Source organism: Ipomoea nil, unplaced genomic scaffold (assembly GCF_001879475.1).
Source record: "Ipomoea nil cultivar Tokyo-kokei standard unplaced genomic scaffold, Asagao_1.1 scaffold1149, whole genome shotgun sequence".
Taxonomy (NCBI): Eukaryota; Viridiplantae; Streptophyta; class Magnoliopsida; order Solanales; family Convolvulaceae; genus Ipomoea; species Ipomoea nil.
This window is the reverse complement of record NW_017617577.1, coordinates 1,182,478-1,243,425: the sequence shown is the minus strand read 5'-3', so window position 1 is coordinate 1,243,425 and position 60,948 is coordinate 1,182,478. Positions and strand designations below refer to the sequence as shown.

General features: G+C 35.9%; 3 protein-coding genes, 1 non-coding gene and 1 pseudogene across 5 annotated transcripts; 3 read left to right on the top strand and 2 right to left on the bottom strand.

The window, feature by feature from the left end:
• Nucleotides 1–5,499: 5,499 nt before the first annotated feature.
• LOC109183635 (protein FAR1-RELATED SEQUENCE 5-like) lies at nt 5,500–7,499 on the top strand. Its single transcript, XM_019333701.1, has 2 exons — nt 5,500–5,957; nt 6,107–7,499. Exons 1-2 carry the CDS (start codon nt 5,500–5,502, stop codon nt 7,497–7,499), a joined length of 1,851 nt encoding a protein of 616 aa, XP_019189246.1.
• A 21,829-nt stretch (nt 7,500–29,328) lies between these two features.
• On the top strand, nt 29,329–29,400 carry TRNAT-CGU. The gene has a single exon. It is a non-coding gene; the product is annotated as a tRNA-Thr (tRNA).
• A 7,056-nt stretch (nt 29,401–36,456) lies between these two features.
• On the top strand, nt 36,457–39,566 carry LOC109183597 (UDP-N-acetylglucosamine transferase subunit ALG14 homolog). 2 transcript variants are annotated; one of them, XM_019333667.1, is made up of 6 exons: nt 36,458–36,886; nt 36,975–37,114; nt 37,990–38,136; nt 38,260–38,319; nt 39,109–39,303; nt 39,396–39,566. In XM_019333667.1, exons 1-5 carry the CDS (start codon nt 36,706–36,708, stop codon nt 39,283–39,285), a joined length of 705 nt encoding a protein of 234 aa, XP_019189212.1. In that variant the 5' UTR covers nt 36,458–36,705; the 3' UTR covers nt 39,286–39,303; nt 39,396–39,566. The 2 variants fall into 2 exon arrangements, with proteins under 2 accessions (XP_019189211.1, XP_019189212.1); XM_019333666.1 differs by having other exon boundaries at nt 36,457–36,886; nt 39,109–39,566.
• An 821-nt stretch (nt 39,567–40,387) lies between these two features.
• On the bottom strand, nt 40,388–41,732 carry LOC109183634 (uncharacterized mitochondrial protein AtMg00810-like). The gene is made up of 2 exons (XM_019333700.1): nt 41,115–41,732; nt 40,388–40,630 (listed from the first exon to the last, which is right to left on the bottom strand). Exons 1-2 carry the CDS (start codon nt 41,730–41,732, stop codon nt 40,388–40,390), a joined length of 861 nt encoding a protein of 286 aa, XP_019189245.1.
• Nucleotides 41,733–59,018: 17,286 nt separating this feature from the next.
• On the bottom strand, nt 59,019–59,881 carry LOC109183655 (annotated as a pseudogene).
• Nucleotides 59,882–60,948: the final 1,067 nt, after the last annotated feature.

Sequence of the window (60,948 nt, the reverse complement as noted above, 5' to 3'; positions counted from 1 at the left end):
TTCCATTGAGTTGAATCTTGGTACATACGAATTATTAACTAGAATAATGTCAAATGTATGAAATGATTCAATATGGGTGCGTAGTGCATCACGGGGCATTATGTGGAAAATGCTAAAGTGGCTTAACGTTCAAAATGAAATGTAACGAGCGTGTTACATGTTGAAATCCCGTAACGAACTTCGGTTCAGGTTCATGTAGAACGATACGGATTTCAAGGATCAATTTGTCAAAAATTGGAATAACTATATAATCGAGAGCGTCACAGCTCAAGTGTTGAATATTTTAAATAATATTCTAAGAACGATTATATGAGTTTGATTCAACTAGTTGGAAAATTTGGTTGATTTTTTCTCGTTAATTGTGTTATAATTAACTTGATCAAAAAATTCCAAATTATACTAGTATATCTAATTTGAGACAAATTGTGTTTTGGTGAATAGTGCTTTTGTAGCACTAATGGAAAGTGCAATTTAATTTGGCACTTGGAAGTGCAAATTAAAACACTGTAACAGTGCTATCAAGCACTAGGTAGAGTGCTTAATTAGGCACTTTCGGCCACTTGGTGGCTGCACCTTTAGGTGTTGAAAACTTAAGCATTTGGTGCTTTAGTAATAGCAATAAAGGTGCTAGATTATAATTGGTCCTAATGCTAATCTACTTAGCTTAAACCTTTCGTATAGTATGTGGCTAATTAAATTTAGCGTTGTAAAAGTGTTATGTGATTAGCACGAAAGGAAGTTTGGTTAATTGTGTAATTAACTAATAATCCTAGTGCCAGGTAGCACTGTAATTATAAATTAGGCAACGAAAGGTTGTTGTGAGTTTATAATTTAAAGCAATAAAGATTGCTTTGGAATCGATGCGTTAGTTTAGAAGAAATGATTCATGCTTGGTATAGCATATTTCGTGCTTCACTACTAAGCACTGATTCGTGCTTCAATTTCGGAAGCACTGATTCGGGTTTGTGGCCTTTCGGTCAAAACCGAATGGATTCGTGAGGGCTAATCTGTTAGCACCTACGAGATGTGTTAGCGTGTAACACATGTTTATTCTTTAAAGAATAAAAAGAGAAAAACCAAATTAATCGTGGATTAATGCGGTTACGAACAATCAATGTGGTGAAAAAAAGAAACACCTATTGGTGATTTCAGCGCAAGCGTTAGTGTCGTACTCGAGCATACAGTACGGTATTCACCTCAATCAAACGTTGTTGCCGAACATAAAATATCAAGACGTTGATAAGTTCGGGTCTACCTCAAAGTATGAGGGGTGAGACAATACTTTGGACAAGTAAATACCTTTTAAATAAGGTTGCCCACATGAAATCCTTACGAATTGTGGGTACGTAGGAAGTTTCCTACTAATGCCCGAAATGTGGGGGTGTCTTGCCAAAGGTGTGTATTGGTTCTTAGTACACGAGTTCAAGAGTTTGGATGTACATAAGAACACGAAAGATTGATTCAAGAAATTCATCGTTCTTGGAAGATGTATTTTTGTGGAGGATCAATAAAGGACCTAGCACGTTGAAAGGAACCTTCGGCGTAGCTATGGTTGAAGGGTGTGAAAAAGAACCCGAGCTCAAAGCTGGACGTAGCAAGAGAGCTAGGATTGAAAAATCCTTTGGTCCAGATTTTCTGACGTACATGTTAGAGTGTGATGCGCACAATCTAACTTGTTTACTAGAAAATAAATTGGATTTTCTAACATGGTTGTTAGAAAACGAGCCTCGAACGTATGTAGAAGCGTTGACTTCTACAGATGGACCAACCCGAGAGAGGCTACCGAGAGTGAAGTAGATTCGATCTTAGAGAATCATACTTGGAACTGGTTGTTCTTCCTCCAGGTAATAAGACCTCAGGATCCTAAATGGATCACTAGTCGGAAGATAAAACCGGTTGGTTATATTGAAGTAAAATGGCCGGACTTGTAATTGTAGGTTACACATGTAATGCGAGTGCCACGGTTACTTCGATATATATTCTTGTGATGAGAATGGAATCCATTAGAATGATACTTGCCAAAGAGCTGTTTAGCGAGACTTGGAAGTTCATCGAAATGGATGTGTCGCTTTCTTAATAGACATGGAACAACCTGAGGGTTTTGAGGTTCCGCGCTATGGAAAGAAAGTCTGTAATTTGTGAGATCATTGTATGGGTTGAAACAATTGCCTTAGTATTTGGCATGTAGGTTTGATCATACAATGATGTGTCACGAGTTCAGTATAAACAAATGTGATAAATGTCTACGTAATGCGTACAATGGACGAGGTTATCACTATTTGTCTATACACGATAAACTCAACGTGGGTAGTAACGATCAAATGATCAATTCTACCTTGAACATGTTAAATTTGATATTTGACATGGGGTTGGCAGATTTAATCCTCGGGATTAAAATTGTGAGAAGACTGTATGGTCTCGTGTTGAGCCAATCTCACTGTGTTGATTAAATCCTTGCAAAGGATGTTAATCAAGTGGCTTGGACACCGTTAGATACTAACGTACATCTAGCCAATAATCTCGGAGATTGTACTTCTCACGGAGAATACATTCAGATTATCGGTAGTTTAATTGTATCAAATGGGTTGTACTAGGCCGGATATTGCCTTAGTGGTTAACGAACTCGGTGACATACAAGTAACCCTAGTGTTATGCACTAGAAGGCAATAGTGAAAGTTATGAGATACTCAAGGTACGCTCGTGACTTTGGACTGCACAACGTGGGATATCTAGCCGTACTTGGAAAGTATAGCACGGATATCAAAGGACGCTAAGTCCATCAAAGGCTACGTCTTTACGTAGGCCAGTGCAGTCGGTTAAACGGAAATTCTCGAAATGAATTTGTGATAGCTAAGATCCGACGGGATCAAAGCTGAGAGCCTTACACTCGTGTCGCGAGCGAGTAGGCCGAATGGCTATGCCATTATTTCAAGAATGTTCCTAGTGGTGAACTCGTACCTCCAATTTGTGTGCATTGCGATAGTCAAGCCAAAATTGGTTAAGTACAGAGTTAAATGTGGAATGGTAAGTCTAGACTTATAAGTCGTAGATATAATACCATTAAACAATTTCTCACAACGGGAGTTATCTCTATTGACTACGTGATGTCAAAAGATAACGTAGCGGCCGCTAACTCGCTAACCCGAGGGTAAGCAAATGGTTGTGGAGAAGTTGGAACGAGGAATGGGTCTAAAGCCCTTGGACTAAAAGTTCTATAGTGGATACCCAACCTAGCTGGCACCTACGTTCAATGGGACAACTAAATTATGGAACGAAGCGTGTCACTGTGGGGGTCTCGGACTCCCCACCACTCCTCGTTAGAACAGTGACTCCCGCGCAAGGTTAGCATGTTGATGTTTTAATGATTCGAATGTCGGTTGACAGGTGTGAGTATGCGGGATACTCGGAAAAGAATCACCTATGTGAGAGAGAAGTGAGGGTCGCTTCAAAGGAGAATTGATGGGCACAATTCTTCACAAACTCTTGCAGAACCAGGACGGTGACCCACGACCAAAATGGGCACACTCATGAGAACAGAGCATGGTTGGGAGGTTCTTGTGTGAGATATGTCATCGTCTACACAAACGGCAGTCGGTTCAAAGACATCGCGTTCTACCGTACAGCCAGTAGAGTAAACATATCTTTACAAGGGAAGGTTCAAAGGGTATAGTGATCCCTACCTATCCTATGCAAGGATCGACCGTTGAACACAGTTTGTTTCCGATTTCAAAATACCCTGAAAATCAATTTTTCATTCATGTGGGGGATTGTTGGAAAAATAGCATTAAAATGATATTTTGAGTGATTATTTTGTGGTACAAATATATGCGGGATCCACTTTCAATTTGGGTCGGGTCAATGTGGATTCGGGTTCTTCGTAGTGAGACGAAGAATTTGATATAATGTACGCTCAAAATGAGTAATAGGTGAATGAGAAATTGATTCTCAAAGTGAACCTATTTGAGAGAAGTCAAAATTTAAGATTAATGCTAATCAAGAATTAGCATTAGATTCGTGCTACTTATGTTTCGTTGTAGCACTTTCGTGTTGTGCCAATCAGGCATGCTAGTATTTAAATTATTAAAACACTATGCATGTGCTGGCAGCACATCACGTGCAACTTAAATTTGATAAGCTTTGAAAGCTTAATTATGGAAATTGGGGTGATGCATTATGCATGAACGAAAGCTTGCATGGACGAAAGTTATGCAATTAAAACATTGAAAGCTTAATTAGTGAATTAAGCTTTTGAGCTCCTTTCGTGCTGCACCGTTTTGGATGACTTTAATTTGTAGATGAACTCTGAAGGCGTAAAATAAAGCTGATATGTGGCTTATATATTTTTATTTTTCGCTCCCCTTTCTCGTAGAAAGGGCAGCGAACAATTATATTAATTTAAAATTAATATAAATATCCGCTACCCTTTCTACGAGAAAGGGTAGTGAAAAATTTTCCTTTTTTACAAAGCGCTACCTTTTTGTTTAAAAGGGTAGCGGTTTCTTGTTCACTTATTTACAATTATGACACTGTCCTTTTATTTTTTAATAATAAACTACCTTTGTTTGAAGAAAGGTAGCTTAAAGTCAAATTCTTTGCTCTTTTTTGTACTAGTGTGCGTTGTAGTTGTTGTGTATTGGCATTGTTTATAGAGTTTTAATTTGTCTATTTTAATCGTGGTTCTTAGTTCTTGGATTAGTGCTTGTCGTAGGGATTTGGTTTTTTGTTCCCGTTAGTAGTTGTCATTTATGTCTTATATGATATATATTATTTCGTAGTTGTATTTCTCATTTTGTTTTTTTCATCAGTTCCATTGGCATATGTTTTTCGTTTATAAATTGTATTGCTAATTTATGCGTGTTTCCTTGTTGGTTTAACAACATGGGTTGTATGTGCTGTTTTTTGTGTACTCTTAGGTTATTCTAATTGTAGTTTTGTGCATTTCCTACTACATCTTCTTTGCATTGTATATTTTTTCTGAAGGTTTCTGTTGGGGGGTGGTTACTTCGTAAAGTGCATGTGTTGTCATTTGAAATGTGCAACCAATCTGTTAATTTTTTTTTTTGTTTGTATGTTGTGCATGTTGGTTTTAAGTGTCTATTTTTTTTTATGTGTATTTTTGTTTGATGTTTGTGCAGTACGCTCGGAATGGCTACAAGGTTGTGTTATGGACGTGTCTCCCGATGGAACTAAGTACTGGACGCCTTCGTGTGACGGGGTGGTTAGGCATTTTGAGGGGCAGGCTTTTCCTTCTATCGCTCACGGTATTGATTTTTATCGTCAGTATGCATATCCTATTGGTTTTGACGTACGTCATAGTTCGGTGCGTAAGAATAGGGAGGGTGTTGTTGTAAAAGACTTGTTGGTTTGTTCGCGTGAGGGATTCAAGCAGGGGAGCAGGGACCCGTTGTTGTGAATGGTGCGTTGGATCAACCAGCTGTGGCTCCGAAGCGTCGGCTTGTTTCGAATAGGGTGGGTTGCAAAGCGAGGTTATTGTTGATGATGGTTGACGATGGGGTTTTTGTGGTTCGTTTCATTGAGCACCGTCATAATCATTGTTTGTGTTCGGATGTGGCTAAGCCTTTCCTGCGGGTTAATCGTTCCATGGATGTTCAACACCAAATTTTTGTGCTTAAGTGTGCTAGGACCAACGTTGGGCCTAATAGGTCGTTTCGCTTGGCTAGGGAGTTTGTTGGTTCGTATTCTAATGTTGGTGCGACATGTGTTGACTTTAAAAATTTGAAGCGTGATTTAATGGCATATATTGTGACTTCTGGTGCTCATATTGTTGTGAAAAAATATGTTAAGAAGGTATACAATTGCCCAGACTATTTCTTTAAATATGATGTGGATTCTGAGGATCAGTTACGGAGGGTGTTTTGGGCTGACCCTATTTCAAAGGAAAATTTTATAGCTTTTGGGGATGTGGTGTCGTTTGATGCGACTTATGGTACTAATAGGTAAGCCACGTGTTTGTAAAAAAAAATTCCTTGTAGTTCGTTTATTTTTAAATTTATAGTATGTGCAGTTTGGTCTTATTTATTCGTGCATGCAGTGTGTTAACGCCCATGGTTCTATTCTTTTTTTGGTTTGGTGTTATGTCCTGTAGGTATGGTATGGTATTGGTTCCATTTACTGGTGTTGATAATCATAAGAGAGGCGTCACATTTGCAATTAGTTTGATTTCTCGTGAAGATGTGGACTCTTATGTGTGGCTTCTTCAGCAATTTAAAAGTTCAATGGGTTGTGTGCCTAGTTGCACTATCACTGATCAAGATCCTTCGATGCAGATTGCAGTCCCACGGGTGTTTGATACTACGCGGCACAGGTTTTGTATGTGGCATATAATATCAAAGGTTGGTGAGAAGGTTGGTAATGTTCTATCTAAAGACGAGGAGTTTCGGCGTGCTTTGAATGATGTTGTTTGGAGTGAGACGTTATCCATGGAGGAGCTTGTGCGGGGTTGGCAGGACGTAATGGAAAAGTATGGCCTTGGTGATCACCGGTGGTTTCGTCTTATGTATGATCTGAGATCCTATTGGATCCTTGCGTTGTTTAATGATCTTTTCATGGGTGGTCTGCTTCGCACGACATCTAGGTCCGAAGCTGCGAATAGTGTATTTGGTAGTTGCACAAACCAACATGCTAGTTTGTCTGAGTTATTCAACAATTTTGAAGGGGCTATTGATGCTCAACGTGTGGCGCAGGCCAAACTGAATGCCGAATGTGAGGGCCATTTTCCTTTATGCCAGACTCCGTTGTTGATTGAGAAGCATGCGGCTACGGTGTATACTGTCAATGTTTTTTATGATGTTCAAGCCGAGGTTATTGCGGGATCTTTTTCTTGTCGTTCTATGCCTTCAAATGTTGAAGGGATGGTAGCCCGGTATGAGGTTCAAGATGGTGATGAGCTGGTGCACACCATGAGTTTTGACTCTGGTAATATTGTTGTCGAGTGCACGTGTAACATGTTTACACGGGTTGGGTTACTTTGTTGTCATATTTTCTGGGTTTTCAAGGACTGTAGGGTTGTTTCTATCCCTTCTCGGTATGTGGTTTCACGTTGGACTAGGGGTGCTTGTGTGCGGAAGTTGTTGGGGGTTCAACGTGGGGGCTTTGCGGATGTAGATGCCGCTATTGGTGAAGCTTGGGCAGAATTCTTTTCATGCATGACCATGGCTTCACGGAATGTTGATCATGTTATGAAGCTGACTGCAGCTTTGAAAGATTTCAACGCTGTTTTATTGGCTGAGAATGGTCCCAGCGATCGCTCTTCTGCTTCTAAGAAGCAACTATTTGAGTCGTTTTGCGGTGTTTCGCCCGATGGTCAAGTTGATATTCGTCTTCCTCCTATCTCTAATAACAAGGGTGGTGGCAAAGGTTACAAAAGTACAAGGGAATTAGCTGTTGAAAAGTCTGGATGTCGTCAACGACAATGCCAAACTTGTGAAAAGTATGGCCATAATAGTCGTACCTGCCCGATGCGCAACGCTGACATATGAGGAAGGGGGGTCGTATTGCTCTTTGAATTTTATTTAAACTTAAACACATTGCTATGTTTTTTACTTCTCCATTGACTTGTTCTTATTCCGCATTTCCTGTTGGTTTTCAATAATAGATTTGTTTTGTTTTGTTTCTTGGATTTGTTTTCAATTTTGTGGAACAATTTTATCTGCTGCATTTTTTACATAGAGTTTGTCAATTGGAGAGTACCAATTTGTGAGCTCTCTTCGTGCAACACGAGTGTGCTCTGATGGTGTGCCTGTGTTTTGTGGTAAATTGGACGTGTTGCATTCACTTCTTGGCATTTTCATTGGTGCCCTTTCTATGTTCCCTCCTTTGTCTTCTTCGTTCGCTCCATTCGGGTTAATCAGTTGCTGCAAAATGTGTGTTTGAAAATCAGTCTACTTTGGTTTTCAGTTCAGTCTTTGCACAATGTGTTCAATATAACAGTTCTATTAAACTTTTGAGTCTTGCATATAAAATATTACACATACATTACAGAGATCTAATATCTCAAACATGTAAATCTGCTAAAGCAATTAACATTGCAATTGACTGTACCTCAGACTTGCACATGCACTTTCACTAAATTTTTATTTCAAAGTCAATTTCAAACATTACACACATCTGATTCCCCAAACATTTACCTCTTTTAAAACAAGCAGCATTGCAATTTTGTTAACCACAATCATGCACATTCTCTTTCTCTATATTTCTTATTTTTAAATCAGCTACTAACAATTCTACCACGCAACATACCTCAGTAGGTGTGAGGAATGAGTCTTCTGATTGGTTTGTCGTTGGGTTCATTTCATTGCCACCTATTGGTGGGATCCCGATGTCTATATATTCATCTTCGTTCTGCATCGCTTCTTCGCCCTGCGTTCTCGAACATCAAAATCACACTTCGAAGCTCATATTTTACATAATAATATATACGTGGTCCATATAACATATCACTCATTTCTTAAAAATATTTTTTTTACTTACAGAATCAGCTGCAATCATGTTGTCGTCATTTGGTTCGCACCCCTGGGGTAAATTGTTCACCTCCTGGGTCAAGCCTAAGCTGAATGATGGCATTCCATTTGCTGTCTCGTGGTCTCCCATATCCACGTCTCTCTCATTTTGTACTTCTGTCTCCTGTTCTCCTAAATCCCCTTCGCCCGCATCTTCATCCATACTCTTTGATGCACTGCTCAATGACTCTTCGTCACTTTCTGCTTCGTTTTGTGCCTGATTCTGTTTACACTTTGATTTCGCTGCAACATATCTTTGTCCTACTCTTAACAGCAACTTGTCAGCCTTCACTAGCTTCTCAAAGGTTGTATGTGTCAGTGTGCATTTTCCTGATTCATCGGCAAGTTTACTGAGATCTTGACTTTATTTATGACTTGGTTTGCATCCTCTGTAAACTGTACCTCCATAGCCTGCCATTTTTTGTTCCACAATGTTAGTACTAACCAATTCAAGGTACTGGTATTTTTAACAAAATGCACTTTTTATTTAAAATGTATTAACTTATCTATGTTCAATTGCATACAATATATATTCTATAATATGGTTGTTTACTTATTCAATTAACCTTATAAATTTTACCTTTACTGGATCCTCAACTTCATCTTATTGGTTTTCTTCTGTATTGTGCTCATTCAATTCCTCTTCTATTTCTCCGTTTGTCTCAATCTCACCTAAACCAAACCCGCCCTTTTTTATCTCGGCAAACTCTCGCTCATTTAACAGCTTTGTAGTCCACCCTATGAATGCTGGCCTATTTCGTTCAACATAGCGGCTTGGGTTCACAACTCTATCTACATACAGCATCTGCATTTCTATTACCCATAAAAACAATATTCATTATTATAATCATAACCACAATACATGTATTACCATTTTATCATAGCCAAAACTTCTATTAATTACACACAGAATGTTGAGCTTACCGTTACAAATAGCAATGATCCAGTAAATTTTTTGTGTTACTTTGTTACCCATTTGTTGTGACATTTAACTAGCTCGTCAATCACATACTTGCACTAATTCAGTTCCCGTATCTTGCTCACATCCTTTAGCTCGTGCAAGATTCATTGATTTGCATATCCATTTTGTTGGATGCAAATTAGGATGCTTGCCACTAGGACTGTGAAGTGCTTCTTGAACCAAATTCCTCCATCTTTATTCTCCTTTAACAACCCTATCATTTAAGGAGTTATTTTGTGGTCCCCCTTTTGTACTGTGCTCTCCATGAATCAAGTTCCGCACATTTTGCATTCCTACTCCTCTTTTTAATCTCTCTGGATCCTCGTGGAAATCCAAGGACTGACTCCACGTCCTCTTCTGTTATCTTTAGAATTCGGCCATGTCCTAAATTTACTGTTTTTGAACTCCCATCAAAGTTCTCCATCAACCAATGCCCCATTCATAGAGGGGTGTCTTCCACCTTCAGTTTCAGCAAATCCCCAAAACCCATTTCCCTAACTGCATTCCTTTGCAGAGATCCAAATTTTTTCATGGGTTCAACCAGGTGCTTTGGCATAGCACGTGTCTCGCATTTTGGAAACCTTGCCTCTTCTTCAGGTAGTAGTTCGTATTTTGAGCACTCATTTTCATTCTGCCTTTGCGGTTGCCGGGCTCCTATTGGTGGGCTTACAAAGTCATCAGCAGGGTTGGGTTCACTCACAATAGCTTGCTGCACCTTTGTTATTTTTTGCCTTTTTCCCTACACAATTATTCCTTTAACATATTAGTGGGGGTTGTATTCACCAACAAAAAAACGAATGAACCAGCTCAGTATGCAACAAATAATACATTCCATCGCTTAAGAATACATATTTTTACACTTTGGCTTGCTCAGTAACGCATGCACACCAATAACAAACACTTCCAATGCACATAACCTATTCATTTAATATGCACAAACATGTACACTAATATACGCATGCACATTTTGATCACATTCATGCACATTTATATACAATTAATTTCATAAACTATTCTAACTCCTACTTCCTTGCACACGTTAAATAACTTTTCTATCATTTAATATATTTCTAAAATCTGGTGTGCAGGTAGGGGTCCCATATATTCTCCTTTTCAATTGCTTTTTAAGTGAAGACACTTCGAAAAAGACAAACTTTATTCAATCTTTTATTGTCCTTTAACCGAACTATTTCTTTCCCCAACTATTGCAGTGCGGTCCCCCATTACACTTTTTTCTAAAATGTGCAACCAATCATGTATGCATGCTTTTATTTCTTTATTGCCTATTCTGCTCAACATTATCCATTTGTCTAAATCTCTAAACTGCACATATTCTTTATTACTACTCCCATTCTGTCCAAACCTTAAACCCTTAGTATTCTGGTTCTCATTTTATCTGTTTTCTACCCCCCCCCCCCCCTCTCAAACACATAAATTAAACTTGCCAGAATAATATTCACACCAAACCAAAGAATGTGAATTCATTTGTGCATTCTTGCTAAACTGCATGAATGGATCTTCAACACGTCAAACTCAACACCCATGTTTTACCATTGTTGCTCATCTAAAAAAAAAAAAAAAAAAAAAAAGAAACTTTAAAAAAACCCATGGAATATCACTGCATACAGACCTTCTTCCCGGAAACAACCCACTAATTCCCACCTTCTATTTCAATTTCTCCCCAACCCCGCCTATAATTCAGATTCTGACCGAATCGCCGCCATCAACAACTTCTTGTACTCACTTTTTTTTTCCCCAAATAAAAAACATCAGTCTACAGTTCTATACCCGAACATGAACTCCCACATACATGCAATAGCATTGTGCACTTAATCGATCATAAAGAAATCATAGTGGTAATTAAAAAAATCAAAAATAACCCATACGCAGTCTACTCGTTGCATCGACCGACGCACGCCGTGTACTCCTTCTTGGTGTTCCGTCCGCCATTGATTTCGATGTTGAAGCCGCCGGTCGCATTTCTCCTCTTCGTCGTCGTTTCTTCTACTCCAACGCTCTCCAATGTACAAAGCCGACAACCTCCCTAGTCTTACGCCGTTTAAACCCTACGCGTACAGACCCATAGTCTTCGGGCTTTTCTTCCTAGTCTTGCTCAAATATTACTCCAATTACCCTTTTACCCCCAAATTAATTACTCCATCAGTTATTCGGCTGATTTAGTGACCTTTGAAATCCACCCAACGATGCACTTTCCGCCGTTAGATCGTCTTATCTGATGGTTGGAATTTTTCTTCAATCCTCACCTAACACAATAACCTCACTAGAAATATATATATATATATATATATATATATATATATATATATATATATATATATATATATATATATCATCATCATCATCATCATCTAAGCACTACAGACACCGTGGGGGCAAATTATGTTGTGCAACCCTCTACACTATAAATTCATAATTATTGAACTCTATATTCACAATTACAGAACTCTATGTTCATAATTTTCGATGTTCATATTCTCAATTGTTGAACTCTGTATTCATAAATCACAGAACTATTTGTTCATAATTTGATAACTATACAATTCAGAAATTATGAATCTACAGTACAGAAATTATGAATCTACGGTACAGATATTATGAATCTGCAGTATAGAAATTATGAATCTACGGTTTAGAAATTATGAATATATAGTATAGAAATTATGAATCTACAGTATAGAAATTATGAATCTACAGTATAGAAATTATGAATCTACAGTATAGAAATTATGAATCCAATTCCGTGTGCACCTTGCATGGTGCACACGGTTGCACAGCATAACAGGTCTAGTGATTTTTGTATTGGGGCTGCCAGAAAAATGGGTCATGATATTTGTATTTGGATTTTTGTATTTGGGTTGTCATTCTGGGCCTATACCTCGGTTTATGGTGGACCCGATCCTTATAAAACCATAAATGTAGTTATTTAATTTGGAAAAAATGAAGACTTATTATAAAATAAAGTAAAACTATCGTTATTTTGCTTATTATATATATATATATATATATATATATATATATATATATATATATATATCTAAAAACATAATAAGTTTCAATCCAGGTTATACCCCTGGTTTATGTCCGTTTTTTCTGTTAATTTTTTTTGGACCTTATGTTATAAAAGTTGTACTACATAATTTTTTGGACAAAAATATCCATTTCGTTATAAGTTCTGTTATATTTCCACATTATTATTACCATGTACATGCACACACAATATTTTTTCTTACATCCTTGATGATAAGTTTGAATTCATTTAGGTTTTAATTAAAAATTTTACCATAGTTATATTTAGTAATTTATCATTTCTATAATTCTTACCTCAATAATATTAATATGAATTATACAATTATATATATATATATATATATATATATATATATATATATATATATATATATATATATATATATATATATATATATATATATATATATATATGCGCGATGCGCAAAAAATATATGTCCAATACTAAAATTAAATATTAAAATCTTAGTTATATTAATTATTTTTTAAAAATTAATATACCTAAGATTTTAATATTTAATTTTAGTATTGGACATATATTTTTTGCGCATCGCGCATATAAAATACTAGTATATATATATATATATATATATATATATATATATATATATATATATATATATATATATATATATATATATATATCTTATCTTACTATATTAAAAAGCCACAAGCCTAAGGAGTCAAAATATAGTCAAAACTTCCCGCTCAAAAAAACGGTGTCGTATTAGTATGTATATACAGGATTCCAGTTGTAGTTGTCTTTGGAAGTTTAAACAATCTTCCGTATTTATACTTCACATTTTTGGAAGTTTAATGCTTAGTAAAAGGGATTACCGTATTAATTAAATCTTTGACTTTCCGATGAAAGCCTATTGGATATCATAAATCTTTGGCTTTCCTATTCGATATGAAATCTTTGGCTTTCCGATGGAAGCCTATTCTATATTCGAAACAGTCTGAAGCTTCTACATAGAGTTTTTTTTCCTATAAAACACCCCAGATCAAATCCATGTGAGCGTAAACCGCAGCAATTTGTTTCATATAAAATACAAATCATCATCAACGGAAAAAATGGTTCAAACTGCAGAAGAACCATTCGTGTATTTTCATGGCGGCGGCGGTGGAGGAAGACGCTAGAATGCAGAGAAGGCTTAAACAATCACGCCTGCAAAAAAAAAAAAAAAAAAAAAAAAAAAAAAAAAAAAAAAAAAAAAAAAAAAGGAATAAACAAAAGAGAATAATCATGAGACAGACAATATGGAACCAGACATGAAGAAACCACCTTCTACCAGTAGGGATTGCCAGTGTCCTATCTTCGCATGCGTCAAAGAACTATGTCGTGCCTTTCTCTTCCAATTCCTTTGTTGACCAAGGTATTTATAGAAACTGATAAGTATTGATTCTTTACCCATTTTTTAAAATTATTTTGTGGTTGCGAACTGAACATTCACATTTCTGATTTCAAAATCGAGTTCAGAAATCACATTTCAAATTTACAAATTATATTTGATACTCATGTTTGAAGTTAAAAGGAACCACTGCAACAGGATGCCAGAGGAAGGCAAGATCATATATATCAGTATTTAATTCTAATTTCCTATGGGCTTCTATTGCATAATTTAGCCAGATTATTTTAGTAACAACATGACATTGCATAGACTTGAATGTGTGCCTACAACAGTAAAACCTATCCCGAGAACCACAAAATAATCTGGTACATACTATCCTAGGAAAAAGCACAAGATAATCTGGCAGCATCAACATTCAACAGTCAAGGACATGAAAACAAAGCAATAGAAGAAAGAGGGGAGGCGGGGAGGGGAAAGAATACCTAATAGTTTATTCTGAAACATCAAAGAAGACGACAAAATTCAAGGAAAATATCATGATCACTTAGACCTGTATCCAAATCCAAGACAAATAAAGCATATGAGACAGAAAACAAAGGGAACAAAATAAATTGAAAAAGTGCCGTGAATCTTGAATTCAAATTACACCTTAATGTTCTACTTGATTTTAGATTTGATATTGCCATATGAATTGATTAATTCATTTAGCGGAATTAAATAACGAAATAAAAAGGCAAGAAATTAAATCAAGTACACCGGAATTGATCACGCAGTTCGGAGCACTTCTCCCACGTCTGCCCAATCCACTAGATGTTCACCAAAGTTTACAAGGGGTTAGTACACACGGCTAACAGCCACTACAACCAACTACAACCTTCCTAACATCCTCCATGGGATTGGTATGTGCATGCCTTCATTGACTTCAATTGTTGATGCTGCTGAACCTGACGCAGTTCGATTGTTCCAGCAAGACTACAACTCAAAATATAATAACTGTATATGAATCAGTAATATGTGAGCACTTTCCTCTTTGAATAATAATATCGTAATCCGTGTCTTTTAAGTTGAGAAAGCCTTTCCTTTTATAGTTAATTCCTTATCAACAATTTTCCCAAACAAATGCTATTCATGTGCCTTTGTTTAACCACAACCTCTCTTAAATAAAACTCATTCACTTATTAATTAATCTATGCTTTAATAAATCAGATCTTCAATGTGAACCCCACGAATTGTTTCCTTTGACTGAAGAGAGTAATGCTTTAATAGAAGTTGGTCCAAGTGTCATACTAAAAATAACTTATTTTATTGTGTCAAATAAATTAGCCAACTTAGTAGGGTTTTAACGTGTATCAATTTGTACACTTACAATCTCTCCCTGTGACAATTTATTTAGCAAAAACTAAGACACATACTTTGGACAAAGAACAATAATTTAATCAAATAATTTCATAATAATAGCCCATAGTATATATGCTTGACAAGAAAACCTATGATTTTAGAATTTATCAATAATTACATAGACACTTTGGACCATGCTCCATCCATAAGGCTTCATACTCAATCAACAAAACTGTATAACCAGATATCCCAACAAAGCTCCGCATGATAGATAAACGATCAATAAGAGAAGCCCAAAAAACCAATAAACCATATAATCAATAATAAGAAACGTCCAGAAACCCAATGATCAATAATAAGATAAACCCAGAAAATAGATAAGCTAAATAAAAGCTTAATCATCCAAATAAAGAAGCTGTCAAAAAAGCAGGAGAAATAACTCAGATTACCAGATTTCCGAACATACCAACACAAGGCATACTTTAACCCAGATTACCAGATTTCCAAATCAAAATTCTCCCCCTTTGTATATACTCTCTATTTTTGCCAATAAATTGACAAAGGTGAACAACTATATTAGTGGATTGAGTCTGACGTTGTACCCGATTAGACTAAACCTGCACAAGAAAAATAAAAACGAGAAACGCAAAACTTGATAACAATTAAGCAAGTAACACATAAGCACATAAAGATACACAAATCAAGTTGGAGCATATAAAGTAAATAAAGCATAGCAAGAAGCAAACACATTCAAGCACAAAAATTCATAGCAAATAGTACAAAACGCACACAAATAATACAATTTTTAAATTGGGTCAATCAAAACAAATTGGTAAATAAGACAGTAAGCACATTCAAATAATGCATATTCAGGCACAAATTCATATAAAGCAGCTTCATGCAAGAATTCATGATAGTTAGCACAATAAGAACACAAGCAAACACAAATACGGTCATGACCGGACCAAACAAAACACATTCACATAAAACACATAGTAACACAAGAGAAGAAATACATTAATCAAATTGCACCAAATTTATTATTCAAGCAACCTTAGAGAATTCAAAGTGTTAACACAGGGAACACCAACAAACAGGCATAATCAAAAGATAGGATTATCAGTTCAAAAGAAGCCAAAACAACGTAGATGAGATATTTAGTGAACACACAGAAACAGCCAAAAATCAAAAACACTGAGAATAGTTAAGGCAAATCAGACGATATAACACGTATGAACACTTTAGAGACACACAAAAAAAAAATAAAATAACTTACAGGTAAAGAGACAAATTCTGAAAGATTAAATGAACCAGATGAAATAATCAAATCAGAGATATACGAAGAAATAAAAACTGAAATGGACAATTCATGATCAAATACCAATATACGCATATAATATCAAGAAAAGTTCATCTTAGGCACATTTAGAGGGGCATATAATGATAGCACAAATAGCATACGTGAACTTAAAAAAAATGCAGTAAAAAACAATTTTTAAAAAATTGGGATAGCAGAAAAAATAGGAATAAGGATTAGAAGCCAAAGAAAATTAAAATTTCCTTGGTTGATAAAGTATTAATCTTGTTTCTGAAAAACTAACAACCTTATTAGAAAAAAAAATAAATAGTAAATTAGCATACCTGTTATTTTTAATTGCAGATTTGTAATCAATAACTTGGCCAATTATCATTTTCCCTTCCTTGAGATGTTATAGGAATTGACTGAGATACGAAACTAGTTTTCTTAACCCACACTTGCTTACCAAACAGTGCAATATTTTTGTGGGTGAATTTCTCACACCTTTGATCTTTATAAAAATAAAAGCATTCAGGTCTGATATGGCCACGCAACCTGCAATAATGACAAATGGGGTTATAATACTTAGAAACATGCTTATTTTGCCATACTATACCATGGTTTTGTCTTGTCGAACTGGACTCGGAAATATCTTCTGGATCTGGTCCAGATGCTTTGACAAAGACGGTTTTGTCTTTGTTGTTGCTACCGGTGAAGTCGAGACCAAATTTTGTAGATGATTATCTTCCTGAATTGAGAATCTTGTCAAGAGTTGAGGTAGTGTCCATCATTTGAATTTGCTTTTTGAGTGTGGTCAGTTCCTACTTTAGTGCCTTAACTTCCTGCGTTAGTTTCTCTTCACGGTCAGCAGCCTCTTTAAGTAACAAATCCCTATCAGCAACTTGATTCTTGTACACTTTTCTAGAATTGTCTAATATTCCTACTTCACTAGACAAGGAACAATTAGCTTTGCGTAAGGCTTCCCATTTGGGATACAATTTTTTATATTCTATTTCATAAAATAAAGTAGGTAAATCAAAATCTTCAGCCGAGGTGTATTCGCCTCCTTCTGAGTCAGTGACATCTTCAGATTCTGGAAAGATTTCAGTTCTGGCGATGAAAGCAACGAAATTACCAGAAATTTCCTCTACATCAGATCCAGCTACATCTGACTCAGGTTCATCATCACTCCAAGTTAGGGCTGACATAGACTTCTTTCGCCTTAGATAAGTGTCACATTCAACTTCGACGTGACCAAAGCCTTCACACTCGTAACACCTAATCCCCTTGTTGTTTGATTTGTCTTTGGAACGAGCTGGACGAGAGGCCGAAGACTTGTAATTTGACGAGCCAGACTTGGAGCCATTTTTTGATGCACCCGAGCTTGATTCGTTTTGAGACTTGTTGTTTCGGGAGTTCTTTTGTGAAACCTGTTTCAAAATTTTAGAAAATTGTTTAGTTAAAAACTAAATTGGATCATCACTAGGTTCCTCTAGATCAGATGTAGCATCCTGTTCTTCAGCGGTAAAGGCTACATATTTTTTATTTTTGGTGTGATCGGTAAGAATTTTCATTTCATAAGTTCGAAGTTTTCCCATTAACTGAGTCACGGACTTATCTTCCCAACCGTCATGTTCCTGAATAGCATGCCCTTCATTATGAATCCAGGAGGTAGAGATCTTAGGATCTTCTTAACCAGCTTTGACTGGGAAAAAGGCTCGCCGAGTACAATTGCACGATTTGCCAATTCTTGCACACGACTATTAAAACTCGTGATGGTTTCATCTTCATTCATCCGAAGTTATTCAAAATCAGACTATACTAGTTGCAGCTTCGATTGCTTGACTGAACTTGTGCCTTCGTAGGTCGATTCAAGTGCTTCCCATGAACCTTTTGTTGAATCAATACCTGCAACTAAAGGGAATTACTTTCAAGACTCAAAGAATAAATAGTGTCAAGTGCTTTATCATTATATCCAACATTAGTTATTTCAGTTTGAGTCCATTCAGTTTCAGGTTTAGTCACTAGTAGATCGTCAGTACTAGTTCCGGCCTTAGTAGGATGCGTCCATCCTGTTAGAACAGAGCGCCAAACGAGTTCTCCTTGAGCTTTCAAGTGAGTTTGTGTACGTGCTATCCAATAGGCATAGTTATCACCTGTTAACTGGGGAAGTACCTTGAGTCGCTCCATCCTGAAACACTCAACACACCGTGAGATCGAACAAAGTAATAAAATAAACAAAAGTACTAAAAGGTGCTGAAAACTTGAGTTCAAGAAGCACGGGATAGCCAGATCGATAGACTAGCAATTTAAGTCTCCGAGCTCTGATACCAATTGAAAAAGTGCCTGAATCTTGAATTCAAATTACACCTTAATGTTCTACTTGATTTTAGATTTGATATTGTCGTATCAATTGATTAAGTCATTTAGCGGAATTAAATAACGACATAAAAATGCAATAAATTAAATCAAGTACAACGAAATTGATCACGCAGTTCGGAGCACTTTTCCTATGTTTGCGAGGCAACTCACGTATGCCCAATCCACTAGATGTTCACCAAGGTTTACAAGAGTACACACGCTAACAACAACTACAACCAACTACAACCTTCCTAACATCCTACACGGGATTGGTATATGAATCAGTTGACTTCAATTGCATGCCTTCATTGACTTCAATTGTTGATGCTGCTGAACTTGACGTAGTTCGATTGTTCCAACAAGACTACAACTCAAAATATAATAACTGTATATGAATCAGTAATATGTGAGCACTTTCATCTTTGAATAATAATATCGTAATCTGTGTCCTTTAAGTTGAGAAAGCCTTTCCTTTTATAGTTAATTCCCCTTCAACAATTTTCCCAAACAGATGCTATTCATGCGCCTTTGTTTAACCACAACCTCTCTTAAATAAAACTCATCCACTAATTAATTAATCTATGCTTTAATAATAAGATCGTCAATGTGAACCCCACGAATTGTTTCCTTTGACTGAAGAGAGTAATGCTTTAATAGAAGTTGGTCCAAGTGTCATACTAAAAATAACTTATTTTATTTTGTCAAGTAAATTAGCCAACTTAGTAGGATTTTAACGTGTATCAATTTGTACACTTACATAAATAGCTACAGAGAAGAAGTGATGAAGAAATAAATGGTTGCATCTCACCGGAAATGATATTCCGGCAAAATGACATTTTCAAACTGTTTTCTACCCTTCATTTCTTCATCTCAACTTTCACTAATGCTACACGTGTATATCTATACACCAAATGGTCTACACGTGTCCTCTAACATTGTGTGTGTGTTATTATTTAAATTTTGACTTTCAATGACGCACTCTACACTGTTCCCATAGTTGCATAGTCTTTGTGTCCACAGATTAAGCATCAGTGATTTCTTCTCAAGTATTTCTTCGTAGATTGGACATTCCGATCACGCTAATGATTATTTTAATAACTTCTTAAAGGTAATTGCTTTCGTAACATAGTGGCAGTGCGTTTGCTTCGTAAGCGAAAGGTCGTGAGTTTGATTCTCACTGGGAGCTGCAGTTGAAGAGTACTCGAATGTGAAAGAAATGATTAGTTGTTAACTCACGATTTTAGCTCAATCTACCCCATTAGTCGGTAATTTTTTTGTTTTAGATTAACGTTATAAAATTAACACAAGTTTAATTTCGAATGATTTTTAGATTTTAGATTTTATATTTAAAATATTTTTACATATGTTTGGTTTAAATGAAATATTTTTTTTATTTTTTTACTTTTAAGTCTAATATATGTAAAATTTTTACATTTGATAACTGAACAAAATTTATATATGTATATAACATAATAACTAAAAAAATATATCCCAACTTACCTACTAAGTTCACCTAAAATTTTTTGAATGCTATTGACTCTATTAGAATGTAGTATCTCTTCAATCTCTTCATACATACTTTCTCAACCTACTGAAGCACAAAGAGTCGATGCCTTCACACTGGAGTTCGAACCTAAGATCTCTCATTTGAAGGGCTATACCTATGTCGCTCAACCACAAGACCTTTGGCAAGTACACCTAAAATTTAGTTTAGATAATATTAATATTTTTTGAGCTAATATTTAAAATATTTTTTTTTGATATATTAATTTGAATGGCATGTATATGAATATAAAACTTTTACTTTAAATTCTAATATATGTGAGATTTGAATATCCGATATATGGATCGAACTTGTATTACGATGTAACATAATTAAAAATATTCGAACTAATAATCTATTGAGTTCAATCAAAATTTAAAGCATTATATAGAGTTTAATTCTTAATTTTGATAATGTAAATAATGTCTAACTTTAAAGTGTAAGCAAATAAATTATGTTTAAATAAGTAAAGTAAGTAGAAAATATAGAAGATAATGATAAGTAAAATAAGATGATAATGAATGTAATTATTGTAATGTGGTTATAGTGACATATAATGATATAACTAAATAGATGATTCTGTTTTCCATTTAGAAAACAGTTTTTAAGAATGTTCCAATTTTCTAAATTATTTGCTTCTTCTTCTTACATGAGCGATGGTTGCGGAGCGATTCTTCTTCTTCATATCTGAGTTTTGAGCGACAGTGGCAGAGCGATTGTTTTCGAGGTGTCTTCATCTTATCTGAGTTCGGAGCGACGGTGGCGAAGCGATTCTTCTTCTTCAGATCTGAGTTCGGAGCATCATCTCTACCCGTCTTCCACTTTCGTCACCTTCGCGTTCGCATAATCTCTGCACTTCTTCTGGCTTAACCACCTTCGCAGAAGTTTTGTGCTAGTGTATTAAATTTAGAATTAATTTCACTTTTGGTCCCACGACTTTTGATGTTCTATCACTTTTGGTGCACAACTTTAAATTTTTTTAATTTTGGTGCCTAACTTTGTTACTTTTATCAGTTTTGGTCCTTCCAGCCAAATTGACGGTAAAATATTTCTGGATTTTATATTTTAGAGGCAAAATCGTCATCCCATGGAAAGATCTTCAATATTTAAACAAAAGAAAAACCATATTAAGAGGAAAAAAAGAGTTTGCCAATGGTCGAAACTATAAATCCCATAGATCTGTCTGGTTTCTGCCCGTCTTTCACATTATTCTCATCATCAAACACATATAGATATGATTTTACAGGATGATTTTGTTTAGATATTGAAGATGTTGCCTTGGGATGATGATTTTACGCCTAACAATATAAAATCCAGCAACATTTCGCTGTCAAATTCGCCAAAAGGACCAAAACTGATAAAAATAACAAAGTTAGGCACCAAAATTAAAAAAATTTAAAGTTGTGCACCAAAAGTGATAGAACATCAAAAGTCGTGGGACCAAAAGTGAAATTAATTCTTAAATTTATTAACAATGTTTTGTTTTGCAGTGCGATGAAGAATACGCTAGAAGCAGAAAGGAATAATTTGATTTTCATTTTTTTATGATGATGTGGCGAATTAAATATTAATATATTTGCCAAGTAACCTGCCACAAGGGCATTTACTGGTAGTAACCTGATGGTTAACCGGCTAATGGGATAAATTGAGCTAAAATCGGGAGTTTATGTATCTAATTGTATTTTTTGAAAGTTTAACGGGTTAATTGACTTTTGGTGAAATGTCCAGGGGTCTATTTGACCATTTTCTCATTAACATATTAAAATAACTAAATTGCATCTTGTGATCCACCGGTACCAAGTTGCTCTCATATCTGGGAGGTTATGAGTTTGAGTCTTAGTGGAGGACTCTTTGTGTTTCAGTAGGTTGAGAAAGTAGTTATGAACATATACTACATTGTATATATTACCTATTCAGGTATGAATTTAATGAGATATCAAAAATAGTAATTTACATATAATAATAAAAAATTGTAATAAACTATCAAATTAAACTTACAATTTGGCATTTGGCATCTTAAATCCTAAGTAATCTCTCGGTTTTCATTTTTCCTTCTCAAACTTACAATTTGGTATCTGAAATCCTAAGTAATCTCTCGATTTTCATTTTTGCTTCTCAGGTTCTTTCTCAATCAAGATAGACATGTATTTAGTAAAGATTTTGTAGTAACAGTAGCGTATATATGAAGATTCAGTGAAGGGATTGAGAAAATTTTATAAAATGACAAATATTTCATTTAATAATTTAAAAATTCAAAATAAATTGTCAGTGTTAACAAAATTTATAAACAATGGATGAAAACTGACACTTTACGTATAATTAAAGGGAAATTTGTATATATGATAATAATTTATGGACTGAATCTACAATATAGATATAATTAATGAACTTAAACTGTCATTTTTCCTAATAATAATAATAATAATAATAATAATAATAATAATAATAATAATAATAATAATAATAATAACAACAATAACAATAGTAATTTTATCATTTTTTTTTCCTTTTCCTATAGGGGGGGGGGGGGGGGGGGGGGGGGGGGGGGGGGGGGAACCAAACACCACATTAGTATTGTAGCATAACACAAGTATAAGTAAAAAATTTCATACTATATTCGGGTATGACTTTTGATGTTGTACCATTACTTACTCTATTACTCTTATGGCCCGTTTGGTTCACGGAATAGGCCGGGAATAGCATAGCATTCCCAGTAATAGGCCTATTCCGTTGTTTGGTAACCATTTCTATTACCAGGAATAATATTCCTGGTAATAGCTATTACTAGGGCCCCCCCTGGTATTAGCCTATTACTGAACGCTCAGGAATAGATTTTAGAATCTATTTCCTTTTTTACCCCTTTCTTTAACCTAATTTTTTTTATCATATATATAAATTTATCCTATTTCACCACCGTCGTCGCCGCCACCACCATCGCTGCCGCCACCACCACCATCGTCGCCGCCGCCACCACCACCATCACCGCCGCCGCCGCCACCACCACCATCACCGCCGCCGCCACCACCACCATCGCCACAACCGTCACCGGCCCCACCACCGCCGCCGCCCCCACCACTGCCACCGTCGCCACCACCACTACCACCACCGCCACCGCCACCATCACCACCACCGCCATCGCCACCACCATCATCCCCGCCACCGCCACCAGAACCACCACACAGCAGCACCACCGCCACAACCGTCGCTGCCCCCACCACCACTGCCACAACCGTCACCGTCAACACCACCACCGTCGCCCCCACCACTGCCACCACCACCATCACCGCCGCCGCCACCACCACCACCATCACCGCCGCTGCCACCACCATCACCGCCGCTGCCACCACCATCACCGCCGCTGCCACCACCACCACCACCACCATCGCCGCGCCGCCACCACCACCACCATCGCCACAACCGTCACCACCCCCACCGCCGCCGCCGCCCCCACCACTACCACCGCCGCCACCACCATTACCGCCACCGCCACCACCACCATCACCACCACCGCCACCGCCACCACCATTGTCGCCGCCACCGCCACCAGAACCACCACACAGCAGCACCACCGCCACCACCACCACCACCACCACCACCGCCACAACCGTCGCTGCCCCCACCACCACTGCCACAACCGTCACCGTCAACACCACCACCGTCGCCCCCACCACTGCCACCGCCACCACCACCACTACCACCCTAGCACCACCACCATCACATATTTTTATAAGGGTATTTATGTCTTTTAAAACATATTTCATTTCTATTCCTTAAATCAACCAAACACTGTAATATAATTCCTAAAGTCTATTCCTTCCGCGAACCAAACAATAGAATACAAATCCTATTCTATTCCTAGCCTATTCTATTCCTTATGGAATAGCATTCCTATTACCTCAAAATTCATTCCGTGAACCAAACGTGATGTTAGGGTGTGTTTGGTTGGTAGGTTTTGCCCATAGGAATGAGTATGAAAGTGATTGTTGTTGTTTGGTTGATAGTTTTTTTGAACACTAATATGGGTTTCGAATACCCCATCAATTGAAAAATCCATACCCAAATAAAATAAGGGTTTCATTCCCTTATTAATTCTCAAACACTACTATTAGTAACCATTCTCATTCCACCCTGTTACCAAACATGTTAAATACTTTCACCAAAACCCGTTACCATTACCAAGTATTTGATACCCATTCCGATTCCGATTCCTATGTGCGAACCAAACACACCCTTAAGCATATTAGTATTGTAGCATAACACAAGTATAAGTAAAAAATTTCATACTATATTCAGGTATGACTACCAGGACTATGTGGTCCAATGGTATCCGAATTGAACTTCCATTTGGAAGGTTGTGAGTTCAAGCCTCAGTGGAGGCGTTATTAGTTCTTTGTGTTTTAGTAGGTTGAGAAAGTATATGAACAGATACTACAATGTAATAGAGCTAGTAGCATTCAAAAAAAAAAATATTCATCAGGTGACTTTTGATGTTGTACCATTACTTACTCTATTACTCTTAAGTAAATAATTGTACTTAGATATAGTCCTAAAAATACTAAGTAAATAATATTTAATTACTTACTCTATTACTCTTAAGTAAATAATTGTACTTAGATATAGTCCTAAAAATACTAAGTAAATAATATTTAATTACTAAGCATGCCTATCTATTATTTGAGTCATTAAATACTTCAAATATGAGACATTATTACATATTTATTTTAGTACTAGTTTTTTACGCGCATTGCGCGATTAGGATAATACCCAATGTTTTTTTAAAATAAGTACTTTAAATTATATCAAGGCAATATTATATTAAAATTGTTCATTCATAGATAATTGAATGTTAAATTTACGTATTTAAATAGACAATTCTAAGTTTACAAATGCAAGATAATATAGTCAAGATTGATTATAATTGTCAATAAAATAATTGTATATGTATGGTTGAAACCAAATATGGGACATAAGGGAGAGCAAAATAAAAATTAGGGCATAAAATATTAAATATATACTAATATTGAAGAGCTAACTGCTGATTGCCAAACAAGGACATTGTGAGATAGTTTTCCACTTCAATAAATTCCCCAAGTAGTTAATATGATTGACTTAATTATATTTTTTTATTTTTTATTTTTTAAAAACATTATTATTATTATTATTATTATTATTATTATTATTATTATTATTATTATTAAATATATATATACCCTTAGGTCATTTTACATGTTAATCTAAACAACTAATTTTTTAGAATATCTTTTTACTAACCGTTGATATAATTCGCTAGTCAAATTCGCTAATATAATCCGCTAACGCTAACCGCTAACTACCGATTGTCAAACAATGACATTGCGAGGTAGTTCTCACTTCAATTTGTTGTGTGATTTGAATACTCTCTTTGTCAATAAATCCCTAAAGTAGTTAATATGATTGGTTTTATTAATTATATTTTTTAAATTTTTTCATGGTATTAATAAATACTTGGTAAATAAATATATAGCATTATTTTGTATTATAACTTTGATATTTAATTAAAAAATAGTGCACAAAAAAGATAATAGACAATGTAGTGAATATAATCAATTGATGAATTTGAATATAAAGAATTTTTACATTGAAAAAATATAAAGACAATATAACTAATAAAATTATTTCTCTTAATTAATTTATTGATAATGAATAATTATTTTTAATAAAGACATTGCAGGGATAATGTAGCAAATATAATCAATTGATGAATTTGAATGTAAAGAATTTTTATATTGGAGAAAAATAAATACAATATAACTAATGAAATTATTTCTCTTATTTAATTTATTGATAATGAATAATTTTTTTTTGAATGAACGACATTATAGGCATTATTGACACATAATTCTAAATTAAAGAAATGCATATGTATTATTTTTTGTTGTATAGTAGCTACTAAATTATTATTTTAATTTAATAAGAGTAAAATAGAGTACTAATTATGTCAACTTTGATCGGGATGGGGTTCGAACCTAAGACTTTTCTTATTGAAATCAATGAGTAAGTTAGCGGTGAATTAACAGAAATTAATGGAAAAGATAATATTTAACGAAAAAGTTAACGGATAATCATATTCATTAAGGATAAATTAAGAAATCTTAAGGAAAAATAAAAATATGATCAATCTGAGCCATTCATTTGATTAAAAAATTTGACCGCCATTTTTTCTACCCATTATAGGCCTAACTCTCTTGGGCTCTTATTAGTATACTAGTTTTTTACGCGCATTGCGCGATTGGGATAATGCCCAATGTTTTTCTTAAATAAGTATTTTAAAGTATGTCAAGACAAAATTATATTGGAATTGTTCATGCATAGATAATTGAATGTTGAATTTGAGTATTTAAATTGGTAATTCTAAGTTTACAAATACAAGATAATATAGTCAAGATTGATTATAATTGTCAATAAAATAATTGTATGGGTATGGTTGAAACCAAATACGGGACATAAGGGAAAACAAATACAAATTAAAGCATAAAATATTAAATATATACTACTATTGTTTGAGGAGATTCCGGCGGTAGCATTTGTGGTTAGAGTTCTATTAAGACTTAAATATTAGAATTAGATTAATGTTGTAGTTATAATTCTATATTAGACTTTAATATTAGAATTAGACTAAAGGTGAATTAACGGTACTTAAGGGAAAAGTTAACGGATCGGATACTCATATAATTAAGGATAAATTAGAAAATCTGAAGAAAAAATTAAAAACAATCTGAACTATTCGTTTGATTTACTAATTTGACGGTCATTTTTTCTACCCAATGTTTATAATTAAATAAATATTTGAAAGTATATCAATGCAAGATTATATATGAGAAGTTCAACATAAGTAATGTAATGTCTAATTTGTTTATTTAAATATGTAATTCATAGTATATGAATAAAATGTAATATAGGAGATCCATTATAATTGCTACTAAACTTTTTTTTAAATACTAACCAAGTATTTTTGTTGAAAAGGGTTCTAATATATTTAATGAATGCACATATATACAAGATCAATGAATGAATCAACGGTACCAGTCCTTTAGGTGTTTTACTTAGTGTTCATTTAGTTCAACCATTATTGTTGAATAAATTATTATGCATAAAGAAATTCCTAATTTAAGGAATTTAGATGTAGTAAAAATTTAAAAATTTTAATTATAATGTAACCCAAAAATATTCGACGATTGATATATATGATGTAACCCAAAGATCAAAATCCTAAAGAAAGTGTTTTGGTTATTCAACAGTTTGAAGCAACAATTTGTTCCAACAATTTGTTCCAAATCTTAAAGAAAGTGTTTTGGTTATAAAGAAAGCGTTTTGGTTATACAAATATACAAATATTGCAATTTACAATATTTTCACTTAGCGTTTTTGAAAATGATTTTCCAAAAACACATCTATATTTTTTTTTAAAATTATTATTATTATTATTATTATTATTATTATTATTATTATTATTATTATAGTCATTTTAATTAAATGTTAATTTAAACAGCTAATTTTTTCAAATATCTTTTTACCAACCGTTGATATAATTCGCTGGTCAAATCCGCTAATATAATCCGCTAACGCTAACCGCTAACTTCTGGTTGTCAAACAAGGACATTGCGAGGTAGTTTCTCACTTTAATTTGTTGTGTGATTTGAACACTCTCTTTTGTCAGCAAATCTCTCAAGTAGTTAATATGATTGGCTTTATTAATTTATATTTTTAAAATTTGTTCATGGTATTAATAAAATACTTGGTAAATAAATATATAACATTATTTTGTATTATAACTTTGATATTTAATTAAAAAATAGTGCACAAAAAGGATAATAGACAATGTAGTGAATATAATTAATTGATGAATTTGAATGTATAGAATTTTTACATTGGAGAAAAATAAAGACAATATAACTAATGAAATTATTTCTCTTAATTAATTTATTGATAATGAATAATTTTTTTTTTAATAAAGACATTGTAGGGACAATGTATCGAATATAATCAATTGATGAATTTGAATTTTGAATGTAAAGAATTTTTATATTGGAGAAAAATAAAGACAATATAACTAATGAAATTATTTATCTTATTTAATTTATTGATAATGAATAATTTTTTTTTTAATAAAGACATTGTAGACACATAATTCTAAATTAAAGAAATGCATATGTAATTTTTTTTTTTTTGTTGTAGCTACTAAATTATTGTTTATATAATTTAATAAGAGTAAAATAGAGTACTAATTATGCGAACTTTGATTGGGATGAGGTTTGAACCTAAGACCTTTCTTATTGAAATCAATGAGTAAGTTAACGACTTAACGGTGAACTAACAGAAATTAACAGAAAAGATAATATTTAACGGAAAAGTTAACGGATAATCCTATTCATTAAGGATAAATTAAGAAATCTCAAGGAAAAATTAAAATTTGAGCCATTCATTTGATTAAAAAATTTGACCGCCATTTTTTCTACCCATTATAGGCCTAACTCTCTTGGGCTCTTATTAGTATAGTAGTTTAGGAAATCTTAAGGAAAAATAAAAATACGATCAATCTGAGCCATTCATTTGATTAAAAAATTTGACCGTCATTTTTTCTACCCATTATAGGACTAACTCTCTTGGGCTCTTATTAGTATATATATATATATATATATATATATATATATATATATATATATATATATATATATGTATAGTATATAGTAGATCTCAAACTAAATAGGTTAATTTCCATTCTGAATTTACACATTCTAGCTTGTGGTAAATTGATTCCAGCGATGTGATCAATTAATATACAAATTCTCCCAAGTATTCAATCGCAGAGGGATATACGCTAATGGTATTCATCTTTAATAAAATAATTTAATAATTTCGTAAACGTAACTGCTTCCGTAGCATAGTGGTAGTGCGTTCGCTTCGTAAGCGAAAGGTCGCGAGTTCGATCCTCGCCGGGAGCTGCAGTTATAAAGTGCACTGTTGTCAAAGCAATTTGCACTAAGTGTGATAACACCTTAAACTTTTGTTTTACTACTAGAAATATACCTCACGTTTTTGGTAAGTTTAGGGAGTAAATTGCATTTTTTTTTTGTTGACCGACCAAATTACATATTCGAGTGTTGTTTCATGGTTAATTTAAACTTTATTCCTATTTTGAACATGTCATTATAGCCACTTTTATTAAACTAGTATTGTCCCGTGTGATGCACGGACTAAATATTAAAGATTTGTTTGTAATGTTAGAATAGGTAAAAAATATTTTTAATAATGGTATTTGAAGTACAGAAGAAGAAAACATGAACCACAATTTAATTGTTTAAAATTACATTTTTATTAAGTATATGACAAAATAATTATGATATTGTACTTACAATATTTAATTTAATAATTGAAAATAGTATGATACAAAAAGTTACTATTATTAATCGCAGCTAGCAGTATACATATTTGATCTTGAGTATGTCTACTCCTAGTATGCTACCGATGCGATACACGAAATGAATTTTGGACAACATTATAATAATATTATTTATTAAAAAATACATAACCTAATATCAATATAGTTGCAATTCATATTCATATTCATATATATATATATATATATATATATATATATATATATATATATATATATATATATATATATATATATATACCATATGGTCTTGTGAAAATTAAATGTTGTTAATACCAACATTTAACTATTAATATCAACATTTAATTTTCACAAGACCATATGACTTTATTATAATTAAGATTGTGAGGGTGTATTCGTTAAATATAGCAAACTAATTAGGAAAAGTTAATTGCATCCTTGAACTATAAGAAGTTCCATATTAGTCATCGAATTCTTAAGAATTACTTGCTATTTTATAGTTATGTTGATGTGGTTTACATTATAGCCACTTTTATTAAATTGTGAGGGTGTATTTGTTAAATATACCAAACTGATTAGGAAAAATTAATTGAACCATATAAAAAGTTTCATATTAGTCATCGAATTCTTAAAAATTACTTGCTATTGTATAGTTATGTTGATGTGGTTTACATTTATAATTTTATTTATATACATGGGTGGCACATAGACTATTTTAAAAATTTAAATCTAATTTTATTTATTTAAATAAAACTACAAGTTATATTGACGTTGTTTTCTCGTGACATCCATGTAAACAAAGAAAATTACACATAAAAGTCACTCAACATAACATGCAATAATAAATAACTTATAAGTGTGTTTGGTTGGTGAGTTTTGTCCATAGGAATGGGTATGGAAGTGAATAAGTGATTGTTGTTGTTTGGTTGATAGGTTTTTAGAACACTATTATGGGTTTCGAATACTCTATCAATTGAAAAATTCATACCCAAATAAAATAAGGGTTTCATTCCCTTATTCATTATCAAGCACTACTATTACTAATCATTATCATTCCACCCTACTACCAAACATGTTAAATACTTTCACCAAAACTCATTACCATTACCAAGTATTTGATACTCATTCCGATTTCGATTCCTATGTACGAAACAAACACATCCTAAGTTTTAATTTCACTTTTTTTTAAGATTCAAGGGCTACTATAAAACTTTTGTAGTTTGATATTGCAATTGACTTTTCCTAAATTGTTCATAACTTATTTAGTCATTTTCCCTATATATTAATTCGTAACCATTTTAATCTTAAAGTTTATATATATATATATATAGATGTGTATTCAAATGAGGACAAGTATATTATAGAGGACTGTGAGGACAGATGTAGTGTGTGCCATTAGCTGGTATGTTGTGTGCATGACCGAATGAAGTCGTGTGCCACAGTTTGTATGTCGCGTGCTAGTTTTGTTAATTTATAGAGCCTGGGTTCGAAACCTGATGTTTACATTTATTATTGTGTGCCATTATGTTTTAAGTTGTGTGCCTGGTATTAGTTTGTTGTGTGCCCATTATTTGTCCTCACAGTCCTCTATATATTGTTGTCCTCATTTGAACTCAGCCCTATATATATATATATATATATATATATATATATATATATATATATATATATATATATATATATATATATATATATATATATATATATATATATATATACTAATAAGAGCCCAAGAGAGTTAGGCCTATAATGAGTAGAAAAAATGGCGGTCAAATATTTTAATCAAATTAATGGCTCAGATTGATCAGATTTTAATTTTTCCTTACGATTTTCTAATTTATCCTTAATGAATATGATTATTCGTTAACTTTTCCGTTAAATATTATCTTTTCCGTTAATTTCTGTTAGTTCACCGTTAACTTACTCATTGACTTTAATAAGAAAGGTTTTAGGCTCGAACCCCATCCTAATCAAAGTTGGCATAATTAGTACTCTATTTTACTCTTATTAAATTAAATAATAATTTAGTAGCTACAACAAAATAATACATATGCATTTCTTTAATTTAGAATTATGTGTCTACAATGTCTTTATTCAAAAAAAAAAATTATTTATTATCAATAAATTAAATAAGAGAAATAATTTCATTAGTTATATAGTATTTATTTTTCTCCAATATAAAAATTCTTTATATTCAAATTCATCAATTGATTATATTCGCTACATTGTCCCTACAATGTCTTTATTAAAAAATATTATTCATTATCAATAAATTAATTAAGAGAAAAATTTTTATTAGTTATATTGTCTTTATATTTTTCTTATGTAAAAATTCTTTACATTCAAATTCATCAATTAATTATTTTCACTACATTGTCTATTATTTTTTTTGTGCATTATTTTTTAATTTAATATCAAAGTTATAATACAAAATAATGCTATATATTTATTTACCAAGTATTTTATTAATACCATGAATTTTTTTTTTAAAAAATATAATTAATAAAGCCAATCATATTAACTAATTGAGGGATTTGCTGACAAAGAGAGTATTCAAATCACACAACAAATTGAAGTGAGACATACCTCGCAATGTCCTTGTTTGACAATCAGCAGTTAGCAGTTAGCGTTAGCGGATTATATTAGCGAATTTGACTAGCAAATTATATCAACAGTTGGTAAAAAGACATTTGAAGAAATTAATTACTGTTTAGATTAACATGTAAAAATGACCTAAGGGTATACATAATAATAATAATAATAATAATAATAATAATAATAATAATAATAATAATAATAATTGTTTTAAAAAATATAATTAAGCCAATCATATTAACTACTTGGGGGATTTATTGACAAAAAGAGTATTCAAATCACACAACAAATTGAAGTGGGTCGAAACTATCTCGCAATGTCCTTGTTTGACAATTAGTAGTTAACTCTTCAATATTAGTATATATTAAATATTTTATGCCCTAATTTTTATTTGCTCTCCCTTATGTCCCGTATTTGGTTTCAACCATAGCTATACAATTATTTTATTGACAATTATAATCAATTTTGACTATATTATCTTGCATTTTTAAACTTAGAATTGCCTATTTAAATATGCAAATTTAACATTCAATTACCTATGCATGAACAATTCCAATATAATCTTGTCTTGATATACTTTAAAGTACTTATTTCATTTTTTTTTTTAAAAAAACATTGGATATTATCTCAATCGCACAATACGCGTAAAAAACTAATAGTATAATAATATTTGTGTTAGAAATTTTAACATGTTATCGTGTTTAAACTTAACATGTCTCATATCAACTCATTAAAATGAATTGCCACATCTGACTAAATAAGTTTTGGTAAAACGAAAAACTAACAAAAGGCTAAAAGATGTAGTGGTGTAATTGGACTTTGAAGTTGTGGTGCAAGTAACAAGTTAGAGTCATCCAATTAATTGAATTTATACGTATTAACTAATAAATCAATTTTCAAAAAAAAAAAAAAACTAATAAATCAATATATCAATGACCTTCTGGTCTTGTGGTATAAGTAACTCTTTCATTTGAAAAAGACGACAAATTCTACTCGTGTGATACTGATTCTTCAATTCTCAAACTCTCAAGTTCTTCAATTACCTACTTCAAGTGGCAGATACAGACAGTGATTCTAAAATTCAAAGTGAGGCAAGATATTTAGCTACAAATGAGCTTAGTAACTTTGAATTTTTGTTAGCCACAATCATTTGGTTTGAAATCTTATCTGCGGTTAATTTAGTTAGCAAGCAATTACAAACAAAAGATATGCTTCTTGATGTTGCTATTAATCAAATTAAAGGGTTAGTTTCTTTCTTCAAGAATTATAGAGAAAATGGGTTTTCTACTGCCATGGATACTGCAAAGGAAATTGCCACTGAATTAGAAATTGAGCCAGTGTTTCCTCAAAAGCGAAAAATTCATAGAAAAAGACAATTTGATGAGAGTGCTCATGATACTTCACTATCTCCAGAAGAATCTTTTAGAGTTCATTATTTTTTATACATTGTAGATCAAGCTATTATTTCATTGACCCAAAGGTTTGAGCAATATGAAGTATATGAAGGAACATTTGATTTTTTGTTTAGTTCTCACAAGTTACAATCGATGGCTGATATGGATTTGAAATCTTGTTGCATTTGTTTAGAAGCAGCTCTTAAGAGAGATGAATAGTGTGGTGATATTGACGGAAATGGATTGTATATTGAGCTAAAATTGCTTAGAAAGATTTTATCGAAAGAAAAGCAGTGAGTATATTGAATTCATTGAAACAGTTGGGTTGTTTTCCAAATGCTTCTATTGCATATCGAATATTATTGATTATCCCAATTACTGTTGCCTCTGTAGAAAGGAGTTTTTCAAAGTTGAAATTATTGAAATCGTACTTACGATCAAGTATGTTGCAAGAGAGACTGAATGGATTAGCTTTAATCTCTATTGAAAATGACATTTTGGAAGAAGTTGATATCAAAAGCTTGGTGGATGATTTTGCGTCTAAATGTGCACGACTCATGTCACTTTTTAAATGAAATTTTAGATGTATTTTTTTATATAATATTTATATTTTAAAATTTTGAAGACAACTTTTTGAACAACTGTTATTTATATATAAAATTAATTGAAAAATGGAGCCCAAATTAAAATATTGCACAGGACCCCAATTTTTATTGGAACGACCCTTCTTTAAAGTACTTATTTTTTAAAAAATAAAAACATTGGATATTATCCCAATCGTGCAATGCGCGTAAAAAACTAGTAGTATAGTAATGTTTGTGTTAGAAATTTTAACATGTTATCGTGTTTAAACTTAACATGTCTCATGTCAACTCATTAAAATGAATTGCCACATCTGTCTAAAGTTTTGGTAAAAAGAAAAACAAAAGGCTAAATGATGTAGTGGTCTAATTGGACTTTGAAGTTGTTGTGCAAGTAACAAGTTAGAGTCATCCCATTAATTGAATTTATATGTATTAACTAATAAATCAGTTTAAAAAAAAAAAAAAAAAAAGCTAATAAATCAATATATCAATGATCTTCTGGTCTTGTGGTATAAGTAACTCTTTCATTTGAAAGATTATGAGTTCAAGCTAAATTTCAAAAAAGTTCGAGCCTCGGTGGAGGCGTTATTGGTTCTTTATGTTTCAGTAGGTTGAGAAAGTATATGAACAGATACTACAATGTAATAGAACCAGTAACATTCAAAAAAAAAAAAGAAGCTAAATTTCAAAAAAGTTTAATTGTTTTTATAAATCAGTTGAAAATCTCTATTTATCAAATTACCAATATTAATCATAAATAAAGGAATAAAATATACTTACATGCCTAATATCTTATCCCGAGTTTAGACCTTTCATATTTAGATATTAATCAAATAACTTTGACCTTTTAAAAAATATTATGATTAACTAATTTAATTGAAATATAACTCAATTTGATTAATTAAAAAAATTAATTTTTACTTTGTTGAATGGTTTTATCAAATTTGAATGGGAAAATGGTACTTTTCCCCTGAGTTTTACACTTATAGCACTTTTTCTATCTGAATTATTCATATAAGTACATTAGCCCCTTTAATTATTTTAAGAGTGGTGATTTTTTCTCTGATATATTAAATTGACATTTCTACTCTTAAAGTAAACATTTTATTTATTTTTATTATCCAACAAATTATTGCTTATACGTAGGGATGACCACGGTTCGGTTCGAACTGAATCAGACACTATAATATTCGAATTGAAAGTTTCGATTATGATTCAGATCCAGAACCCAGTATTTGAATTTTAGTTTATTAAAATTATGAATAAAGAAAAACTAGATCCTAAATCGTGAACCGGCAATTCTGGATCCGATTCGCGATTTTAAACGGTCTTTATTTTAAAATTTTATTTTTTATTTTAAAAATAGTTTAAATTCAACAAAAATGTACTTTAAATTTTTTTTTTTTCAGTTCAGAACATGAACCGCTTGTTCTGATTCGCGATTTTAATAAACTCTAAATATCAGGTTTCGATTCTAAATTGTAATTTGAATATTTCAGTTTGGTTGTTATAGTGTCTGTTCTGTTTGAACCAAATCGTAGTCATAATTTGTTGGAGAAGAAAAATAAATGAAATATTTATTTTAAAGGTAAATATGTCTATTTAACATTCAGGGGTGATAAATAGCCACTTGAATAATTTAGGGAGAAAAAGTGCTATAAATGTATAACTAATGGAAAAAAAATGTTATTTTCCCTTTATATATTTGAACCTCGGGGTAGCTCGAGTGGCAGGATTAATCAACTTAAATCTTGCTTTCAACGACAGATCATGCCTAACTAATCAGTTGGAGAACGACTTCTTGTGCACAAGAATATACAACAATAAATTGTGATTTGCCTCTTCCAATACTATAGGGCGCGGTTTTCGATTAATCTGACAAAGATAGAAACTTGATGTCAATTAGTTTTTTTTTTTTTTAAAAAAATTATTAATAACAGGATGGATTATACTGGTGTATTTAATCATAGCTCAAGGACATACAAATAATAAATATTAAAGTTTTTAAATTAGTGAATTTAGACTCATTTTAATTTACTGAATTTTAAAAATCTCTTTGTACACAACATTTATAGTGTTAGACCACTTGAGAATTAGGACCACCGCCGCCCCGCCGTGAGTCTTGACGCCGCCACTCTCCGCCGAGGTCGCTGCCATCGCTGCGTGCCTCACGGTGCCTGCTCCATCGAGTTAATTAGCGAGTCATCTCTTGAATCCATCGCTGTATGTATATAGTGTTTACGGGAGATTTCCCTCTTTTTCCAGAAGTAAACTGGATTTCATTTTCTGGGCAAGGAAACAGTAGCTCTGATTGTAATGGAGAAAGGCAACGCCCGTTGCATTTACGACGCCGTGTCATCTAATGCTGCAATCCTTTATTTTGTTGGTGCCGTGACGATCGTTATAATTCGGGTTGTTTTTGTTATGTATCGGAGCAGCAAGCCGCCCCGACCCAAATCACCGCGACCCCTCTGCACACTCATTGTATTGGGTTCAGGTTTGAATTGGATCCTGCCATTTCTGTGAAGTTTGAATGTGTACTGTTTATTTGATTTCTCTAACTTCTGGTCTTTATTTTGATGCAGGTGGTCACACGGCAGAAATGATGAACTTGTTGTCTGTACTTCAAGAAGATAGGTTTAAGCCTAGGTTTTACATTGCTGCTGCAACTGATAATATGAGTCTCCAAAAGGCACGAGTATTCGAGGACTCTTTAGTTCACAAGGTATATTGCATATTTCCAATAGATTTGATGACATTTATCCCCATTATTTGCTTCTTGAAATGCTTTTCTGATGTTAGATATATCTGTTGGAAACTGCAGTGAACTCTGAAGAAAGTGTGTTCCTACAATGTGTTAGATTTGTTTATATTCATAGTGTTAGATCTAAATATAATCTAATGATACTGAATAGAATTTACGAGAAACCTAACCCTAATCTCGTAGTAGCGGAAGGGGAAGCGGTGTTGATCTCCGGCCATAGTTGATATCTTGTTGTGTTGCCGTTTACCTCTTGAATGGTAGACCTGCATGATTACTTTAGCCGTTTTGTCCCATACTTAACTCAGAACCCTAGATGGTGTATTGGTATTTTCTGAGCAATATGAGTACCTTAAACTGAAGGTGCTATATAATGTATATTCTATATCCCATCAATCTAAGCTCTATATTAGACACAAAAAGTCTGGTTGACTAACAATTTATAGTTATTCAGTCCAACCAATCTACTTAGTAAGCCTAGTCAACTTTGGGAAAATCTTACACAGTCTACCAAATATTTTGTATTAGACTGTAAATTGTTAAAATATATATCTTCATTAGTTTTAGGCTTTCTCTAATTTTGATGTTTTAAAGAGAAGAATTTTGATAAATAATTATGAACTTTCTATGGATGAGAAAAAACTACTCTGCTACTACTTTTGTGTGTACACTTTGAAATGTGAAATTTTCCCACAGAGGTAATAAGTTTTGATTAGTTAATTTCCTTTTATAAATAGAAAAGCATCCCACAGAAGTCTGTCTACGTTGCCCATTCTTATTTCTACTTGGTGTATCTTTAATCTAGTTTACGTAGATATAAGGATTATCTGTTGTTGTAGGCAGGGTCTGAGGCGGTTGGAACAGCTCAGTTCATGCAGATATATCGAAGCCGAGAGGTTGGTCAATCATACGTAACCTCAGTTGCTACAACCTTAATTGCTATCGCTCACGGATTGTGGTTAATGATCAAAATCAGACCTGAAGTGGTATGGAAGACATACCTATTATGTTTCCCTTGATTCCTGAAGTTATTTGAAAGATTAAATATTCTCTGCCCTTCACTTCGAATCATTTTTTAGGAATTTATGTACTAAAAATTCATTTTGCAGATTCTCTGTAATGGCCCTGGAACTTGTATACCCATATGTGCAATTGCATTTTTCTTTAAGGTATGTTTACTTTTCCAAGTAACTTCCCATCTTGCCTACTTTGATTTGATCTACTGGTGCAATTAGTTAGTTTAGAGGTGAAATCACTGACATAATTTGTCCTTAGGATTGTTAAGTTCTGAATTGATATGTTGCTAAAGTTGCACTTATAATCTACCATTGAAAGTTGAAACCTTTAATTCTGATCTCAAAAAAAAGAAAAAGAAAAAAGATTGCACATGTAATGTTGTCATTAGTGATATAAGATAACAATAGAAGACCTATTGATATATTAGAATACTTCTTCCTTCTTAAACCGCAGAAGAATATCTGTATTTACCTTCAGAGGAAGGCACATGTTATGAATTCTATTTCCTGAATTTCTATATCCAATTCAATAACTCCCTCCTGAAATGAATAAAGAGGATTCTAGATGTATCTGTTGTGTATTTGATTTATAGGGATCTAAGTAAGTAGTCATATGGAAACTTATTTCCTTATTAGAAGTCTTCTAACATGTATTTATATGGCTGTGTATTCCCCTTCCTAACACAGATTTATAAACCTTCTATTTACTTTCATACAATATGTATTTTCTCATTCCTTGATTCTTCATCTCTGCTTCCGCCTAACTGGCGAGTGGTTGTTATTTTCCACCCACTAGGCATTTGAATCTTTCAAATTTAACAGTATACTCCAGCAAAAATGATTTGTGAGGAGAGTTGTGCATTTTCACAGCTATTTTCTCTCTTTATAAGTAGTGATATTTAGTATTTATCTAGACTTTCTCTCGCCTTTTTGTTTTTATAGGTACTTGGAATCAGGTGGTCATCTATATTTTATGTTGAGAGCATTGCCAGAGTGAAAAGGCTTTCTTTGAGCGGTTTGCTCCTTTATAAATTACACATGGCTGATCAATTATTTGTTCAATGGCCACAATTAAAAAGCAAATATCCTCGAGCTCATTATGTGGGTCGTCTTATGTGATTATGCTCTATGGTGATGGTGAGTTTGCAAAACTTGGATGTTGATCTTATTTCTCATTCTCTTAGCTCTTTTAGGAATTTCGGGTTGACATTAAAGGTTATTTGTTTCAGAAAAGGTTGTCAGAGGCATGGTTGTTACCGGAAAAGTTGACCACATGCATCTTCATAGTACTATATTCAAAGAGAAAACAAATACTAATGCATCATTTTTTTGTGAGGTTACATTCTTTTTTTGTTGGTAACTACATTTACATGTATTATACAAATGGCTTTGGGTATGAACATAGTACATTTCCTAGCCAATAGAGGTGTCTGCAATTCAGCGAGGGAATTAGTCATTGTATCTGACGGGACCCTGGGCTACACCCAAAAAAAGATTGCATTTCCTAGCCATTTTCTTGTGTGGGGATTTATTCTCATGATATTTCCTAGCCGTTTTCTTGTGTGGGGATTTATTCTCATGCTATCATGAGGTGTAAGCTCCATGCCTCCAAATATAGTGTCCTTTTGTTTTTCTAGGGGACAAATATTAGCTCCCCCTCCTTTCTCCCCTGTAGCATTATGCCATACTTGGTATGGCCAGAGGCTCTTGTTTTTTTTTTTTTTTTTTTTTTTTTTTTTTTTTTTTTTTTTTTTTAATCTTTTGGTGGGCTGAAAAGTTTGTTGGGAAAAGGCAAGTTATGTCATGACTTATGGTCAACATTGCATCACGAATTATGGTTCATTATTATACGGTAAGCTTATTAAAAAGTTTAGGTTTGGACGACTTAATTGAACTATTTTACTGGTTTAGAGAATTTCAATGGAGTTTTTTTTTTTTTTTTTTTTTTTTTTTTTTTTTTTTTTTTTTTACTTAGAGGACCTAATTGCACTATCCATGTGACTTAGGGGACCAATTTGACACTTTTTCTTAATATTTATTGATGGATTTGCAATATTGATAAAATGAACTTTGTGCATTATAAAAATGAATTTCTAGTATTCTCTTACGGTATGTTTGGTTTGCGAAAAATATTTGAGGTAGAATGTAATTGAAATTTTATGGAAAAGAAATAATTAGGAAGATTAATTCTACGGTTGAGTTTGAAATTATAAGGAATCTACTATTGGAACGGGCCTGCTGGAAGACCAATAATGGAATTGTAGAGCTCGTTGAGTCGGGGCAAAAACAAGGCGGGATGATCCTCATCGTACCTCAAGATCAACATGGTGCAAGACTGGGAAATGATGCTGAAATTAGTCAGGAAGTCCAAGTTGAAAAGGGCGCACTCTATTTCCACTTCAATTATTATTGTGCAGCCATCCAACAAGACATTATATTGTCCGGTATTGCAATTTAGCCCACACTTCAACATTGCATTGAAAAGACATTTTTATGCAAACTATATGTCCATGATGAGAACTGATTGTATTGTATTAACTGAACATAGATTTTAAAGAGATCAGTAGAGAGTCACAAGGTGACAAGGATAAGAAGTTCTAAACAGACTCGGATACATATAGTCCTAATACTCCCCCTCAAACATAGTGTATACGAGTAACCTGTAGCTTGTTTCTAAGTGAAGAAAATCTTGGACCAGGTAGAGCTTTGATGAATATATCAGCAAGTTGATCCTTTGTAGAGATGAAATTGACTTGAATATCACGTGAAGTTACTTTATCTCATACAAAATGATAATCAATCTCCACATGCTTTATGGGTGCATGAAAGATTGGATTGGCGCACATATAGGTAGCACCTAGATTATCATACCATAGTTTTGTAATAGAAATACCTGGCACCTGTATCTCACGAAGCAACGACATAATCCATAGAACCTCAGCACAAACATCTGCAAGAGCTTTGTATTCGGCCTCGGTGGACGATCTAGCAACAGTTCTCTGCTTCTTACAAACCCAGGATATAAGGTTATTACCCAAGAATACTGCAAAACCATTTGTGGACTTACGATCTTTTGGACAACCAGCCCAATCAGAATCAGAAAAGGCATGTATCTCCTTTGAAGCACACCGTTGTATGCGTAAGCCATAGCCAATAGTTCCCTTAACATACATGAGTACACGTTTGAGCTGTTTCCAGTGCGAAGTGGTGGGGGCATGCATGTGTTGATATAGCTGATTGACTGCAAAGGATAAATCAGGTCGTGTGACAGTGAGATATTGTAATGCCCCAGCTAGACTCCTGTATTGCGTGGGGTCATCATATAGATCTGCATTAAAGGGAACAACTTTCGAAACAGATATAGGTGTAGAAAGAGGTTTGCAGTTTGTCATTCCAGCACGTGTTAGAATATCATTCATGTATTGTTGTTGAGACAATATAATCCCATCGTTATTCTTAACAGTTTCAATGTCCAGAAAGAAATTTGGTTCGCCAAGATCTCTAATTTTGAATGTAGCAAACAGTTTAGACATGAGTTGAGAGAGTAGGGCCTGGTCACTTTCCATTACAAGTATATCATCCACATGATGAGATAATTGATTATCAATTAAATTCCAAAAGGATAGGAAATACAATACTAATAGCTAAACAGTTCTACGTAAATAAGTCCTATCTAATAGGGAAGCCACAGAAGACTAAGCCTATTACACAGACTAATAAAGCAACATATAAAATGTGACAAAATAATAACATGACTAACACTCCCCATCAAGCTCAAGGGTGGTGAGCAACGACATTGAGCTTGTCCCGAAGGGCTGAAAACCGCGGACCTGGCAGCGGTTTGGTGAAAATATCTGCGAGCTGATCTTTAGTCGATACAAAATTGACCAGCAGGTCCCCCGACGCTACCTTGTCCCGTGCCAAGTGGAAATCGATTTCCACATGTTTAGTTCTGGCGTGAAAAACTGGATTCGCACACAAGTAGGTTGCACCTAAGTTGTCACACCATAGAGTGAGGGGCTCACCAGTGTGAAGCCCAAGTTCCCTAAGCAACGAGACAACCCATGTTACCTCTGCAGCCACATCTGCGAAAGCTTTGTACTCAGCTTCGGTAGACGACCGAGCAACTATACGCTGTTTCCTGGAAAGCCATGAGATCAGATTTTTACCTAAGAACACTGCATAGCCTCCAGTACTCTTCCTATCAAGCGGGCATCCTGCCCAATCAGAGTCAGAAAAGGCATGAATAGCAGCGGAGTCTGAGACCGTGATGCGGAGACCATAATCGAGAGTGCCCTTAATGTATCGCAACACCCTTTTGACCAAGGCCCAATGATCAGTAGTCGGAGAGTGCATGAACTGGCGTAGACGATTCACAGCATATGAGAGATCCGGCCTCGTGATAGTTAAATATTGCAGAGCTCCAACAACACGACGATACTGTGTCGGATTGTCATGCGGGGTGGTAGTAGATGACACAGGCTAAGTAACGGCAGCTGGAGTAGCTAAGGGCTTGCAGTCCATCATACCTGCCCGAGTTAAAATATCATTCATGTAACTGAGTTGAGACAACATGAGACCATCGGCAGTCTGTATAGTTTCAATGCCGAGGAAGAACCCGGGTGAGCCAAGGTCGCGTATCTTGAAAGTCGTGGACAAACGCTGAAGTAGGGAGGTAATGAGGGCGGGATCATTACCCATCATAATGATGTCATCGACGTACACAAGTAGGTATACTCGAGAGGCATCAGTTGAGTAATGAAAGAGAGACACGTCTGTCTTCGAGGACGAAAAACCTGCAGAGAGTAAATAATCATGCAGTGTTTTGAACCACGCCCGAGGGGCTTTCTTGAGTCCATATAAAGACCGCTGTAGGTGGCACACATGATCAGGATGAGTCGGGTCTTCATACCCTGGCGGCTGTTTCATGTATACTGTCTCTGCTAGGTGCCCATTTAAGAAGGCATTATGGACGTCGAGTTGCCTCAGAGTCCAGTTATGCGAGACGGCTAAAGAGAATAGCAGCCTGACTGTAGTCGGTTTGACAACAGGGCTAAACGTATCAAAGAAGTCTTCGCCTGCCACCTGATTTAACCCCTTCGCAACCAGACGGGCTTTGTACCGCTCTACGGAGCCATCTGCGGTCCGTTTAGTGCGGAACACCCACTTGCATCCAATAATATTCATGTCGGGTTTAGGAGAGACAAGAGTCCAAGTATTATTATGTAATAGCGCATTGAACTCCTGGTCCATAACGTCACGCCATTCTGGGTGCCCAACTGCTTGTGAATAACAAGTGGGATCAGTGGTTATAGTGAGAGCTTGAAGTTTTTCACCAGTGCCCCGAGTCATATGCTGCAGCCTCATTACATGGCCTCGTTCTCGAGGCTCAGTTCTTGCGGCCCGCTTTCTGTGAGTGATGGCCCGAACAGGACCTTCAATTGTCAAGGGGGCGGGCTCTTGCGCCAAGGGAGTGGGACTCGGAGACCTTTGTAGATCAGAGTCAACAACAGCCGTGGACCCTGTTTGTGTTACAATCGGGCTAGATGCCCAAGGTAAGACAGGTAAAATAGCTGTAGTTTTGTCCTGTGCCTCCAAGTCTGAAAAAGGGAAAACAGTTTCGTCAAAATGTACATGACGACAGATATAGACTTTCCCACTTGTTAGATCCATGCATCTATAACCCCTAAAGGATGAGGGATACCCTAGGAAGACAGAGGGTGCCGAGCGGTAGTCCATCTCGTGCCGATTATATGGCCTAAGATAAGGAAAGCAACGACACCCGAAGACTCGAAGAAACGTGTATGGTGGTGTGGTTTTATAGAGACGGGTGTACTGACTTTCATAGTTTAGGACTGAAGTGGGTAAGTAATTGATTAAGTTTGTGGCTGTTTCAAAAGCATAGTCCCAGTAGTGTTGAGGAACACAGCCTTCGGCTAGCAGGGCTAGTCCTGTTTCAACTATGTGTCGGTTTTTCCGTTCAACGCGGCCATTTTGTTTGTGCGTGTACGCACATGACTGAACAATGCCCAATTTTTTGAACACATGATGCAACTTGCGGTATTCCCCGCCTAAGTCAGACTGAACAGACTTGATAGAACGCGAAAATTGACGTTCTACCATGACCTGAAATGACTCAAAACATTTGTATATATCAGATTTTACCCGTAAGGGATAAAACCACGAAAAGCGCGAATAATCATCTACAAAAAGCAGAAATTAATGAAATCCACTAGTAGAGATTACAGGTGCCGGACCCCATATGTCCGTGAAAATTAAATCTAACACATTTGTACTAGAAGACGCAACTCTATTTATGGGAAATCTAGAGGATTTGCCAAGTTGACATGATGAGCACAATTCGGCCGGCTTTGTATTATTTGGTGAAACTGGGCAGAACTTTAGGACTTGATTCTGGACATGTGCATGGGGATGACCCAACCTGCGGTGCTAGACAACTGGAGTGGTACGGGATGTGAGAAACACAAAATGAGATTGAGAAACAGGAAGCTTGTACAACCCGCCCACCGTAGGACCTTTAAGCAGAACCGCCCGAGTGACCGAATCCTTCACAACGAAACAATCTTTGTGAAACTCAAAGAAAACATGATTATCATTTGTTAAACGATAAACAGATAATAATGGGATAGATAGCTGGGCAACATATAACACATTTGACAGATTTAGTGTTTTGGAAACATTAGACATGGATGGTATAGAAGCATGACCAACTCGTGAGATCATCAAACCTGTGCCATTACCAACATGCAGGACATCACCACCATTATATTCATCGGACTGTGACATCATAGTCATGACGGGTGTAGCATGCACCGTTGCCCACGTGTCCGGGAACCACCCCGAGGCGGTGGAACCGGCCGCCGTGTCATCGCCGGGAACAGCCATGTTGGCTTGTGGTGCGGGTTGCGGAGCGTAGCGCTTGAAGCAATAAAGGGCTGTATGCCATTGCGCCCTACATATCTGACATCTAGGACTGCCGCCACCTCTGCCGTTGCGGCCACGGCCACGGCCACCTCTACCGCGACCCAGATTCCCAGAGTTGCCGCGACCTGAGTTCTGTCTGCCTGCATTGCCGCGTCCTCTGTTGCGGCCACGATGTAACACCCCCCAAACAAGACCTATATAAAAGCCTTAACACATGCAGATTAAACAACAAAACTAGCACAACGGAAGATAAAACGAAACTGGATAAAAGAAATTCAACGGGTTGTCACGCCACGTCTACCAAACACGGTAAACGCTACGGCAAACAATCTGCAAATGTATACATCTATCCCAACATCAGTCTAACTACATTGGCGCACATGCCACAAAAGCAAGGATAAAGGTGCTAAGCTACCAGGATCTAGACATCGCGCTCGTCTAAACATCACCTGAAAGATACAAAGATAAACATTGGGACGACGCTCGGTCAGCGAATAATGCTGGTAACCCACCAATACCGTTAAGTATCATAAATAGATAAATATAAGTCATAAAAACCATTTTCGAAACGGAATACATATATATAAGTCAAAACCAAGATCAACTGTCAACACAAGACTCATCACTCTCAAGGATAACACGGGAACACATCCCAAACCACAAAGGTTAGCCACACGCAAAGGATAAAGACTCACCCAACGGCAACACATGCCAAAACAACACAAGCCTCCGTGACTACACACGTCACGAGAGAAGATCACACAACGCCGGTTTTACAAGCCCTCGCAACATCACCCATCACGAGTTGGTATGCCTTCCTTATGCCCTGTTCCAACCTTATGGCTACCCCCAACCTTGTACCTTCTTTCCAACCATTACCTCCAGGACCCCTGTACTTCTTAGTCCAACCTTATTCCCCCGGGACCGTCGTCCCCCACCAACAACCACCAACGAAAACCACCAATCACGGCAACACATTCCCGGATAACACATGTTATCCCCCAAAAACGTGGACCTATCACTCAGGCCACAACTCCATAATCACGTCACGACCACCACGAGGACCGCTACAATACCTTGGTGACTAGTGTCCCATACCACTAATCGTGCAATCCAGGTAGAGCCACACACGCACCACAACTCAACAAGAGTCAAACAACGGATCACAACGAAGGTATGAAACATAATCAAGGAACGGGTCACAGCCCAACAACATCAACGATGAATAACACAAGTTATCATCAACCAAACGGAAGGTACAAACAACACACACGCTAGCATTAAGACAACAAACTAGCATGCTTATCAACGGGGAAACTCAAGATAGTTCCGAGGAACACACAAGACACCTCTTGGTCCAACGAAACACAATGTTGAACACTTAGCACGATTCAAGACACCAAAGTCCTACATGGATACCTACCATATAGTTCTAGACATACGAAACATCAAGAAGACACTCAAATAGTTCCACAAAAGAACATCGGGAAGCCAAAAGACCAAATACCGAGTCAAACAAATCACGGGGAACAAATCCCGATCCAACTCCACTCGTGTACCCGCGGGTGGACCCACGGGTAGTGCCCTACCCGTGGTTCCACCCGCGGGAACACTATCCCACATGCTATGTACCCGCGGGTAGACCGGCGGGTGGTGCCCCGCCCGCCGTTCCGGCCGCGGGAACATCCCTGTTCCACAACAAATCCCTTCGGGGATTTTCTTATCCAAACACAAATTCAAGTCCAAAACATGGCAAATCTCACCAAACACAATAAAATGACTTGAACCATGGAAAATGCCAAGCAATGGCACAAAGGAACCCTAAACACAAGCTCTAGATATGCAATATTACAAGACAAATGCATAAACCCTCACATTTCATAGCAAAACACATATAGAATCCAAGAAATCACATATAGGTAAGCAAAATAGGTTTTGTAGAGAATGGGTTACCTCTTGAAGACCAAAAGACTTCACTTTACACCACAACAAGCTCTCCACAAGGCTTACTTTCTAAACCCACTTCAAGATCAAACCAAAAGATCATAAAGATCCTACCTTTAAGAAAAAGACAACTAAGATGGAACCAAAAACACAAGATGAACTTAGATCTTACCCTCCTAGATGCCCAAATAGGTGAAAGGTTGAATCTTGGAAGCAAATCTTGGAATCTTGACAAGGGTCTCAACTTGGCTTGGAGAATAAGCTACACTTCTTTTCTAGAGAGAAGGTAGAACTAATTTCTAAGAATTATAGGGAATGAAATGAAGAAGTCTTCTAGGGTAGGTTACAATACTAACTCTTGGTGAAAAGACAAGAATACCCTTACTAACCCTTAGAAAGTGTAAGGAACAAGGGAACTCCCCTCAAAGCACAAGGTACAACACAACTTAAAGGTTGACTAGTCAAATTCTAGTCCTTGAGTATTAAAAATCAGGATTTGAGGAATTAATTCCTCAAATAAAAATAGAAGTAATTACTCAATTAATCCATAGATTGAATGTGGATTTTTGGGGTGTGACACACGACCTGCGTAGAAGGCGGCTGGAGCAGCGTGATCAGGAGTCACCGGATAGTCCTCGGCATGAAGGAACTCCTGCGCCCGGAGATAATCTGCAATCATGGAATGGTGACCGGAGTGCCGACAACGGTCAAGGAAGACGCCATGGCACGATACTCCTGGCGCAACCCCCGGAGAACGAACATATTTTGTTCGTCCAGGGAAATCGGGCGGCCAGCATGCGCAAGATCTTTTACCAACAACTGGGCACGCCCGAGGTATTCCGCCGTGCTGCTGCCACCCTGCCGGAGAGCGTGAAATTGACCGAGAAGGCTGAGACACCTCGCACGAGTGGAACTAGCAAGAACGGTGTTGATGGAATCCCAGACCGCCTTGGATGTGGATTTCCAACCGTAAGGTGCATCACCTCATCCGAGAGGGATGAGATGAGGAGAGACAGCAAGGTCTAATCTTTCTTAATCCAGGCCTTGTAGGATGGATTGGGAACCGAGGCGGTGGTTGATGTCGTGGACTGGCCAGTCGCCGGTGAGGCGTCAATCATCGGTGGAGGACACGGAAATTCGCCATCAACGTATCCCATGAGCTCCTGGCCACGAAGGAAAGGGACAAGTTGGGTTCTCCAGAACAAAAAATTCCGATAAGTTAATTTCATCGAAACAAAGTGGTGTGCACTGTTTAGATGATTTTGGGTTGTTGCCGGAGATGGAGTCCCATCGGCAGACATGGTGCGCTCGGAGGAGGCTGACATGGTGGTGATTAACCGAACTTTTTGGAGGAGAGGGAATCAGAAGTGGTGGTGGGGAGAGAGAGAAACAACCTGGTCTAACTGATACCATATGAGATAATTGATTATCGATTCAATTCCAAAAAGATAGGAAATACAATACTAATAGCTAAACAGTTCTACGTAAATAAGTCCTATCTAATAGGGAAGCCATAGAAGACTAAGCCTATTACATAGACTAATAAAGCAACATATAAAATGTGACAAAATAATAACATGACTAACACACATAAACTAGTAGATAAACCAAGGTAGATTCTTTAGAATAATAGAACAAAGATACATCTGTTTTGAATGCCTGAAAACCAACCGATAGTAAAAAAGTATATAGATGATTAAACCACCAACCGATAGTAAAAAAGTATATAGATGATTAAACCAAGCTCTCGGAGCTTGTTTTAAACAATATAGAGATTTCTTTAACAGACAGACATGATTTGGGAAGTTAGCATCAATGTACCCAGGAAGTTGCTTCATATAAACTATTTTCAGCCAGATTTCCATTCAAGAAGGCATTATGAACATCTAGTTGTTTAATAGCCCATCCAGATGATAAAGCTAAAGATAATAGAAGTTTTACAGTTGTAGGCTTTACAACTGGACTAAAAGTGTTGAAGAAATCCTGTCCTGGAACCTAATTGAAGCCCTTTGCTACCAGCCTGGCTTTATACCTCTCAATAGTACCAACAGCCTTCCTTTTCATACGAAAACCCATTTACAACTGATAATATTCATACCGGAGGTGGGTGGAACTAGAGACCAAGTCTGGTTATGTAGAAGAACATTGAACTCTTGGTCCATAACATCACGCCACTCAGGATATTTAACAGCTTGACAGTGACATGTGGGTTCCGTAGGATATACTTGAGCCGCTAGAGCCAAAAGAGGAGTCTCCGACCTGTTGCAAGATGCCATAGAGTGGGTACGGACATTCGGTCTGGTGGACCGCCCACGTGGGCGACCTCGCTATCGTCGGACCGATTCCACGGAATCATTCGGAGGGGAAGCGGACTGCACGGGATCCGAGGTTGCTACAGAATGGGTTGGCAGCGGCGGTTCTGGCGGCAAATCATTGGGCACGGGATCCGAGGCAATGGTAGTGGTGCTGTTGCTTAGAACAGATTCTACCCATGGTGCATACTGAGAAACAGATAGATCCTGCAAAGAAGTTTTAGCAGCAAAAGGAAAAATTTCTTCATCAAATATGACATGCCTGCATGTGTAAATTTTGTTAGTCTATAAGTCCATGCATTTATACCCCCTAAAGGAATCAGGATAACCTAGGAAAACACATGGAGAAGACCTGTATAACATTTTATGACGATTATATGGCCGGAGATGAGGATAACATAAGCAGCCAAAGATACAAAGAAAAAGATAGGAAGGAGGAGATTTATGCGACAGGAGATGGGGACTGGAGTTATTTAATACAGAAGATGGCATTCTGTTAATTAAATAGACAGTTGTCTCAAAAGTAAAATCCCAAAATTTAAAGGAACAGAAGCTTTACTCTTTTTTTCTCATCTCCTAAGACATCGCCATTGGGACAACCGACTTCACGTAGAGCTCTACGCTTTTTCGAAGATAGTGCAATGGAATTGCCCTAAATCTTAGCCAGATGACTTACCTCTTTTCTTATCTCACCGGATGGCCATTTATTTTGGTCTTGCCTCTTTTTGTCTTCATTCCCCTTCTTCTTTCACTCATGATTATTTCTTTCTGGGAATTTTTTCTCAATTCTCATCTACAAGGCTTACCTTATGCTCCATACCTTACCATTATTTTGTTCATTTCTGACCTTGCTTATTTTTTGTTATCTTTCCAAGGTTGAAGAGTGCACACTCCCACTTCGAGAGATCATTTACTAAGGTCTAAGCCAAATAGAAGGTGAATATCATGCAAGCATGCAACAAAAGTAACCCTACTTGGGTTATATACAATCCCTAAGGTGTAAAGAGGTGAATTTCTCAAATATTTCGCAAATTAAGCTGACTAAAGCATCATTAAACACATTTCCAAAATAATCTAAACAATTTTGTCCTTTTCTAATCACATGCAACTTCTATCATGCATCCTATGATAGTAAAAAAATTCAACATTAAAGCACAAATGTGCGTCCTTTCCACACTTTAAAATGAACATCATCCTCGATGTTCACTAATGTGGACGCACGGGTGGGAACACGAGCGGGTGGATGATACATGGCTTCCCTTTCCACACTTAAGAAATGTTGTGTGAGACGTGGTGTAAAATATATGGGACGAGGACATGGTTTGTGCCCTCGATGTTCACATGCACCCTAAATTTGAGCTTCAGAAGGTTGTCTCTTTCCACACTTTAGAAATGGACAATGGTACCCAAGGGACAACAAGGCATGCAACAAAATAAAGCCTAACAACGATTAGCACAAGAAGATACTTTCCACACTTTAGAAACAAAAACTGGGGTAAAGATAAAAGATCAAAGAAAAGAAACCCCTTTTTTTTTGTGAGAGATTTCCTCAATCTTGTCATTAAGAGTCTTTGCCCCAGCCATTCTATGGACAACACAGATTGGCAATGAAAGTGTTAGTGGCAAAGGTTCAAAGCAGCAATTAAAAAAATGTAAGAATGACACAGCATCCTTACTGTTCCTGTTAAGCACATAAGCTGGGCATTCAGATAGATAGGCTCAAAAGATAAATAAAAAAGAGTTTAACCACTTATTCAAAGCATGAAGAAAAGTAGTCTAAAATTAAAAGTGCCATTAAAAGTAAAGTGCATGTAGAATAAAAATGCGTAAAAAGTAAAAGAAATAAGTTTAGAAATCCATGGAGCCAATAAAGCTCGGGAACCAAATGAGACATTCAGAAATTTGTAGGATCATAACCAGGGCCTTGAGGTGGCTGGGGAAACTGTGTGTTGAAATGAGCGTCAACGTAGGTCTGTAGGTCATCGAACCTAGCATCCATGTGGGCCTGGAGGGCATCCAAGCTAGCATCAATCTGGGCTATTTGTTCCAAGTGCAAGCTATACTGGAACCTCTTAAGAGAGTCCTAACTATAAACATGGCCATGATTGTAACACCCCTAAATTTTGAGATATTTAAAACTTGTAAAATAAAGGCAAATCCATTGACTGAATCCCAAACAGAGCATAAGGCTAACCATAAGAGTCGGAGTGTTATGCCACACCTAGATTTGTTAACCTTGGAGCACAGGCTAAACTACCTAAGCATAATAAATCCTTAATTCAACATTCAAATACAAATCTCAAGGCACGTAGGCCTACTACTGAGCTAAGGCTAAATAAGCTAAGTCCCAGGCTTTGACTAGCGCGCTTCGAAGCTAATGCTCATTACCTGAAAAACATTCGGTATAACAACCGTCAGCGAATAATGCTGGTAACCCACTCCAACGTAACGCGTTAAGTACAATATAGGTAGATATAACAAACTCATTTTGAAATTGGAATACATATATACTTACGAGACTCTAGTTTAAATCCAAGATCAAGACTCAGGGCATATTAACAGACTCAATATCATAAAATAATCATAAGAACTAATAGGCACCCTAAACATGCAATGCAAGACATAACAGGCAGATAAGCATGCAACTAACAGTAGAGGCAACTAAGGCATTCAATACAATCAATTAGCAAGTAGTCATTAAAGCACACAATTCATCCTCTAACCTTATACCAAGTTCCAACCTTGTAGCTCCCCTCCGTCCTTATATCAGTTCCAACCTATACCTCTAGGCCACCCTTATATCCCCACCTCTTATGCCTCCCGGCAACTACATGCCCCCACCGATAAACCACCTTTCAACCACCAACATATCAAGATGGTGCTGCAGTGCCATTCAATGATCCGCACCGCTAGTGCTAATACCAAGGGGTTAGCACATATAACTCTAAAATGACACCGCAACACTTATAACCTGACCCATGCTCAACGACAAGCAAGTCTAAGGTGGGTGTGTGCCTTTAGCACAGTCACCGCTATGGCCTGTACCTTTAGTACAATGACCGGGCACAAGTGGTGCCAACCGCCAATAGTTTATTTTCCACCAATGACAATCTCATCATCATCATCAGTCACACTCGCCATTGCGCAATGACCACGATACTCATCACCATTCAATCAATCAACACATAATCACATAACAATCAAGGCACAACAACAATGACACGTATTACACATAAAATCCTAGAACGATGCCTAAAACACCAAACGAGACTCATACACGACAACCGGGGTACAACGGGACACGAAGAAACATCAAACGGTGGAAAACATCACGATACTCGACCGAATTCCAGCGGGTAGGTGGCGAGTGGAGGACCACCCGCCAGCCAACCGCCTGCGGCCATGCACTATTCCGGTGGGTGGCCGACGGGCAAACCACTGCCCGTTGGCTGCCCGCTGGAACAGTGTTACGGGCAGCGGGTAGGTGGTGGGTGGTCAGTCCTCCCACCAACCCCCCACTGATACACATGCAACTTTTGGGTCCCGGGATCTCTCGTGGAACCCGAAACCATGTCCAAACACATTCAAACACATAACGACAACACCACGTATTCAATTAACGGAATTAAACCAAGAATCACACCAAATACATCCTAATACGATTCCTAAACATGCTAAGACCCAACATAAATCATATAACGATTCAGGGACATCCGGAATCACAAGAACATCAAGAAATCTATATGCAAAGTCCTAGGCTAGACACAACACCCGATCATGCATAATCCCACCCAAATATACCAAGAACATCATAATACAAAATTCACGATATAACCCTAGGGTTCTAGACATAATTAGAATAAAAGATCATTCAATTTATCATAGTATCAAGAACATCAAGATTATCACATAAACATCAAGATTATCACATAAACACAATATAAACCCTAAGCAAAGCTCTATCAATACTCAAGCACAGAATCATATATCAAAGGAGCCAATGAATAATATATAGCAAGGAAAATAGGTTTTGTTGAGACATGGGTTACCTTGGCTACTAAGGTTCTTCTCTAAGATCTTCTTCCTATGGATTCTCCTACGTTTGGTGGCAGGGGGATTCCTCTGTAGGTTTCTCCCTGGGTGTTGGTCCCGATAGGGTGGTAAAAGTCTAGAGGGGAGGGGGGGGGGGGGGGGTTGAATAGACTTAAAACTTTTTCACAATTAATAACTCTTTGGTAATTTCAACTCTAAATAACAAGTAAATAGAGAAGTAATTAATTGAAATGCACAGCGGAATAAATAAGTGTAAATAGTTATGCCCAATCAATAATTTGAATCACATGCACGTGTTAGGATAAGCTTAGATGAGGTGTGAGGATGACATAAATATCTTGAATATTTAAAGGAGATGGTGCACTCAATATTTAACAATAATATTCAAGACTATAAATAAGATTTCGTGTCACGTCAACCGTATGATAAATGTTACATGCAACACGTCAAACTTGCTTAGAATAAATCAAATATTAAGCATGTGAAGTTTGAGTTACATGCATACGTGAAAACACACTAAACCCGAAAGATTAAGATAAACAGTGAATAGTAAACGGGTTAGTCGGATGATAAATAAATAAAGCGAATTATGTAAGTGCGGTATGTAAATGAGAGAGGCTATTTATAGTGGTTCGGAAGTGGCGTAATCTTCCTAGTCCACTTTACTCCATTCACGTCTAGGAGTAATTCACTATTTTTCACACACAGTTACAATAGTGAATAAGCGCTACACAAGCACTTCTTCCGGATGTCTTGCACACAGCTACACCCAACTCCGAGTGTGTCGCACACAGCTACACTCAACAACGAGTATTTCGCACACAGCTATACTCAACGCCAACTAAGTGTTTTGCACACAACTACACCTAACAACTACGAGTTTTTTTCACAAAGCTATACTCACTAGAGTATTTTGCACACAACTATACTCTTTTTACAATTACAAATACAAAGGTAATTGTATCTCTCTCCAACTAAATTTGAGACTATTCAGACTAAGTCCCTCTTCTAGATATCTCAATGAATATTTAGCACTTACACTTGTTCACCCGTATGTTCTCTTGTATTTTTTGTATTCACCTCTATCTCATTGTCATATTTTCTTCAAGTCTTCATGGCCTTTTTATAGATAACCAAATATATCCGTTGGAGTGGGATATTTTAGTATTTGAAGTTTGAATCTTGTAGCCTGATATTGTTGACAATGGTAGGTCTTCAATTTGATTTGATTGTCAACTTGCCTGACAAGATAATATTTTGTTTCAACTTGATTTTCGAGTTGTTTCTAAAATATTATTTTCCTTGTCTATTTTGAAGTTCCAACGTCTCTTTGCAATAAGTTCTTCTGATAGAATTTATTTCTAGGATAAGATCTTTTATCCATGCCATGCCTTCATAAATTTTTCACCATGCCATGCCTTCATAAATTTTTCGCCGTTCTGATCATATATTTAGGCATTTTGGATTCTTGTGACATGTGAGATGTACCAACATAAATTCTTTGGAATTTATATAATTTCTGATCTTCTTGCTTCTTTGTCACATCTTGCTTCTTTTGAGACGCATTGTGCTTAAAATCACATCTTACTTCTTTTGACTTGCTACATTGTGCTTCTTTTCGCATCTTGCTTCTTTGACTTGCTACATTGTGCTTCTTTTTGCATCTTGCTTCTTTGACTTGAGGGATTGTGCTTCTTTTTGAGACATTGTGCTTCTTCTTGAAATCCGGCTTATAAAAAATAAGTCCTTGGGGGGAATTGATCTCAGGTGTGATCGTTATATGTAAGGATTTATACTATTTCACCGTTAGGCTCATCCGATTTTTCTTTGCAATGCTATTGTTTAGTAGTTCAGTTCCAGATGAATACTTATAGGACCAAAATTAATTCTCCAAATTAATTTTGTTCTTCATGTAGTAGATTTTCCTTTGCATACTGACTTGATATTCTGAATTATGATGCTTATACTAAATACTTAAATTCTAAGGGGATCTAAAGTACATTTGGCTCATCAAAACTTTATTACAAAAATATTCCTATCAATTTTCCCCCTTTTTGATGACGCCAAAACCTATACTCAATCATTTGGCCTGTCTTAAAAAAAATTTTCAAAAGATTTTATTAAACTTGACATAGCCATGAAGAGTTTGACAGTTGATTTTGACTCTAGGAAAGGTATTTTTAGCAAAAATAAAAAATAAAAAAATTCCTATTCGCATTTTTGGATTTTAATGATAATGAATTTTGCAATTTTCCAATTTATGCGATTTGATACAAGCTAAGCTAAAAACTTACCTTCCAAAACAAACTAAGATAACAAAAAAAATATATACCATAAGCATCATAATCAGATTTATAGCAAGTAATTCATGATCATACTTAGGAGTCTGCAGATCAACCAAAAACATTGTAACATCAATTACAAATTACTAGATAATTTTGTTCCTCCTTTCTTCTAACACATGATTGATATGCTTCTTGATTTCAACAAAGTTATCACTAATTGCATAGTCTTTGCATACCTGCCCATTCACATAGTAGTTGAAGGCTTCAATGATGTTGTCTCCGGTCAGTGCATTTTCTTCATACCAAACGACGCATTCTTCTAGACTTCTATCTCCTTGTAGTTCAACATCATTCACCTTGATGTAGTCTAGAAGTACCATGATCATTAAGGACCTTGCATAGCTTTTGATTCTTCTAAAATTCTCCATTGAAACCCACATATTTTGGTCACTTGGACCACTCTTTTTCATCCCTTTAGGTAGATCATTGAGATTTACCAATTGTGGCATTTCAACTCTGCCATCTCTTGGTGTGGATTCCAAATAGAGAGCTGCTTTGTTGTACCAGTTAATTTGCTCTTGATTTCCACCTGCACACACAATGTCACAAAAAGATCTATTAGTGGTATTGGCACTGCTAGATCCACCTGGACTGCTTGCATCACCACCACCAAACCAGTATTCTAGTCATCCTTTTCGTGAAATATTGCTTCTGCCAATTCTGCCTCCTCCTCTACTGCTAGATGCACCAACAGTTTTGGTAGCCATGTCAGTCATGATTTGCTCTAACATTCCTTCCAAATGACTGAATCTCTCTTCCCCCTTTTTGGTGTAATCAACCAACATATGCACTGATTCTCTAAGGGAAGAAACAGACTGTGAAATAATGTCATAGGAACCACGAAGACATCCAACTTTGGTGTTGATGGAGTCAAGATCTGTGTGAACATCCCTTATTCGATCTTCTTGTTGATGAACCACTTTGAGAATACCTTGGCTTTGATTCACGGAAACCACTTGATTGGCTTGTCTATCATTCTTGAGGGCTTGAGAAAGTTGAAGAAAGAATTCATTGAGGACTCCTTTTACATTTGCATTCAAATCACCAATCTTCCTCTCCAAGGATTAATGTGTATCAATCAGACTTTGTTGACTCTTTTGATTATCGACAAATGATTCTTCAAGCTTTCCCGTGTGAGTGTGGATAACATGATCAACTTGAGTATAGATTCATTGGATAAAATCTTCCATCTTGTCTACTAAACTGAGAATGACATTCTCCAGTTTCTTCAGGTTGTCATCCGATGTAGTAGCTTCATGATTTAGTTCTTGGACAGTGTGTTGAGAGCTTGCTCTTCCTTGAGCTGAGTTGTCACCAGGCAATTGACATTCTTCTTGTTCCTGCCTTGCTCTTTCTGGGGTAAAATGCTCAAGCACAAATGTGTCATCTTGACCACTCTCAAAATGTTGAGAATGTCCTTCTTCAGTGTGTTGACTTCCTTGCATGGCTTGGATTTCAATTTGTGCATGGCTCACCTCAGTCTGATTCAAAACACTCACATCATATAGATCAATATCAAGATAATTTGGACTCATAATATCATTTCCTTGACCAGTAAACTGACCAAAGAATTCAGTTTGAGAGCCACTTGCCAGTTCCGGATCTGTGATGTGTCGAGACATCTCCATTACTCGATCGATTTCATCATCATTTAAAAAAATCATTCCCAGTAGGCAGATTTCCTTGGACTTCATGAGCTTGAACTTGCTCGACCATTTTTGCTTTCAGTTTGGCTAGAAAGGCAGCATTAATAACTGAATTCCTTGTTGCTTGAGAAATAACACGACAATCAATCCAATTTAAAGCAAATATTTCCTCATTCTCCATGCTAGGTCCACGTGACATCAACTCTTGATATGTACCAACTCTCCAATCTCTTCAATTCAGTACTCTTTGGTATTCACTCACCAAAACTGAGTCTAACCCTTCATATTGACATATGATCTCACTTTGAACTTCCTCCATGGTTTCTACCCGAGAGGTTGGGTTATTTGGGACATTATTTTGGTTGGAGTTTTGATTGACTTGTGGTGTGAGTTTGGCTTAGGTTTTGGTCATTGTGGCTAGATGTATGAGTGTTGCTTGGATTGGGATTGTGGCTAGAAGTGTGAGTGTGGCTAGGAGGGTCATTGGCTTGGGTTTCTGATGGAGGATTTTCATTGATTATGTCTTCTACCAATCTTTTTCTAGCGGGTAGTGCTCGGGTTTTTCTTTTTCTCTTGTTAGACTCATCTATCACCTCAAAGTCTTTGTAAAGAACCCTATTGTTTCCAAAAGGTTTCCTTGCTCTCATGATTAACCCTTTGTGTTTTAGGATTTCACCAATTAACAAACCAAATCCTAACACATGGCTAAACCTCCCGTTCCTGATTTTTGCACCCTTAACAAAATGACATATTCTGCTCAACACCAACTTACTCTAATTTGCCTTAACACCAGTCATAATAGCATGCAAAAAACCAATTCTTTTTGGAGATATATCCTGCATACTATTTATTTTGCACAGAATACACTTGTATATCACATTGATCAAAATTTCATATTCCGGCTTCAAATCATTTTTATCTCCAGATAGATTAGGTTCAACAGATGATTACTCATTCCTAATCTCTGTCCAGACCTCAGTTCGGTCATATACATGCATGTCTAAATCTAGCAAAGGTTGTTCCGGTGTAGATATAGGCAGTCCAAAGGTTGAAAATAACTCATTTTCTCCAATGGAGATGGGAGTTCCATTAACAGTGGACTCAACGGTCTAACCGTTCACCTTGGCATTGACATAGAAGTCGGCTACATCCTCACAGTAATATCCAGAGTAGGAATAGGAACATAACCTCATTAGACCACTGTTTTGTATTGCATGGATGATCCTTTGGGCAAACTCTGAATTTTTGGCATTTTTGAGAAATCCAGTAGGGTCGAAACTTCCTCCGGCTTTGACATTGGTGGCCAGTTTAGTGAGATTAATCTGCAGGGGTTGTTCTTCATGGACTTGTGAGCTTGATTGACCGATTGTTTCCATTGTGTAGTTGAGGATTGAGGGATGTAAGAGTTTTGAAAGAGTTCGGCTATGGAAGATGAAGAGTTTCGAATGTGTTTGGAAAGGTTGTAAAGTGGAGAAGATGATGACTTTTGACATTTTGACCGGTTTGAGTGGAAGGGGTGTTTTTACGAAGAGGTCATTTTTTTTTTAAATTTTTATTTATTTATTTATTTATTTTTTTTGAAAGGAAATTTTGCTTGCGTATGTATCTCAATTATTTTCAACGTACACTGCCGTGCATTTACATATGCAGAAATGAAACCTAAGATTTTAGAAGTGATGTGATGTGCATTGTGCATTATTGGCAAGTTTTATCTACAGTTTTGGCCTTCGAATGTCTGGCCGTACTGCCAGGACTTGGGGGCGACATTCTGGGAAGTGACTGCTTTCCCATCATTTGTGGTGACCCTAAAATTGAGAGATTTCCCAGACAGCATTGCATTGGTCTCCCATTTCTCACCCCAGTTGCGTTTCAGCGGTACCCACTTCTCCTCCCCTTCAGCATTCACCTCCACCTTTGAAACATCCCCGCTTCCTCCAACATTTGACACCGTCACTAGGTTGAAGAAATGATGTCCTGACATCGTAAACCGCTCTCCTCCTTTTCTCATGCATGGAACCCTGCGATAGAACACCGGAACAACCCCGGCTTTGTACTCTGCAATTTGGAGATATGCAGGCATAGATAGGTCAAAATGTGCCTGTGGCGGAGCGCACCATTTTTCGTCGCCCGTCGGGCAAAGATCGGTGGCTGTAACGATGATGGGCTTTTAGGGTGTCTTGCATTGCCCTGTGCTATTTACGCATTTTATTTCGTAGCAGGCTCCGCAGCTTGCTGCATTGTTGAACAATGCTGCGCTCAAAGCTGTAGTGTATGGGGAATAGGTTTCCATAAACTGCTCAAGCCCACAAGCCCCGCCAATGGTTCCCTCAGGGGGGCCATAAAAGGTGGCATGAGCATCCAACCATCCATGCGCTGAATCGCCGCCAAATACACACGGTAATGCACATAACACAATCAATAATATTGAGGCTTGCAATTCTGTTGCCATGGCAGCGGGCAGTGATATGATGATCAGCACGCTAAGCTAAAGATATTTTTTTGAGATCATAAACAATGCAATTCAAATAAATTTTGAATTTGTTGTTTATGATCTCAAAAAATACTGTTTATTTTTTCCTTACGAAGAGGTCATTCACTTATGGTTTATGGCTTCTAAGTGTTGAGGGGTATTTTTGGAATTCCACTCGTTGACATACTAATTGTCAGTCTAGGTTTTATGTTCTCCATTCGATTTGTCTGCTTTGTGGTGCCAAATTTAGAAGTATAGAATCATTTTTGACCTGCCACATAAACAAATAATACTAAGTCTATTCTAATAACAACAACAATAATAATAATAATAAAGATAATAGAAGATAGTGATAGTGGACGAAAAAATTAAAAAAAAATAAAAAAAAATATAAGAGACAACTAAATAAATGTGATGGAGTAAATGCTTTCAACTACCATAACTAGATGCTCTTATTTAAGCTAATAGGCAATCATCACAACTATCTTGTCACACATAAATAAGGTAGATATTGCATGTAAGAAAATCTTGTAAATATTTATATACACACGGTTAAAGAGAAAGGTATTTATGCAAAAAAAATAAAAATAAAACATAGTATTTAAGACAAATTATCCTAGATACTAGGAAGTGACATTTAGGTGCATGTTGGACACATAGGAAATTAATTTTAAAAAAATGTGACAAAAAAAAATGATACATATAAGAACATTTAAAAAAAATTGAGCTTATAGTTTGTAATTTCTGTATTTGTGTTAAATATTGTGTCTAGAGAATATTTCAGTATGATTCTGTTTGAGTGATTGGCTTAGCACGGTTATTTGTGTTAAATATTGTGTCTAGAGAATATTTAAGTATGATTCTGTTTGAGTGATTGACTTAGCACTGTTGTAGATTAGTGAATAGTCTTGGTGCGGAAATTAAATCTAACAGAAGTAAAAGACACAAAATATTGTTTACCCAGTTCGATACAGTGTGTATCTACGTCTAGGGGACGATCACCGTTGCGTCCAATCCACTAACTCATAATTCAATGTACAAAGGTAGAGAAAAACGATCTCACCCAA

Excerpts from the sequence above, each read along its gene's own strand:
- LOC109183635 (XM_019333701.1), top strand. The coding sequence starts at position 5,500 with ATGGTTGACGATGGGGTTTTTGTGGTTCGTTTCATTGAGCACCGTCAT. Across the intron at positions 5,958-6,106 it reads GCGACTTATGGTACTAATAG|GTATGGTATGGTATTGGTTC; the intron begins GTAAGCCACGTG and ends TATGTCCTGTAG.
- LOC109183597 (XM_019333666.1), top strand. The coding sequence starts at position 36,706 with ATGGAGAAAGGCAACGCCCGTTGCATTTACGACGCCGTGTCATCTAAT. Across the intron at positions 37,115-37,989 it reads AGGACTCTTTAGTTCACAAG|GCAGGGTCTGAGGCGGTTGG; the intron begins GTATATTGCATA and ends CTGTTGTTGTAG. Across the intron at positions 38,320-39,108 it reads CAATTGCATTTTTCTTTAAG|GTACTTGGAATCAGGTGGTC; the intron begins GTATGTTTACTT and ends TTGTTTTTATAG.
- LOC109183634 (XM_019333700.1), bottom strand. The coding sequence starts at position 41,732 with ATGGAAAGTGACCAGGCCCTACTCTCTCAACTCATGTCTAAACTGTTT. Across the intron at positions 40,631-41,114 it reads AATACAAAGCTCTTGCAGAT|TGTGGGCTAAATTGCAATAC; the intron begins GTTTGTGCTGAG and ends GCAATGTTGAAG.